A 72,089-nucleotide genomic window follows, 5' to 3' on the forward strand; every position below is an offset into this window, starting at 1 on the left:
AAAAGGTGGGTAAAAATCAGTACTCTCTTGGGAAAAGGGCTATTCAGACCAATTTCCCTAAGTATAAACTCCCAAGACAGAAGTAGATATACTAATATCATACCGTTTTAATAATCTGAATGAAGTACTTAAAGACAATTAAATTCTCTTCCAGCTGACTTAAGAGGTGGAATGAAGGTTCATGAGATTCTATAAGATGTGTTGTTGTTGTCTTCTTATGCGTTTCCGTTAGGGCATCTATATAAATTTCTCCTGATTCTTGTAAAAGGTTTAGAGTTGTTGTTCCCCTATCTAATTTGCCATCTTGTCTAGGCCCTCATTCTTGTTTTATATTGGTTTTTACCTGTTCATAATACAAAACAAATAAGTTTTTCAAAATCTTAAAATAAAACATAATATATAAATGGATGTATTTGGACTTATTTACCTCAGCAAGAATTATCCTCTTCTTAGGCATACTCAATTTCTATTCATGCAATCATATCCATTAAAATTCATGTCACATAATCAAATATATTTGATAAACATTGTCGCAACGTCATCGCTACGCGGAGCGGCCGACGTCATCCCTTAAAGGGTCTCTTTCGAGATAAAAGTTTGGAGTCGCCACTAATCATCTACGAGGTGTGATTGGTCACCTAAAAATAAAGACAAGGTCTGCGAAAACAGATTGTTAGTTCGGGAGTCGACTGAGCGTAGGGAAGGTGTTAGCACCCTACGACACCCATTCAAAAACGGTACCACATTTTGTCAAAAATTATCCTATTATTTTATTTGGTCCAAATTAATAGGTATGGGTGGCACGTAGGCCATTAGAAATATTTTGACACCTCGAGAATATTGGAAGGTTCCAATTCTCGTCATTGGAGTTTTCGAAATAATCATTTAGTTAAAAAAATAATAAATAAAAACATAATTTTATTTTAGGGCACCTTGAAACTTGAACTTGCAACATTAGTGATGGCACTCCAACGTCTCACCAACATGTCACCACCTTAGGTTATACACTATGTTCCTTTTTAAAATACAAATTTTGTTTAAAATTTTTTTTATTTAAAATAAGTTATTTAGTAAACAATGATAAAATGAGGCATGCTAATACTCGAACTTAGATCATGTACATTAAAAAAACAAACTTCTTACCACTATTCCAACATCCTAAGATGTAAACATTGTATTCTTTTACAAAAACAAAAATTTTAATTTATTTTTTTAAACTAAAAAAAAACCTACGAATTTTGTTAAATTAAAACAAAAAATAAATAACTTTTACATTTATTTTGAAATCAACGAGATTATTTAAAAGAAAAAAAATATTATTTAAAAATAAAGTCAAATTTACTTTAACAAAACTTATTTGCTAAAAAACTGATTTTTTTGTTAAGATTCTTTTCAAAACCATAACCACCAAACCATTAAAAGAAATTTACCCTGTTTTTATCTCCTCCTTTTTTTTAAATCCTGCAGCAGACGATTCTTTTTTTAATGAAAAAAGAAAACAAAGTTGACACCAAAAAAAAGTAAACCTTGTTAAAAAAAATTCATTTTAAATAAAAACTATCTCTTAGACCTTGAATCCAAATTTAAAAGAATCCAAATTGTTTTTTAAAACAAGATTTATTTTATAAAACTCCTATTTTTTCAACGTATTTTAACCAAAATTTTAAAATAAAATCTTTTATTAAAACAAAATTAAGTTTATATTTATTTCATTAAAAAAAACTCTTCTTTACTAGAAAAAGAAAAACGTTTTTATTTTAAAACAAAATTTAAAATATTAAAATCCTTATTTTCTTTTCAAAAACTTATTTAAAATTTCTTTTATCTTTTAAAAAAATGTTTCTTATTATAAAAAAGTTTTTTCCAATGTATTTTTTTACTCACTTAAAGCACACCATCAGGAAGGAGGTTACCGTAGTGCAATGGGCTTGGAAGAAGCTGGAGTTCGTGATTGGAGGTCCTGTCATTCGCTTGTGTCGTTGGAGGTTTGAGTGTAAAGGAGAAAATGTGGTGGTGGGATAAGAAAGGGGAAAAGATGTAGTGGTGGTTATGGAGGAAAAAGACGAATTTTATAGAGGGAGAGAAGAAGAAAAGGTGAGGGTGTGAATTTCTAACTCTCTGCACTGTCCTCCCTTTGTGTGTTGTGTGCCCTTTAAATACACAAAAAATAACAGTAATAGTGAGATGGTTAGAGAAGAGAGGGGAAGTAAAGGAAGGAGAAGATAAAAACTGTTAAAAATCAAAGGTTTTGTTAAAATAAAATCTTTATTTAATTAAAACAAAATCTTTTTAAAATAAAATTATTTAGTTAAAAACAAATCATTTTTATTTATCTATTTTTATTTTAATAATAAAACAAAATCTAAACAAACCATTTTTTATTTTCTTATTAATAAAATTAAACATTTAAATAAATCTAACATTTTAATTTTAGTTAATTTAAACTTTATATTAAAACTAATAATAAAGTAAACCTATGTTATTCTTTAATTAAAATAAAACTCAATAAAGTAAAATACAATAATATAAATTAAAATTAAAATTAAAAATAAGCCAGACCATATACGGTGTCTACAGCTTGCCCCCTTTTGTGTATCCTTGCAGAACTAAAAGGGTAGACAAAGGCAAAAGACAAAGTATTTGGGAGGGCGAAAATTTTATTCAGACAAGACAAGATAGAGATGGACCCAACTGGACACTAGGCGGAATCCCGACATGCAAAGAACCTCGTACTTGATACAGGCTTTAACCTCGATCTTGGATCAGGTGTTATTTAATCGACATGATAAGTGCGATGGGCCTGGCTTGACATAGGCTTTGACCACAATCTTGGATCGGGTTCGATTTAACCGATTGATAAAATGCAACGGACCTGACTTTAACACAGGCTTTGACCTCGGTTTGGATCGGGTTCGATTTAACCGAATGATAATGCAATGGACCTGGCTTTAACAACAGGATTCGACCTCAACTTGGATCGGGTTCGATTTGACGGAAAAAGAAAATACAACGGACCTGGCTTTAACAACAGGCTTCGACCTCGGCTTGGATCAGGTTCGATTTAACCGAATGATACTGCAATGGACCTGGCTTTAACAATAGGCTTCGACCTCGACTTGGATCGGGTTTGATTTAACCGAATGATAAAATGCAACGAATTTGGCTTTAACAACAGGCTTCGACCTCGACTTGGATTAGGTTCGATTTAACCGAATGACAAGATGCAACAGACCTGGCTTTAACAACAGGCTTTGACCTCGACTTGGATCGGGTTCGATTTAACCGAATGATAATGCAATAGACCTGACTATAACACATGCTTCGACCTCGACTTGGATCATGTTTGATTTAACCGAATGATAAAATGCAACGGACCTGGCTTTAACAACAGGCTTCGACCTCGACTTGGATCGAGTTTGATTTAACCAAAGATATATAATGTTGATCACAAAATAACCAAGCTTCTGAGCTTGGCTCGAACGAAATGATGACCTTGCGAATGAGCTGAATTTTGCTGAGTAGGAGTCCGGTAAGAGAAAACACTCTGACGCCCAAGTCAGGAAGAATCTGAGTTGTATTATAGAGAAAATACAGTGTTTGCGTACCTTTGATAGAGGCAAATGGTTTCTATATATAGGCATGGTCTCTGACAGGATTCCTGATAATGCCTTAACGGCCATTTAAGGTAAGCTTGAATCACGACATGCTATCGTGGAGTTTGTCGGAATATGAGACTAAGCGAGACACATCTATGTCAGTTCAAACAAAGAATGTGAACGGGACCAAAGGAAATTTTGGTCGGATCAGTCATAACGGATCGGCTCGGAAGACAGTCGAAATACCTAGGTGATAAAACTTCGCTTCACAAACTTAATGACATGCGTGTTTTTCTCTTCCAATAAGGATGTGCCACGTGCGACGTAGAAAACTACCTCTAACAGATAATTTCCCAAAAAAATGCTGAAGGGATTTGATTTACTTGAAAGCTCTTTACCTAAGTGCAGGGTTTAGAGATTCTTTTAAACTTGCTAAATGCATGAGATATGCACTTGACGCATGACGATAAGACAAACACCACATGTTCATGCTAATGCGAACTTCCAATGGCAGTATGGAGTACTTATCGTAGCGAAATTCTGACATCCGAGCGAGAGGTTACACCAATCCAATTCATCCTAACAAACCAACACTACACTATGTAGGTACCTGTGCATGTGAAGCGCTGGTCGGTCCTAGAAACGCCCGTAGCGGCGTGAGGAGTCAACGATTGGGATGCTGAAAGATCATAAAGATTGGGATAGGAATGGATGTGGTGGAAAGCTGTACTCATACTAAATTGCGTCCCCTTGTAAATGAAAGAGCTTCTGCCTGAAATAGCTAATGAAGATTAGGTACCCTGTTGCTAACAATTGAGTGTGGCTTATCAACTAGCTCTAACTCTGAAGGTCGAGGAAAAGCTAAAGGGATCCGCATGAGGCTCCACGGGAAGCTGCTGCGTGACCTCTAGTGCAACTATCTTATGATAGATGTGTGCATCTACAAATGTGTATTGCCCCAATGTCATGAATGATGCTCCATTTTATTTTGCATTTATTTTTATCACTTGAAAGTGTGTGACAGCATATGATCTGTTTTTTTATTTAGCTTATCTAATGAATTTGATCTTCAATGCATGATTCAATAATGTATTTGCCTACTGAAAGCTAGAATGCAACATGTAGGCATGATACTAATTTTGTTTTGACAATGGAATGTGATTATGAATGCACAATGCATGATACTTAAATTTTCATAATCTACCTATGATATGAAAACTTTTTTTTTTAAGGCCTTCACTCGATAGGAGATATATATATCAAGGTAATTTCTCAACCATCTAAGGTTTGGTGGGGGATTTTTTGTAGAGGTGGTAACTTATGTGCCAATTTAGAGAACTATCAAAAGTAATCCATAGCATTGTACATCTTGCTTTCATAACCTTAGCCTTGTAATTGACAAGAAGATTGGATACGAGAACATGAATTTGACATTATGAACAAACGAGGATAGAAATCATGATTTTCCATCAAGCCTCACGACGAGAAAAGTCAGCGAGCTTCCTTTTTAAAGAAAAGGAAACCAAGAGTTCAAAGATATTTTGTCAAATCTCTTGAACAATAAGAGATTGATTTTTTTTTTTTATTGAAGCTTTGGGTTAGAGACTATGATAGCAAAGTAAAACTGATTCAATTTCTTTGGATAAATAACCTTGAGAATTGGTTGCGTAACTCCCCAAGAGTTTATCTCATGTACCACACTCCTTCTTTGAGCTTAGCTAGAGAGACTTGATGAAATCATCTTTTTAGCCACACGTTTTTCTTTACGAAAATGTTGTTGTAGTCCACTTTGAATGTAAAGACTGTCTTTTTAGCCTTAGCTCTAAAGTGCCGTTTTTCACAGGCATATTGTTGCAGTCTGCTTCTTGAATGTAAATGACCTTTCCTTTCACCCTTCAATTTCAAAGTGAAGTTCTTTATGGAATGTTGCCTAAAGCCCACTTTGTGAAGTGAAGGATCGAAATATTTCCCTTGAGAGAAATGAGACCTTCTCAATCTGAAGACGATTTCTGTTTCGATGTTTTGAGAATGGTCTTAAACATTTCATTTTTTTCCTTATTATCCTTTTTTTTTGCCAGACATACTCTTTTTACAAGCAAAATAGGGTGCAATCACATATAAAAAAGTTGGTCGTGCGTAGTCGCCTCTACTACTGTTCCAAATTATGTCTTTACTGCTGCTCCAGTAAAAATTGTTCTCAAACAAAACTCATAAAAGGAGACTGAGATCTTTAGACTATTTGTCAAGTCGCTAATTTCCCAATTCTCAAAAATACTATCCTCAGTCTTGAAATCACTTTTACTAAAAAAAAGATAAGAGACCAATAAGTGAGATAGGAGAACGAGACGAAATAGAAAGTGAAAGAAGGAAGTCTTAGTAGGGAAATTTTTAAGCAATTACAAGTACCAATTCATGAAGCAGTAAATCATAAGAGCCTAATGTTATTTTATTACCTTCAAAGTTCTCAGGCTAACACTAGGTGGATAATTTTGGACGTTTACCACACAATTAGATGTGGCAGGCTTAGCAAAAGGCTTTTTATGGTAAATAGGCAAATATTGATATTCATCACAAAAATTGTATGTGACGGGCTGAGCTAATATTTTTTTTTTTTTTTTTTTGCAGTAAATGGTCAACTCTCAATGTTGACCATATTTACCATATATCGGTAGGCTAGGCTCAAGGTAGATTAGTCTCAAAGCGAGCTAGACTCAAGATTTTATAGGGTGTGAGTAATTTTGGACTCTCACCTCAAAAAGGCATTTTTGCCCTAGCATGTATATTTAGTGGTTTACTGGTTCGCACATGGAAAGAAATAGGGAGGCTAACATAAAGCTGCTTTGAGTTAGGGTTTAGCCTGAGAACAAATCTTGGTAAAATTATATCTCATTGAGGACCTTGAAGGCATTCACAATTTTTCATTTTTCTTTTCTTTTTCACAACCTTTTTTTTATTATTATTTCACTTTTTTTCCGTTTCCTCCAAGTGACTTACAATGATTGTTTGATTCTTGCTAATGTCTCAACTAACAAGAATGATAAGAGTAGACCATGTTAAAAATATTATTGAGAAATTTCAAAACATGTAATTTCGTTTTTATCGAGAGTCTTTCAAAGAAAACATTTTTTTTCAACCAATGATATGATATAAGTGATGCATGAATGAATGTATGACTTTGATTTTTTTTTTAAAGAAAAATAGCTCAATTTCCACACACTCACATTCTTTTTTACAAGTACTTAGCTAAATCATGGGTGACTAAAGCTTCTTTGCTATTTTAACACTAGCAAACAATCTCAAAGATGACTTCAAAGAAGAAATAAACGTTATTGATAATGCAAAGCAATAGGTCAACGTTGATTTTGATAATCTTTTACACTCATGATTCTAGTGTTTCATGTGTTGACCATCTTCCTTTGAAAACTTTAGCCATCATGCCTTCATTAGAACTTACACTTTATGCTTTAGTGAAGTACAGTTCTCAGTTGAAGTACAGTAATCATAGTGGACTTGCGGGTTGTACCACTTTGGATAAGGTGGTTGCAATGGCTCTACGGGTACGAGAGCTAATAGATTACCTTGAAATAATTGGGATAACAACTCACTGTAGGATATTGGGATCGGATGAAAGCTCTCTCGCTTTAGTTGCCTCCGACTACTATGATTATCTGGTATGTTGGCAACCTTAGTTGTGGGTCATACTGCAGAGCCAATGAGTTTATGGGTACTGTAGACGGATTATTGTATATCGTAGGTCTTTGCTGGTGCATCCACTTGCACTTCGAGATTATTGCCTCGACTTTATTTTTCCTTTTAACAGAGCTTCTATTCATTTCAGAATGTGGCTCTTTATTAATTAAAGGCACTGACAGTTGTTCTGTTGCTTTTCCCCATCTTTGAGCATATTCTTTCCCTGCAGTTTCTTCATCATTTCCATTGGTAACATTTTATTTTTCTTTACCTTTTAAAATATTTGAGTGAATGGCCTTTGATGCTTGTCCATCTTGGAATGTGAATTCAACCTGATAGATTGTAGGAGCTTGTTGGCCTTTCTTGGAAAGTTGAGCTTCATGTGATGAATTATGATGGGGGAAGCCCTCTATTGACTGACAAAGAGGTGAGTTCACCTTACGTGATGAATTATTATGAGGTTCGACTAAATTTTTAGGTTGAAAAATGCCCCCAACAATATTTTTTAAGATATTGAAAATTTGTGTGATTTGTCCCTGAATCTTATCAATGTCTTATCTCATCTTCTTTAGCTCTACATTTTGCACCTCCATGACCTGTTCTTAAATCTCGCCTCTTATTTTCTTTAGCTCAGTATTCAATTCTTCCATGACCCGTTCATGGATTTCGATTCTAAATTTCTTTAGCTCAGCGTTAAATTCTTCCATGTTATTATGCTTTATGTACCTTGTATATAAAGAATAGTAAATATGTGGTTCTTGAGCTATTTTTCCTAAGAGTTCGTGTTAATTATGATGTAATGGAGAATGCATAGATTTTGATTTTTTAAGATAGAAATTGATATGCATGGGATGATGTTATGCAAATCTTGGATATAAATTAGGGGAAAATTTTGAAATGATTATGAACATGTGAAATAATGCATGCATAAGATGATATAGAGTATTCTTTTAGTGATGCATGAGAACGATGGACATGTAAAATGATAAATGCGAGATATATTCTTTTAATTTTTTGACACATGAGACATGATGCATGCGAAAGACATAGAGTTTTTTTTTTTTTTGTTTAATTTTCCTTACGAGAAGGAAAAAACTTATTTAAATGTTCTACAAATTGCTCCAAGAATATGATAAATACTTAATGCAATCATTTATACATTCTAAATGCATGCAAATGTAATGGTAGACTCTAATTCACCCTAAGAGAGAGAAACATGAATATAAAATTAAACTATAGGGTTATAAAGCTGAACTCCTAAGTTTTCGATAGAAGTGAATAAATTAGAAAGTTTTTGGTGGACCTACATAGGGACGTTTAAAATCCCTTTGAAAGGCAACACTTCTACCCAAAACGTAAACAAATAGCTAGGAAGAAGTAAGGTAAATGATTTTTAATTCTTTTCCTTTATTATTTTAAAAAAGTGGTTCATTTAAAGCCTTATGGTTAAAACTCCAAATAAACCCTAAATTTTTTATTAAAACAAACAATATGCCATGAATAACATAACAACCGACATAAATGTAATATAAATATGGCGTGAAGTTATGTACTAATGCATCCTATAGGATAATGGCCCTCAAATCTTTCATATGCTTTGACAGTATGGTCGACTTGAGTGGAGAATTTCATGCGCCTGCACGGGAGACAAAATTCCAGGAAAGTCACACTACTCAGTCTCCGATATAATCGTAAGGGTAAAGCTTGGGTAGGAGGCTTGTGAATGTGTGTGACATGCATAATGATGGAAATATAATATTACACTATACAATAGAATAATTAAAATAACAGAAAAAAAAAACAATGCGGACCAATAAGAAATATAATGGGATAACAAATGATAAAAATAATGGCTTGACTCTCTAAAGTACCCAGTGGAGTCGCCAAGCTGTCGTAACGTCATCGCGACGCGGGGCGGCAGACGTCATCCCCTGAAGGGTCTCTTTTGAGATAAGGGTTTGGAGTCGCCACCAATCATCTACGAGGTGTGATTGGTCACCTAAAAATAAAGACAAGGTCTGCGAAAACAAATTGACCTAAAAATAAAGACAAGGTCTGCGAAAACAAATTGTTGGTTTGGGAGTCGACTGAGCGTAGCGAATGTGTTAGCACCCTACGACACCCGTTTGAAAACGATACCACATTTTGTCAAAAATTATCCTATTATTTTATTTGGTCCAAAAAAAAAAGAAATATTTTTATTTTATTTTAAATGTCCCATATTATATTAATTCACATTTTGTAATAAGATATGAATTAATAGGTATGAGTGATGACACTCCAACGTCTCATCAACATGCCACCACCTTGGGATATAAACTATGTTCCTTTTTAAAATACAAATTTTATATTTTTGAATTTTCTTTAAAAAAAACTCTAAACGAAATCTTTTATTTAAAATAATTATTTAGTAAAGAATGATAAAATGAGGCATGCAGGTCATGTACATTAAAAAAACAAACCTCTTACCACTATTCCAACATCTTAAGATGTAAACATTGTATTCTTTTACAAAAACAAAAGCTTTAATTAATTTTTTTTAAACTAAAGAAAAACCTACGAATTTTGTGAAATTAAAACAAAAAATAAATAACTTTTATATTTATTTTGAAATTAACGAGATTATTTAAAAGAAAAAAAACTTTTATTTTATAATAAAGTCAAATTTACTTTAACAAAACTTATTTGCTAAAAAACTGATTTTTGTTAAGATTCTTTTCAAAACTACAACCACCAAACCATTAAAAGAAATGTTTTAAAAAATGTAATTTTATTTTAAAAAATTATGTTGTTATCTCCTCCTTTTTTAAAATCCTACAGTAGAAGATTCTTTTTTTAATGAAAAAATAAAACAATGTTGACACCAAAAAAGTAAACCTTGTAAAAAAAAATCCTTTTAAATTAAAATTATCTCTTAAACTTTGAATCTAAATTTAAAAGAATCCAAATTTTTTTTAAAACAAGATTTTTATTTTATAAAACTCCTATTTTTTCAATGTATTTTAACCAAAATTTTAAAGTAAAATCTTTTATTAAAACAAAATTAAGTTTATATTCATTTCATTAAAAAAAAACTCTTCTTTATTTGTAACACCCCCGAGTCCCTCAGGTTAGTTAGTCTCGAATCAGGAGATTTTCATTTAATTTTAAATTAAACTTTAATTAAATTTATATATATCGGGTTTCGCGTGATTGGTTTTATCTTAAGTTGGGATGAATTTCTTTTTCTCTTGGGCTTGGTTATGTTGGGCTTTTATTGGGTTGGTTTGGCTTTAAAACAAAGGAAAAGAAAATTAATAATAAGAAAGAAAAAAAAAAAAGAAAACACATGAGGTTTCCATCTCTTTCTTCCTTCTCTTGCCCTAGCCGCCAACCCCCTTCTCTTCCTCTCTTCCTCCGGCAACCGGCGATACCAGCGGCGACTCAACTGCATGCGGTGGCAGGCTCGACGGCGGATTCGTTCCGGCGGCTTCGAGCAGACCCGTGAATGCCGTGTTGCGGCAACACTCCGACGATCCTCGGTGGCGTTCGTCTATCCCCGACGATTCCATAGTAGCGGCGGCCGGCGACCCACGACGTTCCAGTGGCTGCGAAATTCGTAGCAACAGCAGCGGCACAACCTCGCTTCTTCGATCAGCTGCACGTCGAAGAACACCAAAGACCCGAACGGTAGTTGACGCGTCGATTCTGCAGCAACAGCGACGGTCCGAGTGGTTTTGCATTCATTCGTGACAGATCGTCATTTGGGAACGGCTCCTGACGACTTCGGGTCCAAACAACACTCCTTTATCACCTAGGCTCGTGTACAGCAGCGTTCGGTAGCTGATTTGGTGCGTCTCCTCTGCTGCAACTCGTGGACAGCAGCGTTTCAGTGGCATTCAGGCTTACCCACATCTGTTCGAAGCCCGATTTAGGCTACCCACACCTTGGCGAGCTAGATCTAAGTTACCCACACCTATACGAAGTCGATTTTGTGGTAATGAGTCATTTGAACCCTCTTGGAATTGATTTCGAAGGCTGAATCGTATATGTATCTTGCTGTTTTTTTTCTGTTTTAGTGCCTAGGTGTGAGATCGACGCAAAAACTTAGGGGCGCGGTTGTAAGTAGACAAGGGGCGTGTGCGTGCGTTAATGTGTGCTAGTTGGTTTCTAATGTGCTGTTTCATGATGTTTAATATTGATTTTGATACGCTATTGTGCTAAGTAACTCTCGTTTGTGTTAACATGTATACTTGGTGTAGTGTTGAATATTCGTCGATGATAATGGTGGAATTTTTGCCTTGCTAAACTGCTAAGAATTGTTGTGGGATGATGTATGTTTACAAAGGATGCACGTTAAAATAGAATTATTGTGATTATGCTTTCTTATGATGTGGGTGTGCTTGTATAGTTTATATAAACATTTCTTTATGATGCGAGCGTGCTGGTCTGAGTCATATTATTTTCTTATGAGATGTGGGTGTAATAGAAGCATATTTTCGGACCCTGTTCGCAGGTTAGGGGTTGATGTGGAGTTGGTTATGATAAGAAACGTTGGATTCTTGGGGAAAGTGAATGGGTGAGTGTCAGGGCCTCGGGTATAAATGCTCGAGGGCTGATACGTCACTAATTGAGTATCGAGGCCTCGTGTAAAAATGGTCGAGGGTCGATGCGAGGAGTCTTTTGGAAGGAAAACTATTGGGGCCTGGGTAAAAATGGTCAAGGGCCAATAGATGGTGCTTGAGTTGTTAGGGAGCCTCGAGGTTGGTGACTAAATTGTCCATGGTTGTGGTTATTGCCGGATCTTATAGAGCATGTCTATGTTTGATTGCATAATGTGATGAAGAGCATGACTATGATTGTTTCATGATTTTTGTTTGAGCATGATGTTTGTGTGTTGTTGGTGAGGGCTACTTACGGAGTATATTTTATATACTCACCCCCCCTCTACAATTATTGTTTCAGGCGTAGGATTCGTTGGCGACCATGGTGATGAAACGGAGGAGACATGACGAGCGAGGACCATAGGCTGCGTAGTTACTTTTGCTTAGCTTAGGTTTAGATGGTTAAGACTTTATGGTTTGGTCAATAAACTACTTGTTCTTATTTGAATAATTGGGAGGTTCCCACTCGTTGTTTATTTTATTTCGGAATAGGTGTTTATTTTAGTTTTCTTCCATTCATTGAGTTTGCCTAGTTGGAATAATGAAGTTGCCTCATGGGGTTGTCCACGGATGATGTTTGATTGATATTCTATAGAGTTGATTCATTGGTAAATTGATGAGAGTTGAAGCTTTATTTTATATAATTATTTCACAGGGAGTTGTCATCTCGTGTTTGGAGTTAAGTTTAGGCAGGTGGGAAGTTAACGTGACCTAGAAGTGTGTGGGAAGTTCTGGGGCGTTACATTATTAGAAAAAGAAAAACCTTTTTATTTTAAAACAAAATTTAAAATATCAAAATCCTTATTTTCTTTTAAAAAACATATTTAAAATTTCTTTTATCTTTAAAAAAAATGTTTCTTATTATAAAAAAGTTTTTTCCAATGTATTTTTTTACTCACTTAAAGCACACCATCGGGAAGGAGGTTACCGTAGTGCAGCGGGCTTGGAAGAAGTTGGAGTTCGTGATTGGAGGTCCTACCATTCGCTTGTGTCGTCGGAGGTCGTGGGTATGAAGGAGAAAATGTGGTGGTGGGATAAGAAAGGAGAAGAGATGGAGTGGTGGTTATGGAGGAAAAAGACAGTTTTATAGAGGGAGAGAAGAAAAAAAGGTGAGGGTGTGAATTACTAACTCTCTGAACTGTCCTCCCTCTGTGTGTTGTGTGCCCTTTAAATACACAAAAAAATAACAGTAACAGTGAGATGATTAGAGAAGAGAGGGGAAGTAAGGAAGGAGAAGATGCCACGTTACGTGCCTTTGACGAGGAAAAAATCAAAGAGGAAACTGTTAAAAGTCAAAAGGTTTTGTTAAAATCTTTTTAAAATAAAATTATTTAGTTAAAAACAAATCATTTTTATTTATCTATTTTTATTTTAATAATAAAACAAAATCTAAACAAACCATTTTTTATTTTCTTATTAATAAAATTAAACATTTAAATAAATCTAATATTTTAATTTTAGTTAATTTAAACTTTATATTAAAACTAATAATAAAGTAAACCTATGTTATTCTTTAATTAAAATAAAACTGAATAAAGTAAAATACAATAATATAAATTAAATTAAAATTAAAAATAAGCCGACCAAATACGGTGTCTACAAACATGTTACATACATATTCCATACCTCAATGCCTCTTTTATGTGGGATATCTTTTTTCCCCTCTACAAATTTGTAGCACAGTCATCCAAAACTTGTGTATAATATGCTTCAAATTGTACAGGTAACTAATTACAACTGTTGTTTTATAAAATCTAAAATGTTTTAAATATATACCTTTAAAACATCATTCCCTCTTGCTTTATCTTCAAATTCTTATAAATTTTGATTTTGTCAATTGACCTGATGACATTGTTGGTTGTTTCATCCGTCTTACATTCAACATCTTGTGCCTATAGTTTAAGACATTATCAATAATACAATACATTCAATAAATGTTTTAATATAGTTTTTTTTTTTTTTTTTACCTTTGGTGTGTGTTTAATTGTTGATGTTTCTCTCTTCCTTGCTTTTCAGTTGTGATTGGAGTGACATATCTACATAAATGTTACACTTTGTCCTTTGTTGTCTTTTTCCACCAAAATTATTATCTTCATCATCATTTTTGTGGTTCTTTTAATGATGTGTTTTATGGTCATCCATGTCTTTTTCCGTCATTTTTTTCTCTTTCTTCTACCTCCAGATCATCTAGCTCTTTTGTAGATACCATTACCTACTTCAAAATATCACAAATGTCAACAACATACAATTATGCTCACAATTTCATTGTAATTTATTATATTTACCTTATACATATCACCAAGTCCACTGCGTATGTTGTCCACTTTTTTCACAAATTATCCTCCTATGGCTCAATCTTCTCTGTTTAAGTTACTTTTCATGTAGTCAACCATTAGATTTATGGTACTTAGCAACTCATCCATTCTTTTCATCATCGATTCTTAGGTTTGTTGGAGCATGTCAAGATGTTCCATGATTTCAGAGTTATGTATGAAGGACTATTTCTCATTTTTTAGCGTCAAGTCGACTACGCCTTCTACAACACTCATGTTGAGGTTATTTCTCCTTATCTCTCCTTAAATTTTACTACTATTGCAAAAATGGAGCAATGTAAGACATTTTCAGTTCCCTCGCACCGGTACAATCTCCAAGTATAATTTAAATTTGTTATATTTCTATAAATAAATAATTTATAATCATTTGTAAACAAATAAGACATATAAAAGTTTGAGTCCTCTAACTCTTTCCATTCTAGTTGGTGTCTATTGACCATTTAGAATTCTAAAAATCATTGTATCTACTTTTCGCACATAGAAGGTTGACGGTTTATTTAGTGTGAGTATTACTTAATATGCCCACACTAAAATAGCATATATGAAACCATTCATAGTTATTCTTGTTGATCCTTTACTTACCACCACCTTCTCTATGTATTCAATTAAAATGTGAATAATGACCCTGTCCCATGGATAACTATTGAACAACTCTTCATCATCTATCATTATTATATGGTTCATATCTACAAAACTGTTTCCTGTCTTGGCAATGGAAAACTTACCAAGCAGTAAAGCGTGTCTAGTTTCAGCTTGTCATTACTTGGAGCATTCCTATTTACGTTGAATCCCATATTCAGGTATTTCTTGCTCACATCCTGCTCTCCCTAAAAATAAACATTTTTAAATTCTTACCCTCCTTTGATATTATCTCGGTTTATTTCAGGCATTAGTCCACAATTTAAACCAGTAATTAGACCAAATTCTCTAAGTCTAAAATTTTTCACTTGTCCTATAAAAAAGTTCAACTCATTTGCTCTTTTAGGTTTGCATTATCGTTGTATCATATGCAAAAATAATTGGGATAGTTGCTTTATTGTTTTGAAATCTAAAAATTGTCCAAAACATGTACCCCTAAACCTTTCTATTAATCTTTCACCCGAATTGGCCCTAATAATGGTCATAATATCATATTTGATATGTAAATTTATATTCAATGGTTGTGCTCGCTTGGTATTGACATTAGGTACACATCTTCCTAATAAATCAAAAAAATTCAAATAAATACAATATGTTGCCGACTCAACAATTACAGTGTTCTACTCCAAATTACATGAATAAAAACAAGCTATCGACTAATGATTATAGTGTACTTACTACATATTACAACAAACAACATACCTCTTCATCTTCGCCATCATTGTGTTTGTGGATCCCCTTCCTTGCAATTTGTGTTTTTCATTTCTACCAATAATTTTGTCCTCTTTTACTTCCTTTTTAACAATCATCTACACAATTTATATAGAAAGAATAAATATGTAGTTTTAAAAGTTTTTGATTACTTGGATTTCTATTTGATAGTGAATAGAAGAAATTGTCAAAATTGCCAATTTTTGGTTTACTACCAATAAAAAAAAAAAAAAAACTGGTTTATTTTGTAGTTTTTCTTTATTAGCTATTTGCAAAGAAGAAAGCAAGATAAAAAAAAAAATACTACCAAGAATTCACAACCAAAATTGATAATAATCATACATTTTTTGGCATACTCACGTCTCTTATCTTTATCGGTTTCAATTCCTTCTGGTCTAATTCAGTCTCCTTCCCACTATCCGATTCCTCTTGATTTTTTGATTCTAACTTCCTTTCATCTATATTATATCTTGATGACTTCAAAAAAAATAACAAAATTAGATAACATCATTTGCACAAAAAAAAAAAAAGAAAAACAAATACTTCAACTTCTACAATGTATGCCTTTGCTTTCATTTGTCTCTTTTTCCCTTTTGTTTTTCCCTTTTTATTTACATATTGACATAATCTCTTTTGTTTGTTTGGTCCCCTATGAAATGTTAGATTACATGTCAACCCATATAAATTCTTTAGAATAGATGAAAAATATTTATGTATCTTTTTGTCGATTCTTTGGTTCTTCGATTTTGATGTGGCCTTTTCTTTCTCTCTTCCTCGCTTTTTTATATTTCATGCTTCATATTATGAAGTCTTTGTCATGTCTTTTGTAGTATTCTCCTATATTGAAAAGCCTGGAAAGTTAGTAAACCTTTAACATTTGGATGCATATAGTATTTTATACCTATTGTTCCATATGTAATGATATAGTTTCTGAATCCTTGCTTGAGTTATTCTTTCCAATCACTCCAGCATCAAGTAATCTTCGGCTTGACCTTGCTTTTGACTCTATTTTTAACTTCACTGTAACTACAAAAAATGCTAAAACTTTACTCTGCAAGAGATGAAACTTTCAAATAAATGGTTAGTAAGTTCACATATCGTGGATGCCTAATTAATTAAGAAAGATTTAGATAAATCTGCGAGATCTGAAATTATTTGAAAGAAATTCAAGGAATTTTTTAAAATTTATGGGTTTGGTGGTTCATATGTCATAGAGACTCAATTGGTTCGATTAAACCATAACTTAAACTAAACAAAACACTAAATATAGTTGAGTATATATTCAAATATAAACTTAGATATTTATATTCGAATATACACACACACTAGGGGTGCACAGGCCAGACCGAAAAATCAACCAGACCGATCCAAACTGACTGAGTATAGGTCGATCGGTCGATTTTTTGCCCCTAGTCGGTCGGAGTTGGTTTTGAATTTTCAAAACCGACCGATCGGTTGGTCGGTTAAAATAAATCTACACAAACCGACCGACTGACTGGTGTATTTATAAATTAAAAAAAAGAATTATTTATTAGTATCTCGTTAATCACGGGGCACACATGGTGTCTTTTCACCATTATTCCGTGTGAATCATGCTGATTTCTGGTGATTCCCGTTGATCTTATCTTTATCAATTTTTTTTTTCATTTTTTACCCCTCTGGATGGCCTTTAGTTTTTATATTTTGTGCAGTCAAATCTCTTATTAATTACTCTCCCTCTCCTCTTCAATTTCTTTCTTGTTTCAAAACCCTCCCTCGTCTCTCCTCCTGATTTTTCATCGTTCATATTTCCTCTTTAATTTCTTCATGTTTTCAAAATCCTCTCTCATCTCTCTTCACTTTTGTTTCTTCTATTGTTCTAATTTCTCTTCTTCTTCCTTCCACTCCCTCTTCTTTCTCTATTTCTACTCCATATTTCTTTTGTTCTCCTTCCTTCTCTTCTCTTATTCTCAATAGTCAATCCCCCACCGCAATCCAATCACCCAGATCCACCACAGCCTCATCGTTTAGATCCACCGAAACCCATACCACAGACCCACTGCTCAAATCTGCAAAATTAAAAAAAAGGTCGGTTGGACGAAAATCGACTGACAGAACGACTGTTTCGTTTGGTCGGCAGGAGTTTTGCCTGAAAACCGATCCAACCGACCGATGAACACCCTTAATATATATATATATATATATGAAAACAAAACTCAAAGCCGAAAGTGGAGAGGCACAATCAAACAGAAAGCAGAGAGAACAGTATGAAATCCAACGAGGAAGATAGACAGTAGTGGGTGAAATCGGCAAAATAAAGAGATAGCCAAAGAGTTAGACGATAGATGACTAGTGGCGGAGGTTGAGGAAGAGATGTGCCAGTGGAGGGAATTTCGATGGGGTGGCGAGTGGGATTTGTGGTGAAGGTTGAGGGAGATGCAATAAACTGAAATGAATTCGACTGCTAGGCGCAACGGAAGCACACGTTATAAAACCGATTTAACAGATCTCGATGGCAACTTTTAATTATAAATATTTTCAAAAAACAAAGAGGACCTAATCCCTTACCTTTATAGTGTAGATGATGGACTGCACGAGATATTCCCAACTATCCTCGATCTACAACGAACCAATGTGTGGTCACCTCTTGGGAGAAAGAGGAAGAAAACATTCTTCCTTGGTGGCTATTAGGGAGGAGAGGAAGAGAGCATTAACATTGACATTTGCATACCTAAGGTTTTGCCTTTAAGTCTCTTTATATAAACTGTGGGGGAAAACCTAGTAGACTAATTAATTCTCTAATTTAATTATGAAAATTAAAATTATTTTAAATTTTCTTAATTAATGTATTGGTTCTCATCTCATGTGTTTCAGTCCATGGACTCTTCCATGAGACCAACCAAGTAATATTCCATTATTATTAAAAGCGAAATTAAATATTTTAATGTTAAATTGAATGATATTTAATTTTCTTCCAATTTATTGTTCGTTGCAGAGTTTAACGAGCTAGCAGGGGTGGTGGGTGTATTGCCCTAACCTCGTAGATTGTAATAATGTAAAAACAAATTTATATTCAATAAAGTTATGTTTTCTTATTGCATTGTCCAAATCCAATAAACTAAACATCCAAGGTTATTATCATGTGACCGGGGACAGTATATATACTAGGTATATATTTGATACATCCTCGATATACATGTGGATAATGTCCCGAGAATAACATAAAGGGTCTATAGTATATAGATAAGGTTGAGTACCTTAACCTGGCAACACTATGGATACGACCCACTTTGTAAATGTTACAAATGACTCGATCCAGGTCGTTCGTGTGGAGACATGCAAATGGAGGTATCCTATACAATGAGTTTGTAAAAGATTTGACCGTGAAATAATCAATCTTTAGAGGTAACAGCGTGGACTAATAGATTGTTATTTCATAGGATAAGCGACAACTCATTCTCAATCTTGAGTGGTTATGGACTCCTGCCCGTGAGGGCTCGTCCTTTGACCTGTATGGGTGACCGAGTGGGGAGCTGGGGACATAACTTCCCCAGATAGAATTCACTCCTCTCCGACTCTAACGGAGTAGATGAGTGTTCTCTTAAATGCTAACACCAGGACTTGAATAAGAAGCCCCACCCTCTCACTAGCCTGAGAAGGACTTCCGGTTATTGGTCGGACCATAATTGGGTTGTTCATTAGAGGAGCAGTGGTATTTAAGGAATAAGATGCAACTCAGGAGTAAAATGGTAATTTGACTTAGATTGAGTTACGAGCACTCGTGAAAGATTGACTTGCCATTAATGGTTGTATATACGTGGACACGAAAATATTCTACAGTGAGAAGAGTGTAGCTGCGGGTCTTTAATGGAGTTAATTAATGTTGATTAACTCGGTCATTGGAGCTTCTAATCTGTAGGTCCATTAGATCTCTTTGCTAGCTCAAAATGGGTAAAACAAGGATCAAGAATTATGAAATGATTTGAAATGTTTAAATTATATAACGGAATGTATATATTGTATATTTGATACATTATATAATTTTGGATAAAGATTCAAATTTAAGACTATATATTATGAGAGAGAATATTTGAATGAGATTAAATGAAATTAATATGAATATGATTCATAGTAAAACTATAGGTTAAAAATAATGTGCATAAGATGTACATTACAACTAAGGTAATACGAAAGAAATGCTTTAGAATATGATTCTATTTTTTTAATAAATAATTAAGTGTTAATTATTTATTTGATTAATATATATATATATATATATATATAAATTAATACTAATGAATTAATTAGATTAATTGATTTTTATATATATCAATTATCAATTATTAATTATTAATCATCTTTATATTTGATTAATTAAAACTCCCCTGCAAAATTGTAGGGTAGTTGGGAAGTTATATGACGTGGGGTAACTCCCCACGTCATGTTGGTTTTAATTTTGTAGAATAGTTCTGCAAAAACAGAACACAGGAATCCTAAGAAAAATTCTGTTGCATTTCTCTAAACAAAATTTCTCACTCAATTTTCTTTTTTGCTTTTCAAGTTATTGCTGCCACAAGCAAGATCGTCGTTCCCAATGAATACCGAGAAGATCAATGGTTGTGAACGGATTTACTGATGAATTCTTGAAGATAGTCTTCAAATGTAGGTTCTTATCCCCTGTGTTTTCTTTTTCAATTGTGTTTTTTTTGTTCCTCAAAATTCAAAAACAAGATCTCTGTTTCCGCGGCGGGATTAACGTCCTTACAATTGGTATCAGAGCCAAGTTTATGTTCTAAATTTTTTAGGATCAAAATCATATAAAATGGTGGGTAATTATGCATTTTCAGAATATGGGTTTTGCGGGTTGGATGTTTACGAATTTTAGCATATAGATAGCGTTTTTCTTCATAATTCGGCCATGTAAGGACCCGTTGGTTTGGACATTTAGTTTCTGTATCGAGTCTGTAAGTTTTGGTCACTCGAATGTTGTTTGTGGCATCGAATTGAGCGGATTTTTGCAAAAAACAGCGAAGAAGACGAAGCATGAAGAACAGCAGATAACGCCATGGCACTACACTTGTAGCGCCACGATGCTGTGCTACAGCGTCGTAGCACTACAGCTGCTAGTTTTTTGCTCTAGCAGCGTCGCAACGTTGCCCTTTGGCGTTGCGGCGCTTTCCTGGGTGTTTCCGACGTTCTGGTTCGTGGTTCGAAGGCTGTTTCGTGCTTTGTTTCCTTTTTTTTATTTTTGTTGCTTTCTTCGGATGTCAAAATTCAGTCCAACTTTGTTATTGATTATTTTATGCATTTTGAATGTATATTTTAATTAAATGTATATTGAATAATATATGCCATATAGTTTTAAAATCTTACTCTAGGATACATGTATCATATGTATATTTGGTATATAGTATGTATGTATGTATAATCATGCATCATATAGTTATAATTGTATGAATGTATGGATGCGTGTTTTAATTTTCATAATTGACTAATATAAGTGTTATATTAATTAGATTAACATAAAGTTGAATTGAGCATGACATTACTTTAGTTAATATAATTGTTATATTAATGTATGTTGTCAATGCATATTTATAGGTTTAATTTCTTAAAATTTTTAAGAGTTATAAAATTTTGGTAGATAGAAATTAAAATCTATAATAAAAAGTAGCATGCAAACATAGTGTCTAGGTTAATTAATTTGAAAGAGGTTTAAAATTAATTAGATTGCATCTTCTAATATGACTAGGGGTAGTTTTTTTATTTTGTTTTAACTAGGTTTAAAATGATATAATAAAATACTAAATATAAAATATTGCTTATAAGGGAACCCTGTCTAAAGAAATTTTGTCTAGGTTAAGGTATTTAAGTTGACCGTAAGGGAATACCTCTACTAGGAAACCGACCTAGGGGTTGAATTAGTCAATATTTTATATGCATGCAATAATGTCATTAGTTTATTAAAACGTTTGATAAACTAAAACATTGATGTACAACTTCCAGTATAAATGGATATATTGGACCGACTAAAAACTCACTTAGATAATTTCATTTAAGTGGAATTTACCTAAGTAATATACCCCAGTCTTAGAATACTAAGTGAGAGCAAAAGAGAATGTGTAATATACCACGTATATTTTTTTTATATACAAGGTATATATAACATACTTTTTTCTCTCACATTTCTCCTTAATGTTCACACTATGAGTTCCATGCTCGGCCCCGTGTTGCCCTGGTGTGGTCTCCCTACAAAGATGTTTGCATGATTCAATATCGAGGTGAATGTAAATAGTATTCATCGTAAGTAGGAGATAGACGTGTGATAACACATTTTACGGTCTCCACCATTAATTTGTATCATGAGATTTCATACATGACCTACGTGTCGTCCTGGAGCGATTATCCCTACAGATGGTCCATTGTATGGAATTGAAACCAAGGCAAACTCCAGAAATGGATAAGGGTTTCTTAGGTTTTGCTTCAATATTTTCCTTTCCTATGACGGGATTATTGGAGCGGACCTCTAAGGTCTGAAAATGGTGATGGAACATTAATCCCGCATCGGAAATGACAATCTTTGTTCTTGAATTTTTAGGAACAAGAACTGCAAAAGAAAAAGAAAAACTAAAGAAAAACAGGGCAAGAAAATTTTTCTTTACCTTTGAAGAACCTTTCTGTTGGGTTTGTTGTCCTAAACTCGTAGTTTGTATTATGTAAAAACAAATGTATATTCAATAAAGTTTTATTCAATAAATTTGTTGTTGAAACATAGCATTGCATTGTCCAATCCAATAAACTAAACATCCAAGGTTATTTGAATGTAATTGGGACAGTATATATATCGGGTATATATTTGATATACGGAGTATATATTTGATATACCCCTGATATATGAATGTATAATATCCTGTGAATAACCTAAAGGGTCTATAGTATATGGATAAGGCTGGGTACCTTATCCTGGCAACACTATGGATACAGCCCACTCTGTAAAGGTTACAGACGACTCGATCCATGTCGTTCGTGTGGAGACATGCAAGTGGGGGTATCCTGTACAATGAGTTTGTATAATACCAGACCGCAAAATAGACAATCTTTAGATGTAACACCGTTAACTAATAGATCGTTATTTCTTAGGATGACCAGGCAACTCATTCTCAATCCTGAGTGAGTTATGGACTCCTGCCCGTGAGGGCTCGTCCTTTGATTTGTATGGGTGAGAGTGGCCCGAGTCACCGACTCAACATTCTTACCATTTTGGGGACGAGACTGAGTGGGGAGCTGGGAACATAACTTCACAAGATGAAATTCACTCCTCCCCGACTTTAGGGGAGTAGATGAGTGTTCCCTTAAATGCTGACTCCAGAACTTGAACAAGGGGCCCCACCCTCTCATTGGCCCAGAGGGACTTCCGGTTATTGGTTGGACCATAACCGGGTTGTTCATTAGAGGAGCAGTAGTGTTTAAGGAGTAAGATGTAACTCAGGGGTAAAACGGTAATTTGACCCAACTTGAGTTACGAGCACTCGTGAAGGATTGACTCGTCATTAATGGTCGTATATCTATGGAGATGAAAACATTCTGCAGTGAGAAGAGTTCAACTGCGGGTCTTTAGTGGAATGACCCGTAGTTAACGAATTTAGATTAACTCGGTCAATGAGTTTGACTGATTAATCTTGCATCGTTGGAGCTTCTGATCTGTAAGTCCCCTTGCTAGCTCATAACAGGTAAAACGAGGATCAAGTTTTTGGAAGAATTTGAAATGTTCAAATTACTTAAGGGATTATATGTATATTGATATATTATAATATATAGTTAATTATAAATTAAAACTATATATTATGAGAGAAATTATTTGAATGAGATTCAAATAAAATTAATATGAATAAGATTCATGTTAAAACTATAGGTGAAAAATAATGTGCATAAGATGTACATTAGAAGTATAGGTTATACGAGAGAAATGTTATAGAATATGATTCTATTTTTATGATAAATAATTAAGTGTTAATTATTTATTTGATTAATATATATATGTTAATTAATTATTAATTCGATTAGTAATTAATAATTATTTATTAATTAATATGATTAATTAATAAATTATTTTTATATTTTAATTATTATATATATATATTAATTATTTATAAATATATATATATATTATTAATATTAATTATATTAATATAATAATAATAATATGTATTATTATTAAACTCCCCTGCAAAATTGCAGGGGAGTGGGAGGTTTTGTGACGTGGGGAGTTACCCCACGTCACCCTTCTTCTTCTTCTCCAAGTGTTGGAGAATGAGAAGAGCAGTTTGTACAGAACAGAAAAGAAACTCCCACCAATTCTCTCAAGAGCTCTCTCAATCTCTCCCTCTCGTTCCAAAGAAATTCTCCCACAAGAACGATCTCGTATCCAGAGGATAGCGAGGAAGGCTCGGTGGTGGTGTTCGTCGGAAATTTGTTGAAGAAACGTTCTTCAAAGGTATTGAGTTTCCTCTGTATTTTCCTTCTTTCAATTTCGATTTTGTATCCCGAAAATCAGCAACGAAAATCTGCTTCCGCTCCGGGAATCACATCCCTTCACTTTCTTCATGTAATCATTGATTGACACCACCGAACAATCTTCCCAGCTATTCTTTGGGAACGAGGATCTTGCTTGTGGAAGCAATAAACTTGGAAGGAAAAAAGAGAGAATCCATTGTTGGGAGAACATTGCTATGTTTATTTTGCAGGTTGAAGAAGAAGAGAGGCCCCTCGAGAACTATTATGTAGTTAACCAAAGGGTGATGTGGGATAACTACCCATATCACCACTCCCCTACGTTTTCGGGAGTTGATTTTTATCTTCTTCTTTTTTTTGATTTATTTAATTAAAATAATTGATCAAATTAACAACTTAATTTAGTTAATTAATTATAATTAAAATAAATTCATTAACATTTAATCGGTCAAATTCATTGACCGAGTTAATCAACATTCGTTAACTATGGGTCATTCCACTAAAGACCTGCGGTTGCACTCTTCTTACTGCAAAAATATTTTCGTGTCCACGGAATACAACCATTAATGGCAAGTCAATCCTTCACGAGTGCTCGTAACTCAAGCTAGGTCAAATTATTGTTTTACCCCTAAGTTACATCTTACTCCTTAAATACCACTGCTCCTCTAATGAACAACCCGGTTATGGTCACATAAATCTCAATAGGATTGGGAGATTGGTTAAGAGTGGACTTCTAAGCGAGTTAGAAGATGACTCCTTACCTTCATGTGAATCTTGTCTTGAAGGCAAGATGACTAAAAGACCTTTTACTAGAAAAGGTTACAGAGCCAAAAAACCCTTGGAGCTGGTACATTCAGACCTCTATGGTCCGATGAATGTTAAAGTCAGGGGAAGGTATGAGTATTTCATCTCTTTCATAGATGATTATTCAAGGTATGAATATCTCTACCTAATGCAACATAAGTCTAAAGCCCTTGAAAAGTTTAAGGAGTATAATACTAAAGTTGATAACCAATTAGGTAAGATGATAAAGACACTTCAATCTGATCGGGGTGGAGAGTATATGGACTTACGATTCCAAGACTATATGATAGAACATGGAATTACATCTCAACTCTCAGCACCTGGTACGCCTCAACATAATTGTGTATCAGAAAGGAGAAATATAACCTTGTTAGCATGGTTCGATCTATGATGAGCTATGCTCAATTGTCTGCCTCGTCTTGGGGTTATGCAGTATAGACTGCAGTATACATTTTGAACACAGTTCCATCAAAAAGTGTTTCTGAAACACCTTTTGAACTATGGAGCGAACGTAAATCTAGTTTACGTCACTTCAGAATTTTGGGATGTTCAGCACATGTATTAGTGACAAACTCGAAGAAACTGAAATCTCATTCAAAAGTGTGCCTATTCGTAGGTTACCCCAAGGAAACGAGAGGTGGACTCTTCTTCGATCCACAGGAAAATAAAGTGTTTGTATCGACAAACGCTACATTCTTGGAAGAAGACCACATTAGAGATCATACACCACGAAGCAAGGTTGTGTTAAATGAGATTTCCGATGAAGCTACAAGTACATCAACAAGAGTTGTTGATAAAGCTAGCACTTCAGCAAGAGTTGTTGATGGCGCTAGTACATCACGTCAGTCACATCCATCTAAAGAATTGAAAGTGCTTCGACATAGTGGGAGGGTTGTGTCACAACCTGATCGTTACATGGGTTTAACAGAAACCCAGATCGTCATACATGATGATGGTGTTGAGGATCCATTGACATACAAAAAGGCAATTGAAGATGTTGATAAAACAAATGGATCAAAGCTATGGACCTTGAAATGGAGTCTATGAACCTGAATTCTGTCTGGGACCTTGTAGATCAACCTAATTGGGTCAAACCTATAGGTTGTAAGTGGATCCACAAGAAAAAATGAGACGCTGAAGGAAAGGTACAGACATTTAAGGCTAAACTCGTGGCAAAAGGTTACAACCAAAGGGAATGAGTGGACTATGAGGAAACCTTCTCTTCAGTTGCCATGCTAAAGTCTATAAGAATACTCTTGTCCATTACCACATTTTATGACTATTAAATTTGGCAGATGGATGTCAGGATTGCTTTTCTAAATGGCAATCTTGAAGAGGGTGTTTATATGTCTCAACCAGAAGGGTTCATTAAGCAAGGTCAAGATCAAAAGGTTTGCAAGCTTAAACGATCCATTTATGGATTAAGACAAGCATCTCTCTTAGAATATAAGATTTGATACCACAATCAAGTCTTATAGTTTTGACTAGAATGTTGATGAGCCTTGTGTATACAAGAAGATCATCAACAATACTGTAACTTTCTTGGTGTTGTGATGATACCCTACTCATTGGGAATGATGTAGGCTTCCTAGCTAACTGGCATTAAGAAGTGGCTAGCAACTGAATTCCAAATGAAAGATTTGGGAGATGCTTAGTTTATTCTGGGGATTCAAATTATAATGAATCGAAAGAACATAACGCTAGCCCTGTCTCAGGCAACCTATTCGATGCAGAATGCTTGTCAGATATTCGATGCAGAATTCCAAGAAAGGTTTACTACCATTCAGACATGGAATCTCTCTGTCTAAGGAACAATGTCCTAAGACACCTCAAGAAGTTGAGGATATGAGACGCAGTTTCTCTATGCTTCAGCAGTGGGTAGCCTAATGTATGTCATGTCGTGTACTAGGCTTGACATTAGGTATGCAGTAGGGATTCTTAGTAGGTATCAATCCAATCTAGTATCTTATGAGAACGAGGAATTATATGCTTGTGTATGGCGCTAAGGATTTGATCCTTACAGGATACACTGACTCTGATTTTCAAAGTGATAAAGATTCGAGAAAATCCACTTCAGGATCAGTATTCAATCTCAATGGAGGAGTTGTAGTATGACGGAGCATCAAATAAGGATGCATTGTAGACTACATCATGGAGGCCGAATATTTTGCCACTTGTGAAGCAGTAAAAGGGGCAGTGTGGCTTAGAAAGTTATTAACTGATTTGGAAGTTGTTCCAAACATGACTTTGCTAATCACACTTTATTGTGATAACAGTGGTGCTGTGGCAAATTGCTGATCCGTTTACAAAGGCTCATACGGCTAAAGTGTTCGAGGGTCATCTCGATATTCTAGGCTTACGAGATATGTACGGCAAGTGGGAGACTTGTAAAGGGTATAGTGTATGCCCTAGTTTATTGTATTTGTACTTTATTGTACAACCCACTCTTGCTTTTAGCTTTTGTACAGCCCACTAGAGTTCAGTTCAACAGGGAGTTTGTTGGGTTTTATGCCCTAAACTCGTGGTTTGTAAACATAAAACAAATATTCATTCAATAAAGTTGTTATTGATGTTTCTCTTAGAATTGCATTAACCCAAATCTAATAAACTAACATCCAAGTTTATGTCATGTAACTAGAACAATATATAACAGATATACAACGTTATAGTTGATATATAAGTATATATTCGATACACAGGTGGACAATGTTCCACTAGTAACCTAAAGGGTCTATAATATATGGATAAGGTTGGGTACCTTATCTTGGTAACACTATGGATATGGCCAACTTTGTAATAGTTACAAATGACTTGATCCAGGTCGTTCGTGTGGAGACATGCGAGTGGTGATATCCTATATAATGAGTGTGTATAAGACTGGACCACGAAATAATTAATCTTTAGCTGTAACACCATTAGCTAATAGATTAATATTTCAATAGGACAACCAGGTAACTCGATCTTAATCTTGAGTGAGTTATGAACTCCTACTTGTTAGGGCTCATTCTTTGATTTGTATAGGTGAGAGTGACCCAAGTCACCGACTCAATATTCCTATCATTTTGGGGATGAGACCGAGTGAGAAGTTGGGAACATAGCTACACAAGATGACATTCACTCCTTCCTGACTTTAGGGTAAGTAGATGAGTGTTCTCTTAAGTGCTAACGCCGGTACTTGAACAAGGGGTCTTACCCTCTCACTAGCCTGAGAGAGACTTCCCGTTATTGGTTGGATCATAACCGGGTTGTTCATTAGAGGATTAGCAGTACTTAAGGTACAAGATGTAACACATGGGTAAAACGGTAATTTGACCCAGCTGTGATTACGAACACTCGTGAAGGATTTTTTTACCGTTAATTGTCAAAATCCATGGACGCAAAATATTCTACAGTGAGAAGAGTGCAACTGTGGGTCTTTAGTGGAGTGACCCACAGTTAATGAATGTTGATTAATATGGTTTATGAGTTTAATCAATTAATCTCGTATTGTTGGAGCTTCCGATCCGTAGGTCCATTAGGTCCCTTTGCTAACTCGTAAAGGATAGTTAAGAGCATTCAGTTTTGAAAGGATTTATAATTATTAAAATTAGTTAAAGGGAATTATAGTTAATTGTATGAGATGCAATTAATATAATGTATGTTGATACATTATAATATAAAGTTAATTTTGAATTGAATTCAAAATTATGATAGAGATAGATATTAGAATTTGATTATAGTTGATTAATTTAAGTTTAATTTAATTAAATATGATTTAATTAAATTAATGTCATATATTAATTTGATTAAATTAAATTAGATTAGATTAAATTAATAATTATTTTGTAATTAATTAAATTAGATTTAATTAATTATTATTTTAATTAAATTTAAATTAAATTAATTATTATTTTAATTGAATTTGTTTTAATTAAAATAAAACAAAAGAAAAAAAGAAAGGAAAATTGAGAGGAAAACCTCCCACTTTCCACCATTAATGGTGGGAAGTGGGAAAGTGGTGACTATGGAAGTTGTGACTTCCCCACCACTCTTCCTCCCTTATAAAAAGGGAGGTTCTCTGATTTCCTTGTGTCCCCCGGTCCTCGGTTGTTGAGCTTTCGAAACTCCTGCGAGAAAATCTCTCTCTCAATCTCTCGATTTCCCTTCCAATTATAAGACAGTTTCCACAAACCGAGTTCTTAAATTCCAGAGGATAGCGAGGAAGACTTTGTGATGACGTTGGTGTCTACATTGAATAGGTGTTTTCAAATGTATCTATCACTAACTTCATTTTATTCATGCATATGTTTTTTCTTCGTTTTAATTCTAAAACAAGATTGAGGAACACGCATTCGCACGCTTCTGCTGCGGGATTGGATCCCTTCACCCAATTGAATATGTTTCCAAAATAGTATGCTTATGGGGCGAACACTCTGTTTACCTCACCCATGTGAATCAAAGAACACACTCGCATAGGTAGGAGTTCACCACACACTCAAGATTCAGATTAAATGAGCATATAATCATCCTAGTGATGTGTTTACAACTTCTATAATGATCTTATTAGAAAATACAAGAAACATTATTGTCCAGTCTTATACAAGCTCATTGTATATTATCCCCTCACTCGCTTGTCTCTACATTAATGATTAGAATTAAATCATTCGTAACTTTTTACAAAGTTGGTCGCATCAATAGTATTACCGAGATAAGGCACCCTACCTTATCCGTATATTGTAGACTCTTTAGGTTACTACTTCAACACAATCATCCGCATGTTAACTATATACTATTCAAGTCTACACTAGTAACCTTGAATTTTCATAAAATGAATAATATAAATTGCACATAAAATAATCAAATTATTTTATTAATAAATTACAAGGCTCTTGGGCATAAATCCCATCAGGAGAGATATGCAAGTGGGAAGGATTGTCAACACGGTGGTGGGTGGCTGAGGTCGAGAGAGATGATGGCGTATGAAGGCGAAGAGAAAGGAAGGAGGGAGAGTGATAAAAATGTATGACTGGTGCTTACTTTTTGAAATACAAATTTGCTTTGAAATTTAAAGCAAATCTTTTTAGAAATCTTAAACTTTGAAAACTAAAGATCCCATTTTTAAGAAATATCAATTTCTTCTCCTTTTACCTTTTAAAAATCTTAAACTTTTAAATTTCAAATCTCATCATTTCAAATACATATTTCTTCCCTTTTTTGTGTTAGTTTTCTATCTTCTTTTTTTTTTCTCTCTCTCAAAACAAATTTCAACTTTTTTTTTTAGCTTATCTCTTGTATTTTAAAATTTGATTTACTTATAAAGAATAATGCAAGATTAGTGTTTGTTATGGTGTTACGCTCAACAGGTATATGCTTCGAATTTCTTCCCACCTAATTGAATCAAGAGGTATGTACTTTAATTTCTAGAGGTTATGTATGGTTCACGGTAAGACATATACTTTATATTTTTGTCTTTATTGATTCAGGTTTCTCTATACAAAAATACATCGTAGTTGTTCATGCTTGATTATTAGTATTCTTATTTAAAATTATATTTTGTTTATTAATGTTTATTATATTTCTTTTTGTTATTTGCTAGATTTCAATAATTATTTTGTTTTTTATTTTAAAATTATTTTTAGATTTTAATTTAACCAAATATTGTTTGTGTAGATTTTTCTAGTATAAGTCGTCCTAAAATGATGAGTGGGAGAAATATTAGAATTATCTTATAAGAATGGGTGGAGTAAAATATGGATAGGATTCTCGTATAAAACCGGAAATATAATAAGTAAGATTTCTTTTTAAATTATTTTAAAGAAGGGTAATTTGGCACTTAAAAATTTAGTATGAATTTTCCTATTTTTATCTTGGCCGTTATTCAAAATTGAGAGTAGTTTGACCATTTTTTTAAATCGCCTATTTAAAATGGTTATATTTGTAGTTAACCCTTTAATTTTAGTTACAAGGCTCCAAGATCCTTATTTAATGCTTAAATACTTTTTTTTATAATTTTTTTTATAATATATATTAAAATTAAATGTTTAAAACATTAGATATATATTTTTACTTTCTCTCCGTCCCTTAATTCCCAGTTATTTTCTTTTTTCTTTTTTCCCAAATGAAACAATAAATATATATTTTAACTTACCCTCATTTTTATATAAAAAAAATGTAATATCTTATGGGGAACCCAATTGCCTATCCAATCCCCATTGACACCTCTACATGTAATGTAATTGTAGATATACTAAGGTTTGAGAGAATCAAATAATTCTATTATCATTCACTGAAGGATAACGAACAAAATAATAAAGGTGATTACAATACTATAAAATATAACAATATAAATACTCTAACACACCCCATCAACTTGGAGCATATATGTTAATCCTACCTAGTTTGTTAGAGAGATAATCTATTCGTGCTCTATCTAATACTTTAGTGAAGAAATCTCCTAACTGTTATCCAGTATTCACATCTCCTGTAGACATCAAACCTTGTTGTATTTTCTTCCGTACATAATGATAATCAACTTCATTGTATTTAGTTTGTTCATGAAATAGGGAATTAGATGCAATATGGAGAGCTGCTTGATTATCACGCCATAATTTGGTTGGAATGGTGGTATCAAATCATAATTCAATAAGAAGTTGATATATTCATACTAATTCACACACCACTTGTGTCATTACTCTATATTCTGATTTAGCACTTGAGAAACGAGATTACCTCTAACAATCAGCATTTGAAACGAGAATATCCTAAGGTTTATCTTCTATCTTCTTTAGATCATGTCCTATCAGCACCTGTAAAATATTCAATATTAAGATGATCATGATGTTACGCCCCGAGCCCCTCAGGTTAGTTAGTCTCGAATCAGGAGATTTTTCATTTAATTTTAAAATTAATTGTTAATTAAATTTATACATACTTATCGGGCTCTAAACTCCAATTAAACTTATATTTATCGGCTCCGTGTGGTTGGTTTTGCCATAAGTTGGGATGGGCTTCTTTTGCTTTTGGGCTTGGTTATGTTGGGTTTTTTTTGGTTTGGTTTGGTTTTTTTTAGAACAAACGAAAAGTAAAAGAAAAGGGAAAAAGAGAGAAAACAAAAAGAAACCCTAGCCCAAGTTTTCTTTCTTTCTTCTTCTTTTTTCTTCCTACCCTAGCCGCCCCCCGATTTCTTCTTCATTCCCAACCCCGCCGCCCCCTCCTCTCGTTTCCAGCAACTCATCCGGCGCCTTGACGCAGCACCGGTGTTGCTAGTCCACTCCGAACGGAACGACGACAGGTCCGGTGAGTAGCTTCGACGTGCTTTGAACCCGTAGCAGCGGCAGCCCGCGAAGGTGACGTTCTCCTGCCAATCGACGAACCACAACAGCGCGCGGTTTCGCAACAGCGACGCGATTTCCAGCAGCGGCATCGTTTCTGCATCGTTTCCATGGCGGCTTCCGCGTCCTACACCGATCTTGTGGCGGCCCCGGCAGTTCTACATTCATTCGTAACGACTTGACGATTTGGCTGCGACCTCCGACAGCTCGGGTCCAAAGAATGACTCCTTCGTCACCTAGACTCGTGTACAGCAACGTTTGGTAGCATATTTCATGCGTCTCCTGTGTTACAACTTGTGGACAACAGCGTTTTGTGGTGTTCGGCGATTACCCACATCCGTTCGAAGCCTGATTTAGGCTACCCACACCTTGGCGAGCTAGATCTAAGTTACCCGCACCCATACGAAGTCGATTTTGTGGTAATGAGTCATTTGAACCCCCTTAGAATTGATTTAGAAGGCTGAATCGCATATGTAACTTGTTGTATTTTTCTGTTTTAGTGTCTAGGTGGAGATCGATGCAAAAAACTTAAGGGTGTGGTTGTGTGTAAGTAGACAAGGGGTGTGTGCGTGCGTTAATGTGTATTAAATGGTCTCTAATGTGCTAGTTTTGTGGCGTTTAATATTAATTTTGTTACGTCATTGTGCCAAATAACTCTCGTTGTGCTAATCGGTATACTTGGAATAGTGTTGGATATTTGTCGATGAAAATGGTGAGGTTTCTGCTTTGCTAAACTGTTGAGTATTGCTGTGGAAATGTTTGTTGTCTGAATATGCATGAGTTATTCGGCGTGTCTTGTGTGTTATTATACTTAGTAATGGTTATTGAATATTGATGCTGGATATTAAGTGTTTTGGGTGAACTGTGTCGGACTCCAATGGTTTAAAATTCGTTTTGGTTATGCTTTGTTGCGACGAAACTCTTTTTGGAGCCGTTGTTAAGAAAAGTTGTATTGTGAGAGCATGACTGGTTTATTATTCCATTATTAGAATGTTGTTTATGTTGTGGAAGCATGCTGAATTGTATTGGTGAGTTGAAAGATGCAGGGGTAATGGCTTAAGAAAGTATATAGTAAGACTCTGGTGAGAGTTGGATTTTTGGAGGAAATGAATGAGTGAGTGTCAGGGCCTCGGGTATAAATGGTCGGGGGCTGATACGTCACTAATTGAGTATCGAGCCCTCGGGTAAAAACGGTCGAGGGTCGATGCGATGAGTCCTTTGGAAGGAAGTCTATTGGGGCCGATGCAACAGTGTCGAGGCTCTGGATATAAATGGTCAGGGGACGACTCTACTCGAAGGAATTAACTGTGGAAGGCTAGGATAGCTGTGGTAAGCGTAGAGGTACTCAAGATGTTAGGGAGACTAGAGGTTAGTAATTAATGTGCTCCTGGTTGTGGTTGTCACCGGATTTTATAGAATGTGTCTATGTTTGAATGCATAATGTGATGAAAAGCATGAGTATAAATGTTTCATGATTTAATTGAGCATGATGTGTATGTGTTGTGGGTGAGGGCTACTTATGGAGTATATTTTATATACTCACCCCCCTCTACAATTATTGTTTCAGGTGAAGGACTCGTTGGCGACCATGGTGATGAGACGGAGGAGACATGACAAGCGAGGACCATAGGCTGCTTAGTCACTCTTGCTTAGCTTAAGTTATTAGTTAAGACCTTATGTTATGGTCAATAAACTATTTGTTCGTATTTGAATAATTGGGAGGTTCCTACTTGTTAATTTTATTTCGGGATAGGTGTCTATTTTAGTTTTCTTCCATTCATTGAGTTTTGCCTAGTTTGAATAATAAAATTGCCTCGTGAGGTTGTCCACGGATGTTGTTGATTGATATTCTATGAAATTGATTTATTGTTAAATGGATGAGAGGTGGAACATGATTTTATATAATTGTTGCATAGGGAGTTGGCATCACGTGTTTGGGGTTAAGTTTAATCAGTTGGGTAGTTAACGTGACCTAGAAATGTGTGGGAAATTTTGGGTCATTACACATGATCTTTATATAATAAACCACATCAAGAAGCATCTTTCAAATAATATAGAGTATGTTGCAATGCAGTCAACAATAGGAGAACTCATATACTAACTCATAATACTACTGGATAATCTATGTTAGACCTAGTCACTGTAAGGTAACTTAGCTTTCCTACTAATCTCCTATACTCTCAAGATCTTCCAGCAACTTCCCTTCCTTTGTAAGTTGTAAATTACATATCATCTAGGTACTACGTGGCTTAGCACCTAACTTTCATGTCTCAATTAATAAGTCAAGTACATAGTTTATATATGAAAAAAAAGATTCCCTTCTTACTTATTATTACCTCAATTCCCAAGAAGTATTTCGACATTCCCAAATTTTTAAAGTGGAATTGACTATGAAGAAAAGTTTTGACAGATATGATTTCTGGTGCATTATTATCAGTAATAACTAGTAAGATGACACCAATCTCAATTCTTTTATTAAAGGCAAAATGATCTGACTTACTCTTCTTCATTCCAAAGTCCTCAATTACCTTACTGAATTTTTCAAACCATGCATGCGGACTTTATTTTAACCCATACAAGTTTACAAAGGAACATGCCTTTCCATTCTCCTCCTAAACAACAAAACCCAGTGTCATATACACTTATTCTTGATGATCACCATGTAGGAATGTATTTTTAATATCAAGTTGATGTAAGGACCATTGATAGATGGATTCCAATGAAATAAATAACCTAACAGACACCAATTTAGAAATCGGAGAAAAAGTATCGGAATAATCAACTTCATAAGTTTTCACGTACCTTTAGCAACAAGATGAACTTTCAAACAAGCGACTAATCCATCAGGAATAACTTTAATAGCAAACACTCATTTACAACCGATAGGCTTCTTTCCTGCAGGAAGAGAAACTAAATCCCAAGATCATTTGTCATCTAAGGCAGTTATCTCCTCCAACATAGTAGTACACCAACCAAAATGAGACGAAGCATCATGGACAATTTTAGGAACATATAAAGACTTAAGGGATGCAATGAACGAACAAGTAGGAGGTGACAAATAATTTTATGAAACAAACGAGGAAATAGGATAAGTACATGTACGTTTACCTTTACAAAGAGCAATAAGAAGATCATCGTTTGTTCCTGGATCCAATAAGGAAGAAGCTTTTGGTATAGGGCATATGACCAAATGAGATTGTTGTCGAGAATAGACTTGAGTAATAGGTGGGGGAGGAGGATTAAGCATAGATGGAGATGTATCACTAGAGGGCACTTCCTTATAATAAGACACAATTGAATAAACAAGAAGGTCATCATCTTCCTCTTGATGTTCCCCCTTACTATTACTCAAATATGAAGAAAAAAAAGTATCTTCAATGAAAGTAACGTCGAGAGTGGGAAGGGTTGTCGAGACCCTCCAAAATAATTACTGATTTTACTAAATCTAACTTGTAGTAGTGAGACCGGGTCAAATCCTAAGGGAACCAATGAAATTAATTTCTCAAAGTTAAAAAAAATGGGGGTTTTGTATTTAAATTTTGAAATTTAAAAAGATAAACTAAAAGGAAAACGAAAGTCAATCTTACCAAACTTCCAATCCAAAGGTGTGGTTTTCATCCAATTGTAATCTTGATCATAGGTTTTACAAAAAAATTGATTTCTCGATTCAAGAACTTAGTCTACTTACTTGGAACAGTCGTGGTAAGTTTTAATTCTTATAATTTAGATCAAGCATCAAAATTAAATCTTATTAATTAATCAACTGGGTACGATAGTGTTCCATATTAATCAAATAATAGCATTAATGATGATGAGAATGACTAAACCAAAATCAATTAATTTTAGATAGCTGCAAATTAATTAATTTTGTCCGTTCGCTTCCTTAGAGTCTATTATGCAAGCTACGTAAACATGGAAAAATCATAAATACACACACATAAGCCAACTCCTTACTACTTATTTCAATCATTCATGACAATTACGGATCACAAACTCATTGGTAGCAGTAGAACAATTAATATGAATATTGAAAAAGAAGAAATCTCTATCTAACTTGAGCCTCCCAAACTTACAATCGGACTTGAATGACCCTTGAGTTGGAAGAATTAAAGCCTAGCCATTCATGGTAGAGGAAGAAAACTAATTAAATTTAGGAGAAGAGAGTTTTTCGTTGGAACATGGATAATGGATCTCTCAATAAGGCTTATCTATTTACAGAGATTAATTTTATCCTCTTTTAAAGAGGAATTATCTCTAATAAAGAATTCATAACTAATTGGGAATTCCTATTTAATTGGGAAAATCCTATTTAAAAGAAAACAAATTAAATAAAAGAGTTCCTAATCAATTAAGGATTATGTTTCCTACTTTGATTATATCTCTTTATTTACAAAATATCCTAAAAGTCCATAATTCTCAAATTGAAGCATCCAGCCATAATAATTGTGTCTGTATTTTATCCGTTGGGCTCTCCCCAATTCGGTGAAGTCCGCATTATCCTCTAAAATTGCGCTTTTAAATTATTATTCTTGAATATCTTCAATCTGCCACAAAATGATAAATTATAATTAAATTCAAATATTTAAACATTATAAATTGATAAAATGTAAAATAAATATATAAAATATGGGTGTATTTTTCATCATATCAGAGAGAAACAAGATATCTGTTGAGATCAGGATAATAACATCAATGTCCTTTTTTGAACACGAGAATAACCAAGGAAAATCCATTTAAATGACTTGAGGTCTAACTTTTTGAGTTGGGGACAAACATCCCGAACAAAACAAGTACAACTAAATATTATAGATTTAATAAGAAATAAATGTTGCATTGGACATAAAGTATTTCACCCTTGAGGACTGACGAAGACATGCGATTAATTAACAAATCGTTGAAACAACGTCGGTCGAAAAATATTTTGGAACATGCACCTAAAACATTAAATTAGTGCTATTTTGAGGAGATCATGTCTTTTTTTTTTTCATTTTGCAACTCCATTTTAAGACAAAGTGTCAACAGAAGAGATTGATGAAGGAATACTATGTTCACCTAAATAAGTGCTATGGACAACAGAGAAATATTTTTCCAGCATTATCACTCTGTAGAACTTTAAAAGAACTACCAAATTGAGTTCGAATTTCAGCATGAAAGTTATGAAAATGAGAAAGTAACTCATAACAATTTTTCATTAAATATATATAACCAAGTTACACGAGAAAAATCGTTGACAAAGGTAACAAAATAGCGAAACTCACTTTTGGATTCAATAAGACAAGGACCTCAAACATCAAATGAACTAACTCAAATGGAGTACTAGCTTGTTTATTTACTGTAGGATACGAACTTAGATAGTGAAACTTAGGAAATTGAATGACTCACAATTAAAGAAGACAAATTCTGAAATTGAAGAGAAGACCCTTCAACAGTGAGAGATATGGATGACCTAAACGACAATGTTCTTCTAAAGGAGATGTCACTCAAGTGCATGTAGTGGCTAGATACCTCTGAATGTGTATAGATACCTCTGAATTCATGCCCTCTACCAACAGTCCTATTAGTTGTAAGATCCTGAAATAATCAACAATATAAAATAATAATACACAATAGTCAACCATTGAGATCGTGATTGAGTAAGTCTACTCACATAAATCAAATTAAAAAGAACTGTGGTAAATTTAAAACAGAGATCAACGAAAGAGATTTGGAAAGATGGATTGTGCCAAATCCGAGAATAGAAAAAATGATGTCATTTGCTAGAGTAACATCAGGCAAGGACATGCATGGATGGTGAAAAAGTACCAAATAAAATGGGATTATCTGACATATGATTTGTAACACCAAAGTCAATGACCCATTTTGATGAAGATGAAAGAAGACATTTACTTGTGTTACCTGACTCTACAATGGAGGTAATTGGATTAGAAGATGATTCGTCAATGATTCTTGTTACGGTTTGAATTTAGAAAACTCTTTCACCAAAATCGTAATTAACTTTTTGGAAATATCAAAAGTAGACACAAAATGAGCAGACTAAGTAAGGCTGACCTTTACTTAATACTTCCTACAATCACACTTGGTGTGGCCTTGCTTATCACAATAATGACACAAACTTGGTGGCAGTGGAATCATCATATACGTCCCTCAACAATAAAAACACGAATTCAGATCTAAATCTGAAAAGCGACCACGACAAAATCAAACTGAACTAAATGAACAAGGTCAAATTGAATTGGAAAAAACAAACTAAATCGTATGAACCAAATCGAGTAGCAAGTGAACTGAACTAGGAAAACTAAACTGGTTTAGTCGAACTGAAAAAACGAATCGAGCCAAACTCAAACAGGACGGACCACACCGAACTAAGTATAACATAACCCTAGCAGATGTGGAACGAACTGCAATTTGCACGAGCTACCATTGCGACTTGCACAAAATTTTAAAGGAAATCCTCGGCGAAGCAGGAATAGCATTAACAACCAATGAACAATAGCAACAGCACTGAGAAGGTATCAACGGTAGGACCAACGGTGAAGCACCGCAACTATCAGTGAAACACGAACTGGGAAGATGCAATTTGCACGTCGTATGATGCACGACAAGTCCACAAGAAGCACACACACAAATCACGAACAATAGTGGTCGCAGAAAGTTGCATTGACTGATGATAACAGCGGCAGGTGGTGGACGATTAGAATGGTGGCGGTAGTGATTACAATGAAAAAACCATAAGGTTCCAAAATCCTTGCTTAGGAAAATACCAAATGCTCTTGTTGATGCGTGGATTTCGGTCCTCCGGTTCTCCTCCTCGCACCCACCAAACTTGTTGATTCGGGACTAGTACCTGCAAAACCAAATCGAGCTACACCGGTGTGACTCTAGTCACACGGGCTCCGATGCTTAAGTTAGCAAGAGAATAGCGTAAATGTAGTCAACTTTTAGATGCCCTTACCTCTAAGGTTGGATCGCTACTTATAGCCATGACGTTGTTCCAGAACTTTCCGTAGCTAACCCTAATTCCATTGGAGGGCCTGGGCGAAATCGTCGATCGAAGATGGGGGATCGCTTGAGGGCCCTGGGCCGAGCACAGCTCGGGACCGAGCCCCGGGTCGGGACCAAGCTCCTCGCGGCCCAGCGGGCTCCCCTCCGATTATCACCTATAGCTTGACTGCCGACTCCCATTGCATAACAGGTGCCCCCTACTCCCAATGCGATGCTTTCGATCTCATTGGGAGTATAGCTTTTGTAGTGACCTATCTTGTCATGTAGGCCCGTGATCCAGAAGAATGCAAGATTTTCGGGGTTCGCATCGAGAATGTTTCGGTCTAACGGTCAAGGATCATGGCCCGAGTCGATTGAGTTGTCGAATCATTGTGAGGCTCATGGCACCCTAGTTGCAGTGAGTTGTCTTATCTTCACGAGACACAAGAAAGTGTATGTCAATTTTCCCTTTCTTTGCAAGACCCGAGGCAACCTGCCATGCAATTGTCACATCTACAGTAGCCCATGATTTGAGATCTCGAGGTGTTGGGTGCCGAGTCGAGAAGTCACAAGAGTGTTGGATACCGAGCCGAGTAGTCACAAGAGTGTTGGTACCGCGCCGAGTAGTCACAAGGGTGTTGGGTACCGAGCCGAGCACGCTTCGGTCCGTTGGGTAAAGACCTCTGGACCGAGAACCGTGCTATGAGTTAAGGGCTATTTAAACCCCTTCATCCTCCCCATTTCTTGTCAATCTCCCAACAAGGTATTCATCTCTCTGCCCTGCTCTTTGTCGTGTTTTCTTTCTTATATGGCTGGCCTTAATTTCGAATGGACCTCATCGGATGATGGGTCATCATCGCATCCTTCGTCAAAATCTCAGTCTTATCGTCCGTTTTGGATAGATAACTCCACTCTTACGGCGAAGGACCTGCGTCACTTGAGTTCGAAATACCGTATCCCTGATTCGGTTAGCCTTCGTCTTCCGAATCCGGGAGAGAGTATTGATGGCTCTTATCCCGGTGAAGTAGTATTTTATGCCGCGATGTTCCAATTTGGAGTTCGCCTACCATTGCCTCTTTTCCTTCAAAACTTTTTAGCTTTTAATCAAATAGCTCCTTCCCAAATCGTCCCGAACGGGTGGTCTACTTTGATCAGTTGCTTTATTTTGTGGTCGTACCTCAGGGGCGAGCAGCCTCTAACCGCCGCGGATTTTATGTCACTTTATTATCTCAAACATAGCCCCGATGATAACTTTCATTTTTATGTTAGCTCCTGGAACCAAGTTCTTGTTATGGGTCCCTCCTCAGTGAAGCATTGGAAGAACAAATGGTTCTTTGTTGGTGGTGACTGGCTAGCCTGTGACGATAGAGGGTTGTATTTTCCCGTCCCGACAGAGTGTAGGGAGTTGGGTAAGTAGCTTCCGAGCTCCACCGGGACTTCTGTAAATGTCGATTCTGATATTCCTTTTCTTGTTGGCAGTTTCCCGCAATTGTGAGCTTACCGCCGAGGCAACCATTTTCTATCATACCGTTATCCAGCTACCAGATATCGAGCGTTGGGGCCCAGATTTGGTTACGGAGTAAAACTTAGTAGATTTTGGCTTGGCCCTTCCACGTAACCCTCCAGGTCCTTGTCGAAATCCTCTCTTCACTTTGCATGAACGTCGCTTTTTACTTTATCTTTATTTGTAGAAATGTCGAGACGGAGTGCTTCCTTATATGAAAGAGAGCGTCGCCGGAATGCCCGGGGTTTGGGGGCCGGCTCTAGTTAGGCTTCGAATATCGAGGTAACTGATTTGACCGAGGAGGGGCTCCCTCCACAACATGCTCGATCTTTCATGCCTTCGACAGCTCCGAGGCGTTCCGCCCGACTTCATGGGGCATCTATCCCGTCCTCCCCTCGTGGTCATCCAGGGAGCTCCTCTCAAGTCCCAATCTTCCCTTTCTCTGGCCCATATAATGCTGATGCTGATGGGACAACCTACCTGGAAAGAGCATTTAGTCTCTGGTAGGGCCTCGACGACTCATCAAGCGGGTCAGATTTTGGTCTGTCAAATCCTTAGCACAGTATCAGCACATGCCTTAGTGATCTCCACCAGGTGAGTGTTTGGTAACCTCAAGTATTTGTCATAGCATCCTCTCCTAACGTCGAATTCTATCCTTGGCAGATTTTCAACCGTCTGGTGGTTCTAGGGTCGGGTTGCCGATGAAATTAACTATCTCCACTGCCATTATGCCCCTCTGGAGGAGCTGGAACAGGTCATTTCTTCCTTTAATCAGGCCAACAGCCTTCTAGAAAGTACCCAACGTGAGTTGGAAACAGAGAAGAGAAAATATCGAGACGAGTTAGCTAACTTGCAGAGGAGACTTGACGAGGCCAACGCTCGACTCTCTAATTCTGAATTCTTGGCCAGAGAATTCAAGAAAACTCAAGAGTACGTCGACTTGCAAAACTCTGCCATGGAGTGCGGTGTTTCCTGGTCTCTCCGTCAGGTTTCTACTCAACACCCTGATATTGACTTTTCCTTCCTTCCGGAGTGTTTTAGGGACGCTCTTGACGACATGGATGGTGACGATGACGAGTAATAGGGTAGCTTGAGCGAGCCGTTTTACGGTTGACTTTTATGTGCTTTGTCACTACGTTGCTTGTATCTCTTTTCTTTGGAATTATCAATTAACCCTCTTACCAATCCCTTACTCGTTTACGGCTCTAACTCTGATGGAGTTTTGTTGCTTTCATTTCCGTAGGTTTTTAACTCGTTGGTCATAGCCAATGGTTTTACACCCGTTGTTGTTTTTGGCCTTTTACTCCATCTCATGTTTTAACCGTGCTAGGTCAATCGACCCGCTTCTGGTTTGGCCGTGTTGAGATTGTTTAATTGTTCTTTCCAAATGTGTCGATTAAAGTAGATTCATGCTTCGTCGCATGTGATCGGCGTCGAGTGGTGTAGATTCATGCTTCGTCGCACGTGATCGGCGTCGAGTGGTGGTCGGACCCGAGCCGTGCTCAGTCGAAAATAAGACCTATTGAAAAAAATAGGCTATCTCATAAAACCGCCGATTGATGTAGATTTGTGCCCGTTCGCACTTGGTCGACGCTGAACAGTGGTCGGACCCGAGCAGTGGTCGGTCCCGAGCCCTACTCGACCTGCTCGGCTATAGCTGGTTTTACCGTCGCCGTGTAGAGTTGGATTTACCAAGCTTACGTCGTTGAGTAGCCGTAGTCGGTACCTATTAACCCTACTATCAAGTGTATTGTCGATATCTTTTGAGAGTATGCTTGTAGACGAGGCAAAGTGTTTTATCAAAGTTGCTCGATATCTCGTTTTGGATTTAAGAGATATAGTTGACAGAGAACCAAACAAATAGATACTTTATTGAATAAAAGAAATAATAATTAGAAATCTTGCTAAAAGTAGAGAAACAAAAACAACCACATTTGAAGGAAGAAAGGAAAGGTCAACAGCCCCCCTTAGTAGAAGTCCTGTCGTTGTCCCTCATTGAGGTATAGTAGCATTCCCGCGACACTCGTTGTTCTCCTTTAATCTCTCCTACTCCACCCGGTGTTGGGAACTTCATGGACTGGTGATATGTGGATGGTATTGCTTTGAGCATATACATTGTCGGTCTTCCCAATATTGCGTTGTAGGAGGATGTGTAGTTAACGACCAAAAAGTCAACCATCTTGGTGACACTCTTCGGCCCACTTCCGAACGTTACAGGCAACTCTATCCTCCCTTCGGGAATGACCCGTTCCCCTCCAAATCCTATCAGTGGTGCTGGGCTGCTCTTAAGCACCTTTTCTCCTAGATCCATAGCTTTATAGGCTGTCTAGGAGATGATATCCGTCGAGCTGCCCCCATCCACCAAAATTCAATGTACTTTCACATTTGCTATTTTCAAAGTGATAACCAGTGCATCGTTATGAGGGTGGAGGAGGTGAGTCGCCTCGTCCTCTGAAAACTCGATCGTCACCGGCCGGTTTGTAGTATACGCGTGGTAGACCTCATTTTGTTCGCGATTCGCCCTAGCTTCTCGCACATCTGCTTTTCTTTTGCTCCCAGATTCTCTTTCTATGGGGCCTCCCATTATAGTTCGAATCTCTCGAGCAGGAGACTTGTCGCTTTCGCCGTTTTGTGTCGCTTTAGGTTCCTCTAATACTCTTTGAGGTAGCCCCTTTGGATTAGCCCTTCCACCTCTTCCTTGAGATCAAAACAATCCTGAGTTGCATGGCCGTGATCCCGGTGGAAAAGGCAGTATCGACCTTTACTTCACTTAGTTGACGGGGCCTTCATCCTCTCCGACCACTTAAGCAACCTTTGGTCTTTGATCTCCATTAGCACTTGCTCGAGTGGAACGGTGGTCGGGGTATACTTTTCAAATTTTTGGGGTGGATCTTTCTGGCTACTCCGATCCCTCTTCTCCCATCTCGTCCCCTGCGGTTTATCTCCCGACCTCTCCCTCTTTTGGTCGGTTCGCTTTCCGTCTGGCTCTTTTTTTAAGTAAAAGAACTCACCAGCGCTCATATACCTCTGAACTCGGGTCAGCGCCTCCAAGAAGGTACTCGATGTTCTCTTTCCGAACGAAAACGACAAATGCTCATCCCTGACGCCGGACATGAAGGCCAGCAGAGATACAGCGTCTGTAAGGCCTTCTACATGCAGCTTCTCCTCGTTGAACCGAGCTACATAGTCGTGCAGACTGTCTGTCGTCCTCTATTTAATAGTTAAAAGATAGGCCACGGGTCGGCTCTGACACCGTCCCCCTACAAACTGGGTCACGAATGCCCTGGCCAAGCTTTTGAAACTCGAGATTGACCCTCGTTTTAATTGTCGGAACCATATTCTGGCCGACCCGTTTAATGTAGTCGAGAATACCCGGCACCTGACCGCTTCCGACACTCTGTAGATATCCATCCATTCTCGATAAGCATTTAGATGGTCCACTAGGTCAGTCGTCCCGTCGAATTGTTTCACCATGGGTAGCTTGAATTTTGGAGGGACCTTATCTCTCATGATCTCCTCCGTGAATGGTGAGCCGGCTTGATCCAGTAGTTCTTCGAGGTCGAATCCCTTCTCCTTTTAGTTGTGTCGCTTCTCCGAAGACTCTAGTCGATCTGTCGGTTTGCCTTTGTCGAGACTTATCGGCTCAGAGTTTCTATTATCATGGTCGCTCTTGCCCTCGTCTGGTGCCAGGGATTTATGTTGACTCCTCGGTCGCCTGGTATTTCCACCTATCCACAACTTGCTCCCTGCACTGTTTGTTGACTCCTCAGTCTCGCTTTGCGCTGGGCCCTTCCCCTTTCTCGGGTCTCTAACAAAGGGTACCTCGTCGGACTCTTGTCGCTCGAATTGTCGAAGGACTTGGGTCATGCATTGAAGCATGTCCTCTACCTTGTCTTCCAAGACCGCGAAATGCTTTTGGAGTGGCTCAGGGGTCGTTAGTGCATGCGCCTCGGGCAACCCCTCCTGACGTTCTGGGTTTGGCTGGCCGGTCCCATCCTCCGGTCCTCCAACCTGGGGGTCGTCCAAGTTCAGCCTCCTCTTGGCAGAGCAGTTATCATCAGAGCGTCGTGTACTCCTTTCTGGTGTCATGTTGCTCAACTGGATGCTTTAAATCGTCCCCACAGACGGCGCTAATTGTTGATGCGTGGATTTCAGTCCTCCGGTTCTCCTCCTCGCACCCACCAAACTTGTTGATTCGGGACTAGTACCTGCAAAACCAAATCGAGCTAAACCGGTGTGACTCTAGTCACACGGGCTCCGATGCTTAAGTTAGCAAGAGAATAGCGTAAATGTAGTCAACTTTTAGATGCCCCTACCTCTAAGGTTGGATCGCTACTTATAGTCATGACGTTGTTCCAGAACTTTCCGTAGCTAACCCTAGTTCCATTGGAGGGTCTAGGCAAAATCGTCGATCGAAGATGGGGGATAGCTGGAGGGCCGTGGAGCCCGAACACGGCTCGGGACCGAGCCCCGGGTCGGGACCGAGCTCCTTGCGGCCCAGCGGGCTCCCCTCCATTATCACCTATAGCTTGACTGCCGACTCCCATTGCATAACAGCTCTAATATCATGTAGAGACTAAGGTCTAAACGGATCAAATAATTCTATTATCCTTCACTAAAAGATATATATAGACAAATATACATAATTGGCTCAAGTAAAGAATGTAAAAATCAAAGCGAGCATAGTTCAGCGGTAATTGGCATATACCTCCAACTAGGAGGTTGCAAGTTCGAACCAACCTTATAAAAAGTCATAAAAAATATTTAAACTAATAAAATATGCATTTCACTCTTTTAAATAAGTTTAAAATTGTCATTATTAATATTATATGCATATTAATGATATTTTGTTAATATTTTCTTATATTTCATCGATTTTTTTTATAATTTAATGGAAATTTCGATGTATCACTTATATCGACGTGGAATCTATGAACATATAAAAATTTGGATAGAAATGTTGACCTATTGACAAAATTTTGACACCTTGATCTTTCCTACGCCAAATGTTAATAATAAAGATAGATTTCATGTTGAATAAAGTGAAAGAGCTAGAGTGGTGAAATATTTCCACCCTAGCATTTTTTTTAGTTCAACAATAGTACGTGAGAATCAAACCATTGACCTTTAAGATGGTAATAAATATCTTATCCACTAAGCTATGCTTAGATTGGCTAACGTGATATTAATAATATTTAGGAAACTTAATTTCTTTGTATGAAACTTTATCATCTCCAAATGCAATTTTCTAAAAAGTTGTATGAATTATAAAATAGAGTCACAAATTTTTAATAAAATCTGGAGGATACTCGATTTACCACTATGTTAGGTCCTAAAATCATAGGGGTACATGAATACTACGAAGAAGGTTAGTAATGAAATGGTAGTAGAGACCATCATAAGTTAGATTTGCCCCAAAAAGTTTCAATCAAAAGGAATCAGATTTTGTTTTATATATATTTTCTCCAATTAATGAAGCACAATTAATAGACTACTAATTGTTATTGATATAAAAGCAATTTTTTTTAAATGATGACCTAGAAGAAATAATTTATATGGATCAACTTAAATGTTTTATGGAATCCGACGAAGAAAACAAAGTTTGTTAACGAAATCCCTCCATGGCTTAAAATAAGCCCTAAAATAGTGCATAGAAAGTTGTGCTAAGGAATAATTATAAAACAAATAACTATGATATATGCATCTATTATGAAGTTGAAAAGATTCTAACTATCCTTCTACTGCACTTATTACCAAATAATTAAAAATAAAAGTTACATTTATAGGCGATAGATGAGTATCTAGGTATTTAAAACGGACGCTGAATAGAGAAGAGTAAATGGATGAACTGAACTGATACCACATCTGAGGATCCTAAGATCATGGAAGCATGGTTAAAAATGATTTAAAAGAAGTGATATTTACTATCTATACTAATAAGGGTGTACCTTCGTTTTCGGTAACTCAACCATAAGAACTCCAGGATAGAACTCCAGGATATGCAGTAGGTACCAAATTCTAGGCCTCGAACGTTATTGGAGGTGCTTCAACGCCATATGAGTGCCTCCAAAATTTGGATGGGTCCTCAAGCATCATGCCTACCGATTGGCATGCTACAAGGTAACTTTACTTCTCTTTTGAGCTTCGATTAAAATTTCTACTATATCTCTCAATGACTTCTAAATCAAAACTTGATGGTTAGCCTCTAAAAATGTCGACGCAATTGTCCCATCTTTTGTTGATCACCAAATGATTGAGTAATGTAAAATGCATTGTAATCATTTTTTTTCCTTTGCAATTATAGTATAGAGTAGATTTGTTATCATCAAAATATTAAATATAACAATTACAACCCCATTTACCTTCTCAAAATTCTCCCACTTTGCCTCATTTACCTTGTGGAGACTGGTGAAATTTCCTTGAAGTTGGTTGGCACTAGGAATGCAACTTATATCCTTTCCTTATTTGTATTTTCTTTTTCTTTTAATAAAAAAAATATAATTACATGACCCCTACACCCAAAGAATAATAAAACAAAATATTGATTTATGTTGGAACAAATATAAAATAAAATATTGATTTATGTTGGAACAAATTGGAAACAAAAAATAAAAAATAAAAATAAGAAACTTATTTCCAAACAATTTTGAGATTTTTTCAAAAAAGAGAATCAAGAAACATAAATAATTAGTCAAAAGTTTAGATTTCTTAATAAAATTGAAAATGAAAAACAAGATACAGTAACATTAACAAACTGTTTGACCCTTAACGTCTTACCTGTTTTAGGTTCACACTAAGAATGGAACTTGCTACATTAATATCACTACATTTTAACGGCAAGATTTAGGGGTTACATGGGGTAAGAGATGTAGCTAACATTAATATACAATTTATGATCCATTGGCTGAGTTGTGAAAATGAGAGCAGTCTTAAGAAATAAATGGATTTAAGTTTCTTTTTTCCCCTCCTTTTTTCTGTCAACAAAAGAAACTTCATTAGTAACAAATGATCATCCACAGATGTTTAATTTTCAGCATCAACATGTACCTAAATAGAAAGCTAACGTTGAGAAGAAGCAGTAAATATGGAAAAATGAAGAGAGCCTCAAAATCATATATCCCATCTCTTTTTGACCCTGAACATTAGAGCTGCAGACTTAATGTCATCTTGTGGAACTTGTAACATGAATTGTACTTTCATCTTCATTGGAGCTGTTTTTGCTTTCCCGCCTTCGTCTCCAACCTGAAATTCATCGTTTTACGATCACCTCAAACACCATTAACTTAAAACCTCGTATTCCTACAGGTTGTTTGATGACTATTCTACTCTAGTTTTTCTGTTTTTCCCTTTTAAAGACTAGATTTGTTTTTGATATTCATTCACAAGTGATTTCTTAACAGCTGAAACAATCAAACCTACGACCAATCACTTACCCAAAGAGACGCCCAGCCGAGTCGGACCTTCGCATCATAACCAGCTTTAAGCTTCAAATCTTTCCCATATGTGTGCTTGTACACCGCACTCCAGTCGTTAGAATCCAAATCATACCAATAGCTGACAAAGTCAATTACAAAATCATTGATTTGGGACAACAAGGGGTTTTAAGATATCAAACAGACTGCAATCAACGATAGGAATCAGCCATCAACACCCTCACATGGGTTGGTTTGGGACCTAACCTCAATTTATCAGAAGGACCGAACCGACGCTTGAATGCAAATGACAATGCATTTGAAGGCAGAGAAATTCTCGGAATAAATGAAAGTGGCTCGTCCTACAAAAGTTTCATAGGCATACCAAACATTCTGATTACAAGATTCGAAGTTGGAAAAACACACAATTCAGAGCAAACCATGCTACAGAGTTGCATCCTTCCTCAGCAAAACAACGTTTTCTTTTCTAATTACGAAGCAAGTCAAAGAAACAAGGCAACAACAGAGTAGACAAATTATATACTGACCTTGTAGCTGTACTTCAATTCCAATTCTTCATCCTTGTACTCAGCACAGCAAGTGCCATTCAAAAGTTGGCCTTTAAGAACACCATTTATCGACATAACCCGGTTCACTTCCTCCTCTTCTCTTTCTTCCAATGAAATTTCCCCCACGGGAAACTTAAACGTTGCCCTCGGCTAAAGCATATCAAATTTTTGGGCAAAGTATTGTCAGTCTCAACAGTTCAACAAGAAGTCCCCAGTGATTAAATACTAAAAACAGTCATCAGATGAAGAGTAATATAGCACAGTAGGTAAAACAAATTATAGGACAATGTATTTAAACACTGGCAGTGGCACTGAGGATTAAGATTTCCAATTTAGTAACAACTCACCAGCCCAATCGCAGGAACGGGTGAAGACAATTCCAAGGCGTAACCAGGATCAGCAATTTTAGCAACCACACCGAGCTCTCCTTGTTGAGCCTGAAACAAAGATCAAAAGTCAACTATCCCAGTTGAAGTACACACTCAAGTAGAACAAGAAAAGAAAAAAAGAAAGATTCAGAGAGAGAAATGCATTTCTTGGAGATCTTTGTTCCGTAATAGGTTAGAGAAATGGGGGGAAAGAGTTGGGCAATGGACAGGAACATAATTGAGAAATGGAAAGAAAGAAGAGAAACCTTGAGATCGTGAGCAGCGCGGAATTGCAATCTAGGGCCAACATCGAGAGAAGAACGGAGGAGAGCGTTGTGTTGTTCAGGGTCGTAGTGGATGGAAAGATACTTGGAATGGAACTGCAACTGGGAATCGGAGATATCGCCCTTGTTGTTGTTCTGGAAGGAGAGCTTGATCTTGGCGAGGTTTTGGAGGAGCTTGCATGAAACCTTGTGGAAGAAAATGGAGGATTCGCTGTCGAATTCGGAGGTGACTCGAATGGCGGGGCGCGTGGGGAAAGGGAATAGAGGGCGAATTGGAGGAGGAGGAGGAGGAGGAGGATCAAAGGTTGGTGAAGGTGGAAGAGGAAGAAGGCAATTTGGAGGCGGAGGAGATGAGGATTCAAAATACGCCATTGTAAGACCTCGAGATCTTAGCAGAGCAGCGGTAGCTGTAGACTCACAGAGAAGGGATGGGGAAATATGAATGAACGACGCCCCTTTCTTTCCTTTCTTCGGGATTTTAAATTCAAAAACCGAATAAAAATTTAAAGCAAAATACCTTTTTCGTCCTTCAATTTCGAGTTTAATTTTTAATTTTCTTCCTTACATTTTAAAATTTACACTTTCACACTTATGAAGTTTAATATCGATTTAGTTCCTACGTTTCAAAATGCATATAACTTTACTTCTATGTTTTGAAGTTAACTTCATTCCTAAATTTTAAAATATTACAACTTTTTTTTTTCTGAATTTTCACTAATGTTCAATTTTGATCTTAGAGAAAATTGTTATCAATCTTAATGAAATGTTGATAAGTACATGAAATATTAATTTATATTATTTATATGTTTACGTGGTAAAATTATTTATTTTTATAATATTTCGATAAGTGATGCGAGAGGACACTACTTGAATATTACAAAAATAAATATTTTTATCACATCCACTTTGAAAATGTATTTTTTTATCAGTGTTAAATAATATTAATTAATATTAAATAGAATCATCCTAATCAACATTACATCAACCGATCTATGATGTAAAAGATTGAAAGTGAGCATTATTAAAAATTCAAAGGTAAAAATGTAAAGGATAAGAAACTTAGGACCAAACAAGAACTGAACTCTGCAGTAAAATTGTAATATTTTGAAACTTAAAGGCTAAATGGAATCTAAACTCAAAATTTAAGGATAAAAATGTAAAATTTTGAAACTTGAGGATGAATTGAAACCAAACACAAAACTCCGAAAAAAAAAGTATTTACCCAAAATTTAAAAATATATTGTATATTTATTTTTTCTTTTTTGCCCCATTAAAATAATAATAATTTACTTAATGATTTCAATTTGGTGTTTGTAATTTATACTTGTACAACAAAGGTGGATATGGAGATTTTTTTTTTTTTATATAAAAATGTGGAGGTGGAGATTGAACATTTCACCACAAGAAGCCTAATAGATGTTTTTATTCACTAAACCATATTCAAAAGGAGCGATTTAAATTATTTATGTGATTACAAATTGTTTCTGTTGTTATCAAATTGAATAACTCACTTGTTTTTTTAGAGCATTTTTCTATCTTCGTACACTGAGATTCAGGACTTATGTCTAGGTAAAATAAGGGGGAAAGAAGTGAGTTGTCTCAAAGGGGTAAAAAAAAAAAATTTAGATATAGGTAAACTCATTTTTACCCACTTGAAAAGTTCATAAATTTTTTTTTATTAAGATAGATCCTAATACATTTAGCTAAATAGAAAATCGACCTTATTATCATGTTAATTTTAATATATATATATATATATATTTTAGTGCTAAAATCTATCTAAGTCCTGTAGAGTGACCTATCAGATTGGCGTGAGCGGTTCGAAGCGAACTTCTTTGAATATCTACTTTTCTACTTTCGATGCTGTTTGAACCTGGTATAGTTCTGTCCATTATCATTTCAGTTTTCCTTCATGTAGTGGACACAGTTCTCCTTCCTTGAAGTTAGTTGGATCATCTTATAGGGAAAGTTGTGTACATTTCGTATAGTTTTCCACTATAACTTGCCTGTAATGGGCGTAGTTCCCCTTCCTTGAAGTTAGCTGGATCACCTTATAAGGAAAGTTTTGTACATTTTAGGATAGTTTTATACATTTTAGGTGTCATGGAGCTACAGGCAAACCCCACCAACACTCAAGTTTAGTTCAAAATTCGACTTTAGACAGATTAGCTTCAAACAGATTCTCATACCTGGTTTAATGGTATGGGGAGTGTACTTATAGTAGTCAAAGGGGTAGTTGTCTATCCCATTACGATATTGCGTTGTTCGGGTGGGTAACCTGCCATGGACCGTGGGACCATGTTGGTCTCTGGGTTTATCCCTACTTTGAGTTCCATCTGTGTCTGAGTATTGAGGCCAGATCGGTCAGGTCGGGCTTAACGACCTTGGAACAGGTTGCTACGTGGCAGTTTGCCCTCTAACATATACATACACATACATATATATATACATACACATACATATGTATGTATGTTCAAAATGATAGATAATAAATTAATATTATGTTTAAACAATAGAATCCAAATTAACAAATTCTTACTAGGTTAGCATAAAAATAATGTAAAATTAGTTTAAAGTATTAGATTTATTTTTGTTATAGACATTTTTGAATCATTTTAGAAACCTTAGGTCATATCTAAGCCTTTTAAACTTAAAACAATTAAAAAAAATCCTATTTGCAAAATTCGATGGATTAAAAAGATATAGGAAAATATCAATTTTAACCAATAAGGTATATCAATTTTACCAAAATTTTCATTTAAATAAATTGTACCTTATAAATGGACAAGTATTACAACCTTTACCTTAAACTATATATATATAAAAAGAAAAAAGTACAATTTTTGTAACGCCCCAGGATTTTCAACATCCTAACAAGGACCGTTACTAAAAGCCGCCTAAAAAGTCTCGCTCGTACTATGGTAATAACACTTAAAAAAACTTGCACTAAACAAAACAAACATTATTAAAGTTCTAACGAAACTCAAATTCTTCACAGTTAATAATTTAATAACAATCTAACCTTATAAAATTTCTCAATGAAATCTTCTTTAATCATAAACCATCCACTACATGAATCTAACTATCTCAAATTGCAAAGAAAAAGCCAACTCAAGTTCAACTTGAATAAATGTAGTATACTGATAAATATCTTCGATAGACTACATCACCACAGTTCAAGTAGCTAAACAAAATTAATGTTCTCAAGAATAACGAACTGTCAATCCTAAAACATCCCTTAAATAAGGAACTTAAACAAACCAATTTATTAACCTTATAACAGACTCGATAGCTATCCTATTCAAAATGAGACTTAACAACGCAGTGTTAAATGGTCTCTCTAGTCAAGTCTCCTCCTCGCCATCACCATTCCAAGAGTTAGCTCGATACCTGCAAAACTGGAGGGGGAAAAAGAGGGATGAGTACAACCACGGTATCCAGTAAGCAGCCCTTATCTGAAGGGTCGCGCACAAAAGCATGCTTATCAAGGAAACAACGTGTCATGCTTATCAAAGAATCAACACATGATGCTTATCATTAATCTTGAGCCTTAAATGAAAGAAACATATTATGCGTAAGTTTAACTAAACATGTACCATACATGTCAAACACATCCTCACATCTTAACTCACTAGTTCTCTCTCTTAATTCCTCCAAGACTTACTCTTTCGAGTCGTACCAACCCCTGACCTTGCGTAGCCAAGGCATATACACTTCTCTACGGTGCTCGATGTTGGACCTTGACATTTGTCCCCAAGACCTCAACTACTACTCAACGTATTGGCCCTTGGCCTCCAAGCAACTTCTAACTTATCACATTATATTAGTCCTCCAAGTCTAACTCCTCGAATTGTATCGACCCTTGTCATTTATCCCCAAGGCCCACTAATCATCTACAGAAGCTTGGCGTTCGACCTTACTATTTATCCTCAAGGCCTTAAACTGTGCATCGACCCTTGATAAATTATCCCCAAGGTATCGACGACTACTCAACGTATTGGTCCTTAGCCTCCAAGCAACTTATGTTAGTCCTCCAAGTCTAACTCCTTGAATCGTATCAGCCTTTGTCATTTATCCCTAAGGCCTCGACACTCATCTATAGAAGCTTGGCGTTCGACCTTACCATTTATCCCCAAGGCCTTGAACTGTGCATCGACCCTTGACATTTATCCCCAAGACATCAACGACTACTCAACGTATTGGTCCTTGACCGCCACCACATCAAGACCCAATACTAATTCAATAATTAGAATCATCGTGCTGACCCCCAACCTTTGTACCCGGAGCCTCGACACTCATCTCTACCAAGTTGGGGTATCGATTCCCGATCTTTGTACCTGGAGCCTCAATACCCAACTAGTGACGTGCCAGCCTTCTGTCCCTGTTACTCATCCACTCACTTCATTATATCCCAAAACTCTAACCAAAGTCCTACATGCTACTAAGACATGCCTTATGCATCAATAATCTCATAACAGTCCAATACACGATATACAAAAAAAAAGTATAAATACCAATCAGTTTAAAATAGTCCAACATGATCCAACAACTACAACATGCATGGTTCACAAAAGAGGCACAACCAACGACTTAACCAAAATATAATCAAAAGATACCCAGCATACTTTAAACACAACCGAGTTCTCATAAATATTCACCATGCTTTCGAAACAACAAATTATAGTACCAGTATACAATTTTCATCATGCAACCCAATTAGAACATAACAACAAATCAAGCATAGCCATCCAAGATTACATGATTGGAATTTATTCACACAATCACGTATTTTTTTCCTAGGATATATCAACAGTTATATCAACAATGACGTTTACTAAATGATAACAATGACAATCAATCATGCAAATATCACACATAGGCACACGAGCAAACAACCATATCATATCAGCACACAATAACCAATCCCCTCAAGTAAGAAACTACTTACCCACTCCTAATGTTCCTAATTCTTCCATTCCCTCGACACCTAGGCATTCAAATAAAAAAAACAGCATGTTAAGAAGATAGTTTCGGTCATAAAAATCAATTATAATGAGGGTTTGAAGGGTCCATTACCACAAAAACGACTTGTTTGAGTGTGGGTAATTCATATCTAACTCGAGCAAGGGTGGGTAACGTAAATCGGGCTTCAAATGGGTGTGGGTAAGCGCCAAACACCATGAAACTGCTGCTGTCCACGTTTTGTAACAGATGAACGAGTCGAAACAACTTCCAACGACTGCGTTTTGCTATCCGTTATTACAAGACAACTTTGCATAGGTGTGGGTAACTCATATCTAACTCGAGCAAGGGTGGGTAACGTAAATCGGGCTTCGAACGGGTGTAGGTAAGTGCCAAACACCACGAAACTGCTGCTGTCCACATTTTGAAGCAGAGGAACGTGCCAAAACAATGTCCAACGACTTTGTTTTGCAATCCATTACTACAAAACGACTTCGCTTAGGTGTGGGTAGCTTAGATCTAGCTTGAAAAAGTATGGGTAGTGTGAATTGAGCCTCAAATGAAACTGGGTAATCACCAAATACCAAGAAAACAAGCTGTTAGCATTTTTTACAGCAGCAGAATGCATCGAAAATGTCCTTAAAGCAGTAAAGTCGCCACAAGAGTGTGGGGGTCTCTCAGACTGAGTTAAGATGGGTCGTTGGTTGCCACCGAACCCTCGAGACGTCGTCCAACACAACAGACCGCCGCGCCCACCTCAAACTGCCGCGAAATAGAGTAGGACGCCGCTGCCCGCCAAGTTTCTTGCTGCGCCGTGGTACGTCGGAGTGTGTTGTTGGGAGGTGTGCTACCGTTCGTCGGATCTTGTCGGGGAAGCTAGCGATTGGGAAAAGAAAGAGAAGGAAGAAGAAGAAGGTTGAGAGGGGGGAAGAGATTTCACGTGAAGGAAGGAAAAAAGAAAAACAAAATAATTGTTTACTTTTAGGGTTTTTCCTCTTTTTTGCCTTCTCCCATCTTTATTTTGTTTCCATTGCCATTTGATTTAAATCCCAAAAGCCCAATACCAAAATTAAAAAATGGGCCCATGGAAAAATTAAAACTCTAATTTTCTTTAAAACTAACAGTATTCAAAAGAAAAGCACAAACCAAAACACCAAAACAATTAGAATTAAAATTCACAACCAACTCACGTCAACCTATAATAAAATTAAAATAAAACAAAACAAAATAATTAAAAATAAATTCTAATCCTTTCTACTAAAAGAAATCATGTTCTTCAAAGGATTTGGGGAAAATAATTAAATTTCAAAATCCAACGATACAATCCAAAAGTGAAAATTAAATTCTCAAAACCTTGGATTAAGATTTAATTAAAAATCTCTTTCAAAAATTGAAAACTTAATTCATAATCTAACGAAATTAAACTTAATTTCTAATTTTTCCTAAAATTAGAACTCCAAGATTAGAAAATCCAAGAAATCAATTTATTCACTTAGGGGAAAATCCAAAGGCACAAATTCAAACTTATAATAAAACTAACTCGAGATCGCGGGGCGTTACAATTTTTATTATACACTTTCATTCAAAAATTTGTTGAAAAACTGTTCTCATAAGTCATATGTGCTTTTCGACTGAACTCATTGGCTCCACGCTCTATTCGGTTGGAACTCGGTTCGAGAACCTTCTCTCCCCCGGTCTAGGGAGAAAAGTGAAAGTAGGTGAAAAAAATCTCACAGTCTAGGGAGCCGAGTCAGACCATCCCCAAAACCCACCACCTGCTACCAAGTACTCCTCTTAGGTGTGGAAAGGCTCTCGCTCAACGGATTGAAGGTACGCCGGGGATAACAGGCTGATGACTCCGAAGAGCTCTTATCGACGGAGTCGTTTGACACAAAATGCAGGGCTAAGGGGAAGAAAGGGTTGGTTGCCCCTTACGCGCTTTTTTAGGAGGAGTTCAATGTAGTCGGATGGAAAGGAAGTGCATATCGGAAACGAATCGGGCGATGGGCCCCATACCTAAAATAAGACAAAAATTCTGCAACAGGATAAGAAACGTCGAGAGGATCGACGATTCACGAGCTCGATGGCCTTTTGCATTATTGTAAACCATTTGATCCTAGTCGTCTTCCGAGGAAAAATATGTGTCCAGGAAGGCACTCTCACGAAATGGAATGTCGTATGTGTGGAATTTGAAATTCGATTTGCGTCTTATTGTAGGTCGGTCATCTATTCAATCTGGAATTCCATCTCTTGCTTGGTTTGCCCTTGGCCTGGTCTCGACTCCCCCAGCATCCCATTTTCTTTAGGTCCGAAGGGATCCAGTGCCCAACTACTGACTCCTCCACGAATTGCATTATCTGAGCCGAGCCAGGAATGGCCATTAGTGGACACCCACCACTTTTCACCGGTTAGACAGGCCCTCTTTCGGTAAGCATCCAGTATCTCAGCTCCAGCTTGTTTTTCAATGACGGGTAAGGCGGGGATCTTAGAGGGGCACCCAATTAAGGCCGCCAGAAAAGATCTCTTTCTTCCTCGCGGCTAGGCCAACGATGATTAGAATGATCTTATTAATACTAAAAAAGAAAAAGTTGGACTCATCCGCATCCCAAAGCATGCTTAGGCGCGCAACACTAAGTAATCCAAGCCCCTTTTTTCTTTCATATTTCATTTTTCTTTCCTACATTTTTCTTTCGATTCGAGATATAGGTCGGCTTCGTGCATCTCGATGTCTCTTCAGGTGATCAAAAAGGCCCCCTTTCTCAGTAGATGAAATTAGGATGAAAGTATATTATCTCAACGCTTCTTTTCTCTAGCTTGCTCTTCTAAATAAAATTTTGGCTTGTCTTGGTCACAAAAGGGAATCCACTTTTTTTTCTTTCGAAACCTTGATTTTTCCGGTATGCTGCTCCGCGAGCAAGGAATGACATGAGCTTTCGAGAGTCCGGTCTGGATCTAGCGAAGTTGCGAGCCTACTGCCAAACGAGTGGCAGATTTGGATGGAGTCTCGCTTTGGTGTTGGGGATTCTTTTTCGCCGGTACTGTTGCGAGACTGGTAACCCAACATTCTACTGCTCTCTAAAAGGCCAGCTCATTCGACGAAACAATCTTGGACCCTCTTGGCTGCGTTGTGCTTGGATGCACTTATATTCCACATGCCAACGATAAGATGAAAACCGCCACATTCAAATTGGACATACAAAATCTTTCATTGTTCAAGCTCTTTCACATGAGTACAGGGGTTGCTTAGCCGGGAAGGGGCCTAGAAGTGCTTACTACTATACCACACTACAATTGGCTATAAAATATTGAAATTAATAGGTTTAAGATAAAAATGACATTAAAGCTAGTGTTTTGTTAAAATTTGTGAGTTTTTGTGGAGTTATTTAGTAGGGATGGCAACGAGGTGGGGTGGGGCTGGATGGCCATCCACATCCTCGTTTTGTTGGAGACTTTTTTTCGTCCCTGAAATTTTGAGGGTGAGGATTGGGGAACCTGGCACTGATTTTTTTTTTTTACTTTTATTTTAATTGAAATTTTTTTATAAATATCTTAATTCTTTAGAAAATATAAACTTTTTTTTGGAATAATGTAAAATTTAATTAAATAGAGCTACAATGTTTTTAAAATTATATATAATAAAAATTAATAAAATATTAAATGGGGCGAGAGACCTCTCCCATTCTCGCCCCGTCCCCAATAGAGACGCCAATTAGGATCCCTGGTTTGACCCGTCGTCGATTAAACCAGAGATTCCCCATCCGATCGGATCAGGTACTCGCGCGGATCAGGTCTCGCGGGTTTTTTTATTATTTAGTGGTCAACTTTGTGAAAACTTTAATTTTGACAAAATTAGTTAGCTTTTGAAGTTTAAAAACTATTTTATATGGTAAAATTAATAGGAGAATTAGCATAAATATAATTAAATAGATGGGCAAATTGCAACATATATATCTAAATTTATATTCTAATCCATTAAATTAAAAGTTTAGTTTGGGCAAATTGCAACATATATATCTAAATTTAGATTCTAATCCATTAAATTAAAAGTTTAGTGTGAAAATTCATACCACTTCTCAAATTTAGTCTTTAGGGATAGAAAAATGGATTTTTCTTTAAAAGGTATTTATCATAAATGACAGATTTATAGAAACTTTGCTTTTGCTTTTACCTTGGAAGGATAGGTTACATCATGACATACACCTCAAGAATAATCATTTTAAAAAATTTATATCTTTTTTGTATATTACTTAAAATACTCTTTATTTAACTTCTTGCCTTTCTAATATATGGTGCAATTACTATATACGTTTTAATAGAACTTGTGAACTTTTAGCCAATTTTCTAAATACATTTTTGGCCACTGTTTTTTCAAAATTTTAAATTTTAACTAACATTATGAACCTAAATACTAAATCATACAATAATTTTTTTTAAATTGAGTGTGTTTATGTAGGAATTTGCACAACGGTTCTTCACGAATCGAGATCGAACCCGATCTCCGGTTCCGACCTGAACACTAGAGTGGACCTGCACAAGAGGGTAAGCACTCTGACGCTCAAGTCAGTATAGATCGGACTCCTTATTTAGTTCAAGGTGAGATTTGATACCTGAGCGTGAAATGAAGTCCTCTATTTATAGGTAATGGATCCGACAGTACACACGATCGGCGGTTATGTGTCTTTTTCTCATATCGGACCTGTCGGGTTCCGAGCAGGTCGGACCCTAGTCAGGTCGAACCTTGGTGCCCATACTTAGTCTTTTATAACGGGCGAACCCGTCCACCTCCGCGGGGCCGAGGTGGACCTAAGCAATCCTTCTTATTCGGTTTCTTCAAACACTAATAAGGGTCCTCCACGTGTCTCGGGTACGTTTACCCCCAAACATTGGCCCCTTCTCTGTCAGGTTCGATCTCGACCTGACAGAGAAGTTCATTTGAATTTTATTTTGGACACGTGGCGACTTTTCATTTGTAGAGGGAATATGACCGTTGCGGAAGACGTTTCGACCTGCCAGGTTGTCGGAGCACTCAAGTGTTCCGCCGTTGCGTATTTCGAGATGATCCTAGCCACTCGTTGATTACACGTGTACGGTGCAGAGGTTTTTCCGATCAGCTATAAATAGTCCCGAAACTTCAGGTCAAACCCTACACTTCCTGAATTTCTGGAGTTCGATCTGAAACCAGCTCGAACCCTTTCTGTAGGTCAGTCGCTTTTCCTTGCTCTTACTCTTCTTTCAAACATGGTAGTTTTCTTGTCTTCCCCCTCCAGTAGCGATAGCCTGGGTAGTTTAGATCGGACAATAAGTAGTTCGGCCCCCCAAACCAAGTGACTCTGGGGAGGTCTTAGCTCGTAGGTTAGAGTCCGAGCTTGAAGAAATAGAGAACTTTAGGTTCTCAGATGATGGAGAGGATAGTGATACCTCCACCTCGGGCCAGGGTCTGGAGTACCCTTTTAGGATGCCCGAGCACTATTTTGGACCCCTTCGTAGGGGGTCTAAAATCGCGAATGACATCCTCCTTAGAATTCCGGAGGAAGGGGAAAGAGCTGACAATCCTCCAGAGGGATGGGTCGCTCTTTACTTGAAAATGTTTGAGTACGGTCTCAGACTTCCTCTCCACCCTTTTGCTCAAGAGTTCCTCAACCGAACTGGTTTGGCGCCGGCACAAGTGGCCCCCAATGGGTGGGGTGTCATTTTTGCCTTAGCCATCCTTTTTTGGTTGCGAGCTCGGGATGAGGACGAGACCGAGCTATTAAGTGTTGAGCAACTGCTTGGATGCTTCGAAGCCAAAAGGATAGCTAAGAAGCCTGGTCGGTACTACATGTGCGCAAGGAAAGGTGCAGGTGGCATAGTCAAGCGGCCGACCTCCATCAAGGGATGGGTAGGAAAGTGGTTCTTTGCCTCGGGAGAGTGGCTGGCAAAGGACGAGTCTGGTCGTGCCTTTTTTGATGTTCCCACTAGGTTTGGGAACTTAGGTATGAAGTCTATCTTGTTTTCTTTCCTTTTAATTCCTTGATTTTCTCTTATAACTCAAACTTTGGTTTGTTTTGTGCAGTATCGATTAAGCTGATTCCGGAACTCGCTCAAGCCTCCTTTGACACTCTCAAGTACTACAAGGACAACTTCCCCAAGGGCAGGAAGATCGGAACCTTGGTCACCGACAAGCTTCTCTTGGAGTCGGGGCTTCTTGACTACAACCCTCTAGTTCGACCAATCGAAGCTTCAAGGCCGAACTCTGAACTCGGTGAGTCGTGCTCGACCTAGGTTTCAATTTTATCTTTCCTTTGATCTCTAACTTTATGCTTGTTTACTTTGCAGCAATGGTGTGTGGATTCACTGGAAGTGTGAAGCGCAAGTCCAACGGCCGTGCTCACGCCCTCAAGACCGTGGTGGGGACTGAACCGGTGACGCCTACGGTGCCACGGACTGAGGCTCAGGGTAACTCTAGGCCTTCTTCTGCAGTCCCCACCCCTGTGATCGAACTAGACTTGTCTGGGGGTCGATCTGAAGAGAAGCGTCCGAGGGAAGACTCCGAGGCGCTTGACGTGTCTCCCCTGAACGAGGTAGGGGAGAGTCGCCTTTGAGAAGAAGAAGAAAGAAGAAGAAGGCCTCATCCTCCTCGGAAGCTGGGGCTCGTGGGACTCTGCCTACGAGCCATGCTGATTTGGTGGATGACCCCGAAGCTCGGATGAGGGGGACATCTGATGTGCGAATGCGGTTCAGGATGGAACCGTCAAGTTCCGGGGTGAAGGACCAAGTGTCCCGCATCTCGGCCACGTGCTTGGACTGCTGCCTGAGGAGAGCATCCAAGTTCGTGAGTGATCCTGGGTCCGTACTGCAGAGGACCATTGACAACGCTGCCGAGGTAAGATCTGCTTTGCATCTCCCCTTGTTATTATTATTATTTTTTTCGATTTACAGCTTGATCTAACCATTGTGTTTCTTTGACTTTCGCAGGCGTTTGTCGCTTCCATTCATTCAGCTATTATGGTCAAGGCTGAACTGGATGGAAGGGAGGCTTTGGCAGCAAAGGAGAGGGAGAACTCCTCTGCTGCCTTAGAGGCTGCCACCACGCTGAAGGGCGAGCTGCTAAAGGCCCAAGGTAAGGTGGGTATCCTAAGGGCCGAGGTGGATGCCAAGGCCGAGCTTTTGAAGAAGGAGGGTGAGAAGCACAAGGCCCACCTCCGAGCAGCCCATGCGATTACCAAAGGGCTGGAGAAGGAGAAATTCCAATTCTTGAAGGAGAAGGACGATCTCGCTCAAGTCCTTGAGGAGAAAGATGCCTCAATAGGGCGCCTCACAGCCGAGCTTAAAGACCTGAAGGAGCGCCTTACCAATGGATCTCTGTTGGAGGAGTCGTTCAGGCAACACCCAGACTTCGATGGGTTTGCCAAGGACTTCAGCGACGCCGGCTTCAAGTTCCTGATCAAGGGCATTGCTGCCGACATGCCTCACCTTCAGATCGATCTCAGGGATCTCAAGAAGAGATACTTTGAGAAGTGGGCTTCTGGGCCTAATGGGACTCCTGGCCCCCAATCGCTGGTGGACAAGTACGTCAGGGAGCTGGACTCTGACTACTCCGACGTGGAAGAAGAGGATGCTCCTAGCCAAGAGCCTAATGAGATCGGCACGACGCAAGAGGAGGTTCCTTCCCAGCAGGATGGATCTCAGGAGGTTAACCTTCTAGGCTCCCAGGGTGAGCTGTCCTCCCACCTCGGAAGTAGCTGAGGCTCTCTTTCCTTCTATCTTTATATATTTTTTTGTAAGTCTTTGGTCAGAGCTGCAATGTATATAAGCCTTGGCTCTGTCCTTTTAATCAATGAAACTTCCATTTCTCCATTTCTGTCTGTTCTTTTACTGCTTTTCCCTTTAAGAATCTTTTTAAACTTGCTTGTATAAGTCGGAACTTATGAAGGAACAGATTCATCTCGCACTTTTAACTCACAAAAAGTTGTAAGTTTAAAGGCTTGTGAGATAACTCTTTTCACATCGCACCTCTTTCCTAAGGTTTGAATTTCTTTTATTAATCTTTAATATTTCTCCTCGAACTCGGAAGTCCAAAAGATGGTATCAAGCAATTTGAACTTTTTTACATCGCACCTTTAACTTGAACGTTCCAAGGTTTGAATTTTAAGTTCATAATTAGTACTCACATCGCACCTCGAACCCGTAGGTTTAGAGGATTGAATTTTTTGAACCTTCAACATTGCACCTTTAACTTAAGCGTTCAAATGATTGAATTTTGGCTCGTAATTGATTTTGACATCGCACCTCGAACCCGTGGGTTTTGAGGTTGCCGATTTTAAGTCTTATGGGAGTCCGTGGCCCCCATTTAATTTCTAATCGAACTCGGAGTTATGAAATTAAATAACCCCATTTATTGAAAGTTCCGCCCCTTGAAAATTTTTACAAGCCCATTTTGGGACTATTTTGACATTTCAGGGGTAATAACACTTCAAGTGCTCCGCGTTCCATGGATGCGCAAGCACCATTCTGTTCTGATACTCTGCCAAGCGCAGCTGAGCCATTTCCCTTTTCCCTTCCAATAAGTCCAGGTTAAGGAGTAGCTCTTCCTCGTTCTTTGTTGGCTCGTACCGTTCTACCCTGTCTGTTGGTATGCCGATCTCGACTGGTACAACAGCTTCGGAGCCAAAGGCTAGCGAGAACGGAGTTTCGCCAATTGATTCTCTTGGGGTGGTTCGATATGACCACAAAACTTCAGGTAGCTCCTCGGCCCACCTTCCCTTTCTAGAGTCCAACCTTAGCTTGAGTCCTCGCTTTATGATCTTGTTTACTGCTTCACCTGCCCATTTGCTTTTGGATGCGCAGGGGACGAACTGAGGTGGCTTATACTCAGTTTTCTGCAAAAGTCCTTGAACTTTGCATTGTCAAACTATTTTCTGTTGTCCGTCACAATAGCTTCGGCCCACTTAGTGAAGTAGTCCACAGCGACAGCGGCGAACTTTGCTTGTCCTTTGCCCAGAGGAAAAGGACCTATGATGTCTACCCCCCATTGCGCAAATGGCCATGGGGCCGAGATGGGGGTGAGCAGTTCGGGAGGTTGATGGATAATGTTTGCGAAACGCTGGCAGTTGTCACAAGCATTCACAAACTGCTTTGCATCCTGCTCGACACTGGGCCAATAGTACCCTTGTCGAAACACCTTGGCCGACAGCGACTTGGCGCCAGAGTGGTTTCCACACACCCCTTCATGAACTTCCCTAAGAATGTAAAGGCCTTCTTCGGGAGTCACACACTTGAGGAGAGGCAGAGAGAAGCCACGTCGGTACAACATTCCTTCTCGGAGTGTGAACCGAGCTGCTCTTCGCGCCATCTTCTTTTGCTCCTTTGGATCTTGCGGTGGGTTTCCTTTGATGAACTCTACGATTGGGTCCATCCAAGTGGGTGATGGAGTATCAACCTCTATTACATCTGGCTCCAAGATTGAACGAATGTCCAAGATCTCGACCGGGACCGATCTAGCCAGGTCGGTCTCGTACGCTAATGCCAATTTGGCTAAGGCATCCGCATTAGAGTTTTAAGAACTTGGAACTTGACTTACCTCGTAAGTCCCGAACTGGGTGAGGTGCGATCTGACCTTGCTTAGATATTTTTCCATTCGGGGGTCCTTCGTTTGGTACTCCTCCTTGATCTGATTTACAACTAGCTGGGAGTCACTAAAGACCTTAATGTGATTGGCCCCCAGTCCTTTGGCAATGCGCAGGCCTGCTAGGAGTGCTTCATACTCGGCCTCGTTATTCGACGTTCGAAAGTTGAATCGCAGAGCATATTCAAATCGCTCACCTCCTGGTGCGAGCAAGAGGATTTCTGCCCCGCACCCCTTCTCGTTGGAAGATCCATCAACGTAGATCGTCCACGGGAGGTCGGACTTGGCCAACTGAGGTGGTGGAGTGAGCTCTGCGATAAAATCGGCCACTGCTTACCCTTTCATCGCAGTTCTGGGCTCGAACTGGATGTCGTACTCGCTCAATTCCATTGCCCACTTCATCAGACGCCCTGACGTTTCAGGCTTACTAAAGATATTCCTCAGGGGCAAGTTTGTAAGTACTATGACAGTGTGTGCTTGGAAGTACGGCCTAAGTCTTCGGGCCGAGGTGACTAATGCGAGGGCCAACTTCTCCATTTCGGGGTATCTGGTCTTGGCTTCGGTCATGGCCTTACTGGTATAATAAACGGGGCTTTGGCTCGCACCTTCCTGCTTGATCAGTGACGAGCTGACGGCGCTATCAGATACTGCTAGATACAAGTGGAGTTTTTCTCCTGGCAATGGTTTTGCGAGTAGAGGCGCCGAGCAGAGATAGTCTTTTAACTGCTCTAGTGCTTGCTCACATTCTACTGTCCACTCGAACGATCCTTTCTTCCTAAGAACCTTGAAGAAAGGAAGGCATTTGTCCGTTGATCTTGACACGAACCTATTCAAGGCTGCAATCCTGCCATTGAGGCACTGAGGCTGCTTTAGAGTCTTGGGCGCCTCCATCTCGAGCACGACCTTTATCTTCTCTGGGTTAGCCTCAATGCCACGGTTATTTACCATAAAACCAAGGAACTTTCCCGAGGAGACTCCAAAGGCACACTTGGTCGGATTGAGCTTCATTTGATACTTACGTAGTACTTCAAAGGCTTCGGTCAGATCGGAAAGATGCGACTTTGACTGCTTGCTCTTAACAAGCATGTCGTCCACATACACTTCCATATTCCGACCGATCTGCTTGGCGAACATTTTGTTCACCATCCTTTGGTAGTTCGCACCCGCATTCTTTAGGCCAAAAGGCATCACCTTGTAGCAGTACAGACCTTGGTCTGTAATAAACGCGGTATGATCTTGATCTGACAAATGCATTTTAATTTGATTGTATCCGGAGTAGGCATCCATGAAGGTGAGTAGCTCGTGCTCGGCTGTTGCGTCCACGAGCTGGTCGATCCTCGGAAGGGGGAAGCAATCTTTTCGGCATGCCTTATTTAAATTAGTGAAGTCCACGCACATCCTCCACTTCTCGTTGGACTTTTTAACTAATACTACATTAGAGAGCCACTCAGGATACAAAATTTCTCGTATATATTCAGCTTTTAAGAGTTTGTTTACTTCCTCAACAATTACATCACTCCTCTCTCTATTTACAGGTCTTCTTTTTTGCTTTACAGGTCGGAATGATGGGTCTATGTTGAGGCGATGCACCATAATCTTTGGGTCGATGCCAGGCATGTCCTCGTGAGACCATGCGAAGACGTCCGATTTAGACCTGAGGAAGTTGATCCGTTCTTCCCTGTCAGTGGCCCCCAGCTTGGTTCCTATGCTTACTTGTCTTTCAGGGCTGAGTAAAGGAACAAGCTCGAGTTCTTTTGTTGGCGGGGAGAATTGCCTTTTACCTTCCTTTGGCAGGTCTGCTTCGGACTCTTGCAGCTTGCCACGATTGGTTTGCTCTTCCAGGACGCATACCGCCGACCCTTTAAGCGCGGATGCATAACACTCCCGCGAGGTTTTTTGCTCTCTCGGACCATGCCCACTCCATTCGGGGTTGAGTACTTCAAGACTTGATGCAATGTGGAAGGGACAGCCCGAAATGAGTGGATAATGGGTCTCCCAAAAATGGCGTTGTAGGCCGATCTGCCGTCGATTACCACGAACTCGGCCATCTGCGTTACTTGGGTAGAATCTTGCCCGATAGTTATCGGCAGGTCAATGCACCCTTCTGGGGAGACCGATTCTCTAGAGAATCCAACCAAGGGTGTTGGACTCTTCTTCAATTGTGACCTGGTCCATCCCAATGCTAGATATGTTGGGAGGGACAAGATGTTGGCAGATGCGCCTCCATCGACCAATACTCTTCGGACCAGGACGTGATCAATCAGAGGGGCGATCACCAGTGCATCGTTGTGAGGCAAGTGGACTCCCTCCAGGTCGGCATCCCCGAAAGTGATGGAGCAAGTGGGCTTCTGCTCCCTGATGATGCATACCTCGCGCCTGGCCTCGCGAGCTAGCTCCTTCCTCTTGTTTCCGGACTGGCCCCCGCTCGGACCTCCGAAAATAGTGTTGATGACCTCAGGTCGGTCATCCCGGCGAGGCGGCGTTCTTGAACGCTTCCTCTCTTCTTTCTTTTCGATCCAGTTAGACCTCGGTTTGCCCACGAATTTTTTGAAGTAGTCGTCTTGAATGAGGTCTTCAATCTGGCGTTTTAACTCCCAGCAACTTGACGTATTGTGGCCGTGATCGCGATGAAAACGGCAATACTTATCTTTGTTGCATTTTTCTAGGTCTCCCCGGAGCTTCTCGGGTCGCTTAAGGAGCTTTTCCATCCCAGTCTCCTCAATGTTTGTAAGTATTTTAGAGATTGGGATGGTGGTCGGGGTATAACGTTCGTAAGGTCGGCTTCGGTTGGGGCCACCGTCCGACCTGCGATACTCAATTCGGCTACTGGAAGAGGATGGTCCCTTATCCTTGGACTTGACATTAGGCCTCTTCGTCTCCTGGTTCAATTTCTTCTGGTCGATCCACTTCTCAGGTCGACTAGTTTTGGTTCGGAGGAGCTCCTGTCCATCAATGACTTTTTTCGCCTTCTGCAATACTTCGGCGAAGGTGGCTGGAGCCTCCTCTCCAAGTTTTACTCTTAAAGTCTCATTGGCCAGGCCGGTGAGGAAGTAGCACATGGCCGAATCATCGGAGCAGTGCGCGACCTTCAGCTGCTCCTCCTGGAACCTTGTGACATATTCTCTCAGCGTCTCACCTTCCTTCTGTCTGATGGTGGCGAGGTGAGTTGCTGTTTTTCTGTCATAATGCCGAGAAGAGAACTGACTGATGAACTCCTTTCTCAACTGAGAGTAAGTCGAGATCGACCTAGCCGGCAGTCTTCGATACCACAGGCGCGCGCTACCGGTGAGCGCGATCTGGAAGGCTCGGCACTTGATTGCATCTGTTGCCGCTTGAAAGTCCATGAGGCCTTCGAAGACCTCAACATAATCCTTTGGATCCTTAGATCCATCATAAGGCTTCATAGTGGGAGTTTTAAACTTTGGAGGGATTGGAGCCTCCATAATATTCGAGGTGAATGGTGACTCTCCCAAGTCGCCATCGTCGAACGAGCTCTCATTCTTCTCACACCTGGCTTTGAGTGCCTCGACCTGCTCATCGAACCTGTGTTTCATCAGGTCGAACTCTTCCCTGGTGATCACAGCTTCTGGTGTTAGAGGCTTGTATTTTGACTGAGCCTTTAGGTTCGAGTTCGAGAACTTTCGGGAGTATGAATAAGAGTCTTCCGGCTCCCGAGATGCTCTCTTCTTTTTTTCAGTTAAATGTTTTCTCAGATCGTTATCCCGCAAGCTGTAATCCACTTCTTCAACGTTGGGAATGGGCTCGCGGTCGCTAGGTTGGATGGATGGAGCTCCCTTTTCACCAGGTGCGCCCGGGACCCTAGAGGGAGACGCAGTTCGGTTAGCACGTGTTGCCTCGGCGTACATTTCTTCCATTGTGCGCAATCGATGGCGCATATCATCCAACTCGCGCTGAAGAGTAGACAGAGCTTCAGGGTCTGCTTCCTGGTTGGCCCTTTGAGAGGTCTTTCTCGAGGTCCCTCGTCGGCCTCTGTTGGCTTTTGAGGGTTTCGGGTGAGCAGGTGGTAGCTCTTGGTTCGCATGGCGGGCAGATCTGCGCGACAGATCTCCCTCTTGTCCTGCTCGGACCTAGTCCTCGACTATTCTTGCGTCCAGGTTTCGCTGAGTGCCATTATCAGCGTTCACACCCCTCCGTTCTGTCGTATTGGTAGAGATTGCCGGATGCACCATCGTTGCGTATATTTTCTAGATCAGGATGACTTAAGATGTCGTTCCCCACAGACGGCACCAAATGTTTATGTAGGAATTTGCACAATGGTTCTTCACGAATCGAGCTCGAACCCGGTCTCTGGTTCCGACCTGAACACTAGAGTGGACATGCACAAGAGGGTAAGCACTCCGACGCTCAAGTCAGTATAGATCGGACTCCTTATTTAGTTCGAGGTGAGATTTGATACCTGAGCGTGAAATGAAGTCCTCTATTTATAGGTAATGGATCCAACAGTACACACGGCCGGCGGTTATTTGTCTTTTTCTCATATCGGACCTGTTGGGTTCCGAGCAGGTCGGACACTAGTCAGGTCGAACCTTGGTGCCCATACTTAGTCTTTTATAACGGGCGAACCCGGCCACCTCGACGGGGCCGAGGTGGACCTAAGCAATCCTTCTTATTCGGTTTCTTCAAACACTAATAAGAGTCATCCATTTGTCTCGGGTACGTTTACCCCCAAATAGAGTGCAACTAAGTTAATTTTAAAAAAAATAAAAAACTATAAAAGATGTGAATAATATAAAGGTCCCCTTAAATTAGAAAAAACTTGACTCACGAAGATTCATAACCTCCTCTAAAATACCTGTGCGGTATAGTAATATATAGACAAGTGATTTTTTTTAATTATTTATTATCTTTTAATATCTCCTATATTTTCTCTTCCTCACTCCTTTTTTTTTTTTGGTAAAATACACTTTTAAGTTCATCAGTTTGAGTATAGGTTTCAATTTGGTCCCTGATTCAAAGAGTGATAGTTTAGTCTCGACCTTTAGAAAATAGTTCTAAATGTTCAATGGAGTTAAACTTCCATTAGTGACATTAACAGAATGCTGACGTATCACGGGTGAGTTTGATATTTGTTAATTTAATATTATTTTTAACACTTTTCCCTATTTATCTCTTCTCTTCTCTCCTCCTCCTACTTTTTCCCCCTCCACCTCTCCTACTCTTTCTACAAAATCGATCAAAATAGAGTTCAGACTTTCATAAATTGGAAGCAAAAATCTCAAATTTTCCTTTCACCTCTGCTAGTATAAAAAATACATATTAGAGAATGGAAAGACAGAAAATGAAATTTATGTTGGGTAAATATACGATGTATATATATGAACAGTGTAATACTGACAAACAGATTACAACGTAACTGGTTACAAACAATATAAATTTGAATAACTTGATGAACACCAAAACTTGATAAAAATTGTCGAGACACGCTTCAATAGCGGTGACCTAAAGACAATTATTCGCTCTGCACAAATTGCTAGCAGACTACAACGATCGTCTCAGTAGGATACAACGACTAACTCCGGTAGAACAGCAACTTCGAACTACTCGAATCTGGCAGAACTCTTAGATACTTACTCCCAATATAAACAAGAAAAAGAACTCGAAAGAAAATAGAATTCTTGTAAGAGGAGGGGGAACTCAAATGAGAATTGCTTGATTCCTTAAATGAACACAAGAACAACTATTTATAGTTGTTCAAAACAAGTAATATCTCACACGTTTTTAACACATATAAAGTTACAAGTATATAACTTTATAACTTTAACAAAACAAAGGAAAAAACTCCTTATTTAAACATATAACTTCAATTTTTAATAAAAAGAAATAAATAACAATTGATAAACAAAATGAAACAAAAAATTCACAACGTATATGTGAATTAAAACTTACAAATTTAATTTCTGGATATTAAATTTGTATATATTCAATTGTTTATCAATATTTCAGAATTAACTTCTTTCACACTTTGAAAATCCAACAACCCTTCACATGAAAGAAAGTGAGACAGACAAAACACGACTAAGACGTTGAGAACAAATAGATAAGTTATGCATCAGGAGAGGTGTCTTTTGGATTGAACCTTCCTTAGTGAATATTTATCGAATTTACCGAAGAAATAGTGAGAACTCACTCTGGAACTATCCTTCTCGTGATAAATTGAGACAACAAATATCACACAAAACTTATTTTGTATCTTTGAGTTCTATACGGTTGTGTCCATTTTAGTCATGGACAAAATCCTGAATTTATCAGAGCTTTAGAGAACATAAGCTATTTGAAAAGTTATCATAGAACCGACCCAATTCTACTCTCACATAGTTGATATTGATTAAGAGTATTCTGCAACTACTCCTCTTGTAATCAAGATATCAATACGACCTTAACATCAACAGATCACATACATAGTATCATAGAAATGGTAAGTTTCTTAGTGTGTCAACTATGAATTATCTAGTCAGTTTGCCTATTGAACCTAGATCTTGAGATCTCTAGTCAACTAGGTCAGTTTACCACCAGATATTTCATTTCATAAGCTTTAGCCCCATTTCCCTCGATGTAGTTGCAACTTGCTCTCGTGACAATCCTTTCGTCAAATGATCTGGAATATTTTCTTTTGATTTCACATAATCAATAGAAATTACTCCATTAGAGAGCAATTGACTGATAGAATTATGTCTGCGTCTTATGTGTCGTGACTTCCCATTATATACATTATTCTTAGCCTTCATTGAGGCTGCTAAGCTGTCACAATAAATACATATGGCACTTACAGGCTTCGACCATAATGAAATGTATTCAAGAAAGTTTCAAAGTTATTCTGCTTCTTCTCCAACCTTATCAAGAGCTATAAATCCTGATTTCATAATAGACCGTGCTATACATGTTTGTTTTGAAGATTTCCATGACACAATTGCTCCACCTAAGGTAAATATATACCCATTGGTTGACTTAGTCTCCATGCTATCAGAGATCCAGTTAGCATCGCTAAATCCTTCCAATACAGATGGATATTTTGTATAATGCAATCCATAATCTAAAGTGTACTTCAAGTACTTTAAAACTCTGACTAATTTGCTAGTGTATCTTGTCAATCTTCCTACTAAATAGGCAATATCAGGTCTTGTACAATTCATTAGGTCTTTCATATCAAAGTTAGAATTCAACATCCTTTTAATGGAATCAATGACACTTCTAGTTGTGCACATTATCAACATAACATCCACATATAAGCAAACAAGGACGCAATCTTGATTTATGATTTTAACATAGACACAGTTATCACACTCATTCATCTTTAATCCATTAGATAACATAGTGTGATCCAACTTCTCATGCCATTGTTTTGGTGCTTGTTTCAACCATAAATAGACTTGACAAGTTTACAAACCTTGTTTTCAAGTCCTTTTACAACAAATCCTTCAGATTGTTCCATACAGATTTCTTCATCTAAATCTCCATTTAAAAATGCAGTTTTTACATCTATTTAGTGTATTTCCAAAGCTGCTATAGCAATTAACATCCTTATAGATGTAATCCTCGTCATTGGAGAATAGGTATCAAAGAAATCTAGCCCTTCTTTCTGACGATAGCCTTTAGTCACTAAACGAGCTTTATATTTATCAATAGTGCCATTAGACTTTAGCTTTCTTTTCAAAATTCATTTACTTCCAATTGGTTTACTTCCAGGAGGTAAATCAACCAATACCCAGGTGTTATACTGCAAAATGGATCCTCTCACTATTGATAGCTTCTCTCCAATAAAGTACATCCGGAGATGACACAGCTTCTTGGAAATTTTGAGGCTCTCCTTCTATCATATAAGTTATGAAATCCGGTCCAAAGAAAGTAGCTTTCTTAGCTCTTTACTTCTTCTAGGTTCGATCTCAATTTCCTGATCGTTTTGACATTTTGAAGAGCTAGCCTCATGATTCCTTTTGGTACCTTTACTTTTCGGTCTCTCTTATTCAAAAGGAAATATATCCTCAAAGAATTCAGCTTTAATAGATTCCATAATTGTATTGTCATTAATATTAGGTATTTTTGATTTAATCACCAGGAATTTATAAGCAGCACTTGAAAGGATCGGATCTCACAGCGAAAGCGCGCGAACACGTGTGCTTTGATCTTGTTTTAGAATTACAATAAAGAAAAGACATAAGCATGAGTAAAAA

General features: G+C 37.8%; 2 protein-coding genes and 2 long non-coding RNA genes across 6 annotated transcripts; all 4 read right to left on the minus strand.

The window, feature by feature from the left end:
* Window positions 1–15,464: 15,464 nt before the first annotated feature.
* Window positions 15,465–18,321, minus strand: LOC111024161 (uncharacterized). 3 transcript variants are annotated; one of them, XR_002603280.2, is made up of 4 exons: window positions 18,160–18,321; window positions 16,514–16,638; window positions 15,973–16,089; window positions 15,465–15,710 (listed from the first exon to the last, which is right to left on the minus strand). It is a non-coding gene; the product is annotated as an uncharacterized LOC111024161 (long non-coding RNA). The 3 variants fall into 3 exon arrangements; XR_015790363.1 differs by having other exon boundaries at window positions 16,514–16,663; XR_015790364.1 differs by having other exon boundaries at window positions 16,514–17,660.
* Window positions 18,322–42,655: 24,334 nt separating this feature from the next.
* LOC148211848 (uncharacterized) lies at window positions 42,656–43,012 on the minus strand. Its single transcript, XM_088122934.1, has one exon. It carries the CDS (start codon window positions 43,010–43,012, stop codon window positions 42,656–42,658), a length of 357 nt encoding a protein of 118 aa, XP_087979060.1.
* A 4,736-nt stretch (window positions 43,013–47,748) lies between these two features.
* Window positions 47,749–49,795, minus strand: OEP37 (chloroplast outer envelope protein 37). The gene is made up of 6 exons (XM_022301780.2): window positions 49,317–49,795; window positions 49,030–49,119; window positions 48,662–48,832; window positions 48,381–48,475; window positions 48,135–48,255; window positions 47,749–47,943 (listed from the first exon to the last, which is right to left on the minus strand). Exons 1-6 carry the CDS (start codon window positions 49,704–49,706, stop codon window positions 47,812–47,814), a joined length of 999 nt encoding a protein of 332 aa, XP_022157472.1. The 5' UTR covers window positions 49,707–49,795; the 3' UTR covers window positions 47,749–47,811.
* Window positions 49,796–52,442: 2,647 nt separating this feature from the next.
* On the minus strand, window positions 52,443–55,292 carry LOC111024156 (uncharacterized). Its single transcript, XR_002603279.2, has 3 exons — window positions 54,411–55,292; window positions 54,283–54,321; window positions 52,443–52,732 (listed from the first exon to the last, which is right to left on the minus strand). It is a non-coding gene; the product is annotated as an uncharacterized LOC111024156 (long non-coding RNA).
* Between the last annotated feature and the right edge of the window lie 16,797 nt (window positions 55,293–72,089).

The sequence above is a fragment of the Momordica charantia genome, assembly GCF_013281855.1.
Source record: "Momordica charantia cultivar OHB3-1 chromosome 4 unlocalized genomic scaffold, Mcharantia_2.0 BLBB01000004.1, whole genome shotgun sequence".
NCBI classification, from domain to species: domain Eukaryota; kingdom Viridiplantae; phylum Streptophyta; class Magnoliopsida; order Cucurbitales; family Cucurbitaceae; genus Momordica; species Momordica charantia.

Bases quoted from the DNA above. Each gene is read 5' to 3' on its own strand.
- LOC148211848 (XM_088122934.1), bottom strand. From the start codon at position 43,012: ATGGATCTAGGAGAAAAGGTGCTTAAGAGCAGCCCAGCACCACTGATA.
- OEP37 (XM_022301780.2), bottom strand. From the start codon at position 49,706: ATGGCGTATTTTGAATCCTCATCTCCTCCGCCTCCAAATTGCCTTCTT. The intron at 48,476-48,661 runs GTCAGTATATAA...AAACTTTTGTAG, and splicing joins AATTGAAGTACAGCTACAAG to GACGAGCCACTTTCATTTAT. The intron at 47,944-48,134 runs GTAAGTGATTGG...GATGAATTTCAG, and splicing joins TCGGCTGGGCGTCTCTTTGG to GTTGGAGACGAAGGCGGGAA.